Source organism: Medicago sativa, chromosome 7 (genome assembly GCF_051527215.1).
Source record: "Medicago sativa cultivar Bolivia chromosome 7, Bolivia_mono, whole genome shotgun sequence".
In the NCBI taxonomy this organism is placed as follows: Eukaryota; Viridiplantae; Streptophyta; class Magnoliopsida; order Fabales; family Fabaceae; genus Medicago; species Medicago sativa.
The window spans coordinates 99,016,981-99,088,785 of NC_140755.1; the positions used below are offsets into that span (position 1 = coordinate 99,016,981).

At 34.2% G+C, this 71,805-nt stretch overlaps 4 protein-coding genes, 2 long non-coding RNA genes and 1 pseudogene across 8 annotated transcripts in view; 4 read left to right on the forward strand and 3 right to left on the reverse strand.

Annotated features, from left to right (window-relative positions):
- Positions 1-315: 315 nt before the first annotated feature.
- Positions 316-2,623, reverse strand: LOC146911061 (pectinesterase-like). Its single transcript, XM_085723766.1, has 2 exons — positions 1,479-2,623; positions 316-1,242 (listed from the first exon to the last, which is right to left on the reverse strand). The coding sequence occupies exons 1-2, from the start codon at positions 2,485-2,487 to the stop codon at positions 548-550; spliced, it is 1,704 nt and encodes a 567-aa protein (XP_085579892.1). The 5' UTR covers positions 2,488-2,623; the 3' UTR covers positions 316-547.
- A 10,846-nt stretch (positions 2,624-13,469) lies between these two features.
- LOC146911062 (pectinesterase-like) lies at positions 13,470-18,547 on the forward strand. The gene is made up of 3 exons (XM_085723767.1): positions 13,470-14,415; positions 14,787-14,947; positions 17,500-18,547. The coding sequence occupies exons 1-3, from the start codon at positions 13,607-13,609 to the stop codon at positions 18,192-18,194; spliced, it is 1,665 nt and encodes a 554-aa protein (XP_085579893.1). The 5' UTR covers positions 13,470-13,606; the 3' UTR covers positions 18,195-18,547.
- A 616-nt stretch (positions 18,548-19,163) lies between these two features.
- On the forward strand, positions 19,164-21,982 carry LOC146911063 (endoglucanase 17-like; annotated as a pseudogene). The gene is made up of 8 exons (XR_015017823.1): positions 19,164-19,552; positions 19,680-19,900; positions 20,076-20,274; positions 20,634-20,726; positions 20,819-20,980; positions 21,065-21,176; positions 21,274-21,430; positions 21,547-21,982. The product of XR_015017823.1 is annotated as an endoglucanase 17-like (transcript).
- Positions 21,983-23,671: 1,689 nt separating this feature from the next.
- On the reverse strand, positions 23,672-28,075 carry LOC146911064 (uncharacterized). Of its 2 annotated transcripts, none has more exons than XR_015017824.1 (5): positions 27,927-28,075; positions 26,107-26,375; positions 25,951-25,979; positions 25,735-25,853; positions 23,672-23,940 (listed from the first exon to the last, which is right to left on the reverse strand). It is a non-coding gene; the product is annotated as an uncharacterized LOC146911064 (long non-coding RNA). The 2 variants fall into 2 exon arrangements; XR_015017825.1 differs by having other exon boundaries at positions 26,107-26,277; positions 27,927-28,060.
- LOC146911065 (uncharacterized) lies at positions 27,998-39,734 on the forward strand. The gene is made up of 2 exons (XR_015017826.1): positions 27,998-28,122; positions 39,279-39,734. It is a non-coding gene; the product is annotated as an uncharacterized LOC146911065 (long non-coding RNA).
- Positions 39,735-51,337: 11,603 nt separating this feature from the next.
- Positions 51,338-57,094, reverse strand: LOC146911066 (sucrose synthase 2). Its single transcript, XM_085723768.1, has 15 exons — positions 56,854-57,094; positions 56,638-56,761; positions 55,525-55,676; positions 55,248-55,440; positions 55,000-55,118; positions 54,665-54,881; positions 54,235-54,330; positions 53,954-54,127; positions 53,670-53,786; positions 53,398-53,564; positions 52,927-53,151; positions 52,326-52,647; positions 52,000-52,244; positions 51,790-51,928; positions 51,338-51,630 (listed from the first exon to the last, which is right to left on the reverse strand). The coding sequence occupies exons 1-15, from the start codon at positions 56,952-56,954 to the stop codon at positions 51,592-51,594; spliced, it is 2,430 nt and encodes an 809-aa protein (XP_085579894.1). The 5' UTR covers positions 56,955-57,094; the 3' UTR covers positions 51,338-51,591.
- A 6,781-nt stretch (positions 57,095-63,875) lies between these two features.
- Positions 63,876-71,805, forward strand: part of RSH1 (RELA/SPOT homolog 1) — an 8,681-nt gene continuing 751 nt past the window's right edge. The window contains exons 1-22 of the mRNA XM_085723769.1: positions 63,876-64,071; positions 64,349-64,536; positions 64,932-65,111; positions 65,236-65,301; positions 65,420-65,512; positions 65,616-65,747; positions 65,867-65,968; positions 66,086-66,163; positions 67,460-67,531; positions 67,733-67,840; positions 68,007-68,104; positions 68,286-68,346; positions 68,449-68,511; positions 68,612-68,668; positions 68,790-68,891; positions 69,046-69,204; positions 69,362-69,493; positions 69,630-69,716; positions 69,826-69,897; positions 70,690-70,776; positions 70,896-71,349; positions 71,635-71,696. Of these exons, the coding sequence (XP_085579895.1) occupies positions 64,047-64,071; positions 64,349-64,536; positions 64,932-65,111; positions 65,236-65,301; positions 65,420-65,512; positions 65,616-65,747; positions 65,867-65,968; positions 66,086-66,163; positions 67,460-67,531; positions 67,733-67,840; positions 68,007-68,104; positions 68,286-68,346; positions 68,449-68,511; positions 68,612-68,668; positions 68,790-68,891; positions 69,046-69,204; positions 69,362-69,493; positions 69,630-69,716; positions 69,826-69,897; positions 70,690-70,776; positions 70,896-71,349; positions 71,635-71,696 (2,478 nt within the window). The 5' untranslated portion in view covers positions 63,876-64,046. The remainder of the gene's footprint in view (positions 64,072-64,348; positions 64,537-64,931; positions 65,112-65,235; positions 65,302-65,419; positions 65,513-65,615; positions 65,748-65,866; positions 65,969-66,085; positions 66,164-67,459; positions 67,532-67,732; positions 67,841-68,006; positions 68,105-68,285; positions 68,347-68,448; positions 68,512-68,611; positions 68,669-68,789; positions 68,892-69,045; positions 69,205-69,361; positions 69,494-69,629; positions 69,717-69,825; positions 69,898-70,689; positions 70,777-70,895; positions 71,350-71,634; positions 71,697-71,805) is intronic.

Below are 71,805 nucleotides of genomic sequence, written 5' to 3' on the forward strand. Positions count from 1 at the left end.
TTGGTTACAACTTGTAGGACAAGTAATAAAAATAGTTAGCTGGATTGCTTCGTATATAAGTAATCTTTCATGAACTTTGTACGCGTTCATTTTATATAAATATTTTTATTCTCTCATAAGCATAAGTTGATCCCTATCTTCCTCTTAACCTATTCATCCCCTCTTTGATCCCTTTCTTCACAATTTGGAATCCTAATTGTTCCTACAATATGGTTATGTTATTTTGACGATTTAGTTACGGTTGTGTTGTTTGGAAATTCAATGTCAGTTCAACTTTTAAAACATAGTGAGAAGCGATCTTTCCAACAAAGAAAATTCAAGTGAAAATTTTCATTATATTCACCACATTAATCAAACAAAAAGAAAATACAATGTGTAGCATATGAAGCAGAACACCCACCAAATAAAACCTGCAGCTCTTCCTTTTGAAAAACTTTTGAAGTAAATTAAAAAACAACAGCAAAGAATAAACGTATCAAATACTTTTGGCCTTCGATATGTAGTCATTTTCAAATTCCTTTATCCATCATCTTCCTCCTCTTGTGTTCTAATTAAAAGTTGTAAGTTCGCGAATATAAGGAACTCCCATTTGAGGCAACCAGACATTCCCCTGCAGAAAATTATCAACAGTAAAATTTGAAGCATCGGTAGCATTAATCACATGGTACCCTGGCCATGTAATTCTATTAGAAGTATCTGCACCAGGTCCTCTATTATCAAACTCTGCATAATACAACGTAGAGAGTGCAAAATCACCACTCCAAATGGACCAACCAGCTTGGTCAATCAAATTGTCCAAAAAAGACTGCATAACAACAGTTCTTGAATACTCTTTCCATGGCCTCCCAAGGTAAGTTTTCACCGTACCAACACCTGGAGATAAATCTTCAGCTGGTTTAATAGTGCAATTGTGAATGGAAATGCCCGTGTTTTGATTTGGATCGGTACGCCCTTGAGCAGTGATGGGATTGAATTGTCCATGTAGGGGAAGACGAGGATATAAGTTTTGCAAAACAACTGCGGCGTTTCCAAATATGAAATCTATCGTTCCATAAATGTCGCATTCTTTATAAAATTGTCTTAGTGAATGTGTATAGAGAGTATCTTGGTACCCTTCAAAGCTGCAACGATAGAAACTGGACATATCTGCCCCACTTCTCATTGCAACTGCTTGGAATTTGCTTGGCCTGGCTGTGTTCCGAAATGTTATGTTAACTGCAACAAATCCTGGTGCTACCACAGCTACAAAAACATATAGTATAGTAAAATTTCTCAAAGTGAGGAAAACAATTATATTGCTAGTTAAAAGTAAACTTTGTGTTAAAAGTCTCACATTTGATGAGATATAGTCTAGAAATGTGTTTATAAGTGAGGACGGTCTTCATTCTACTAGCCGATTTTGTAAGGTTTAAATTGGTCCTAACCAAAATTGTAAGATGTCTAGTTTCTGAAAAAGAACAAAAATTATGTTTTCTTACCAAATGTTGGGGAATTGAAAGTTGTCCATCCATCACCAACGCTGCGATTGCCGGTGATAACTGTTCGGTTGATTCCGTCTCCGATCATCATCAGATACGCCTTGTTTTGAGGGATAGAGACATATTCTTCATAAACGCCTTCTTTGATAAATATCATGAAATATCCATTTGTTGCATTGATAGTGTTATTTGGAGCAGCAGCAACAGCATCATTGATAGTTGTAAAGTTTCCACTCCCATCTTGACTAACAACAACAATGTCCCTAACCAAAACACCACTTTCATCATCATCATCATGGGTTTCTCCTCCGCCTCTTGATGAATGGTAAATGACTCTGGTTCGATTTGACATCTTCATAGGCAATCTACCGTTTCTGAAACCAGGATGCAACCCTGTAGAATCCCATAATGTCTTGTTCTTTTTTTCATGCCCCCAACCCTTTGTGAACAGATCAAGTGAAACACTGTGGAGTTTGCTATCATTAGAGAGTTGGCTAATAAGATCATTTTCTATGGTCAAATTAGAATTAGCCACGGTAATTAGTCCATCTAAACATGTTTGATGGTTGGTTATAACCGCACTTAGAAGGGTTTGAGTATCATCAACTTGGGAGGTGTAGAGAGTTTCATTAGTATTTTTGAGTGCAACATAATTGGATTTTGATAAGTATTGTGAGGTGAGTTGAGAGAGAAATAAACAATCTTTGAGTGCATTTATTGTCTCTTTGCTCAAAGTAGACTCAAGATAGAAGTTCAATGAGTTCAAAAACTTTTGGGACTGAAACATGGATTTTTGAATTGAGAACCTGGCAAAGTCATGGACTTTGGCATTTTGTTTTGGAAGTAGAGTTGTGCAATAAGATGGATATTGGGATGATTTACAAATGGTTTCTGGAGGTACAAGGGTGTCATCTGCGGTAGCTAGAAATGCAAAGAATGGAAGGAGAAAGAAAATTGAGAATGTAGTAGCAATAGAGAAGGCTTTCCAATCCATTGTTATAAAGGACATGCAATATTGCAATATAGAAAGAGCTAGATTTCAAAATGTATATATTCAGCATGAATGATTCAGAATTTATATATGTAGTGGTTGGGGGTTTGTGTTGGATTTGAGTTCAATTCGTGCAACACACTATAGGTGATTCTATTATGGTGAATTGTTTTGGTTGTGTCATCACGTCGACTAGCCAGCAATTATCACTATAATTAGCTTGATATAATGATATGTATTATATTATAGGTCAAATGTATCTAAAGGTCCTTTAAGTTTTTCGTTTTTCTCAAAGTGGTCATTTAAGTTTCAAAAGTCACAAACAAGTCCTTTTAGTTTTTGAATCGTATCAAACAAGTCCTATTGTAGATAATATAGTTGGTAATTGCTTCCTTGAACTCATCTTTGGTACCAAATCTGGCTCCTAACTCCCACTTAAAATTAGTCATCTTTTAGGTATGGCAAATGGTGGATAATGCTCTTTGTTGCTATCATCTGAATCATCACCATCATCCTCTAAAATGACTTGTTTGAAACGATTCAAAAACTAAAAGGACTTGTTTGGGACTTTTTAAACTTAAAGGACTTGTTTGAGACTTTTCAACCTTAAAGATCACTTTGGAAAAAACGAAAAACTTAAAAGGACATTTGACCTATATTATATCATGGCTTCCATGTAATGTCAATGTTGGTTGGTGATCAGTTGAATAACCCACGAATATAATATAGAACCTTCCAAAAAAAATGAATATAATGTAGAAAAATGCTACAAATGCCCGTAGAGTATAATCACTAACACACCATCTAATCTTTTGAAGCAAAATTTTCGACTTCATTACTTCAACATGCTAGTTTTGATTAAGAATTTTGCTCTACACCCAGCACAAATCACTCGCGCCCTGCAACCATTTCGAAAATACCCCTGCGCTAGTTAACTAGCGCAAGTGTAAAAAAGTGTAAAAAAAACGGGACTTAAATTTTACACTTGCGTGACTTAAGTCACGCCGCGTGAGTTAACTCACGCAGAAATTAACACTTACGTGAGTTAACTCACGCAGTTATTGTTTTTCATAGTAACCATCATCTTCTTCATTTTGTTTTATTTGTTTTTCTTCATCTTCTTCCCTCATATCTTCTTTATCTTCATCATTAACATCTTCATCACTTTCATTATGTATAATCTGCTATGATACTATTCGCTTGCACACGTAAGCTAACATAATCTCCATTCTTTAAATATTGTTGCGCATCCTCAAGATATCTAAGAGCACCACCACCTCCGGTCCCAAACAAACTCAAACAAGACTCATAATGGGCTTTTGCCTCAGGATCACCACCACTTTGAGAAATTAGTTTCCTTAGCAGATTAATTGTGTTGTTCAGTATGTGCCACATCAATAGTGTATTGAGCAATGGTAACAAGATCTGCACCATGCTTTGATTTGAGAAGAGTTAAGCAAAATGAAGATGTTAATGAAGAAGATAAAGAAGATATGAGGGAAGAAGATGAAGAAAAACAAATAAAACAAGATGAAGAAGATGATGGTTACTATGTGAATATGCAAAACCTGCGTGAGTTAACTCACGTAAGTATTAATTTCTGCGTGAGTTAACTCACGTAAGTGTTAATTTCTGCGTGAGTTAACTCACGCGGCGACTTAAGTCACGCAAGTGTAAAATTTAAGTCCCGTTTTTTTTACATTTTTTTACACTTGCGCTAGTTAACTAGCGCAGGGGTATTTTCGGAATGGTTGCAGGGCACGAGTGATTTGTGCTGGGTGTAGAGCAAAATTGTTTGATTAATATCTCTCATTTTTCATAATCCTAGACATCCTCCACCCCCACCAAACCTTCTCCGACGATAATAAATGAGTTTTTTTGTTTCAACAGTTAGTTATCGCCCAAAGAAAATCCCTACATAGATTAATTAATTAATTTATGCTAATTAAACTCTATTAATTAGCTACGTGCTAAAATTAAATACGAGTTATATTTGTCCAAATTTGTTTGACCCATAACAATTGTTTTTCATGGGTTCTGATATTTGTCCAAATTAGCCACAGCCCTAAAAAAACATAAATTCTCAATAAACCGGTGTCATGCCTGCGAGGGTGCTTTTTTGGGGGATTTTGCTAACAAATGTCATAAGAATTTTTGTCATGAAAACTAAAAACAGACATTTCACATTGAAAACAGCAATATTTGGCTTTAAAAATTGAATACATCATTTTTCAATACAAAATTATATAAGTTCTTTAATGGCATTCTTTAACATTGTATTTTTATTTCCCTTTGAAAAGTCTACGGGGGTGTATGTTCCTCGTCCAACATGGACCTTGAAAGGAACAAGATAATTATAAGGCTTAAATAAGGAAGGCGTTGTACTGAATCTCGTTGCATATGTGCTGCTCCATTGTAACAGGGGCAGCACTGGTCACAACTATGCACGGATCTTGCCCTGTCACATTCACTCTGAAACTCAGTAGTAAAGCCTTGCTATTACTATTAGTAGAAATTTCACTTTTTCTAAATAAAGGACTTGAGTGTTGAGATTATTCTCCATTTTCAAAAGATATGTAAAAGCATTCACAATGATGATCTTGGTATATGAGTGTTTGATTGAGCCCCATGTACTTATGGGGTTGGATCCTCATCCTCTCCTTAATATTTTTCTCCTTCACTCTCCTATCTCTCTCTCTCTCTCTTCATTAAAAAAACCTACACTCACTCAACAAGTAGTACCTTATTCTTACTGTGTAATTCCCCCATTAAGAATGGATTAAGGTTCTTTTTGAGGAGAAATATACACAAAGATAAAGAACGAATTTCCTTCAAAACGAAAAAGGATCCTAACTCACAGGACTCTCTTGATCAAATTATAAGCATTAAAAAAAGTTAATAAATGTTAAATTTGTTAATAATTAAAATAATTTCTAATTGACCTAAAAAAAAGTTCTAATTAAATTTACTCTTCAAGAGAAAGAAATGGCAAGTAATAGATGAGAGAGAGTGAGAGGAACTTAGAGAGAGAAACCGGGGGGGGGGGGGGGGTTGGGAAGGGTCCACTTGGGACAAAGAGAGAGGCGGGAGACCATTGTTGAAGAAAAAAGTGCAGTACCAAGATCTTGACAAGAGTACTACATCTTTCTTCTTCACTAACATCCTTGATGGGTGTTTGGGTACTGAGCTTTGGGCGGAGTTCTTGCGTTTTGGAAAAGTTCGGGAGGTTTTCATTGCAAGGAAGTTGGACCGGTGGGGGAGGAGGTTTGGGTTTGTAAAATTCTTGGAAGTTGCTGATGAAGAGGTGTTAAGTAGGAAGCTGGAGGATGTTTGGATCGGTCAGAGTAAGCTTAAGGTTAACAAGGTTCGTTTTCGTAGAGATGATAACACACTTGTGCCAGACTCACATCGGAGGGTGGCGGCTGATGTTCGAAGTGAGAACGGCCCAAGGATTTTGACGTATAGGGACGCTATCTCTAACGTTAGAGTCCAGAAGCCATCGTTGGTGAGCAGAACAGTGAAGCTGGCTCCGTCGGAGTTCTGTCTGAAGCGTCTAGAACGGTGCTTTGTTGCTGTTCTGGCATATCATAGGGAGGCCAAGCAGGTGGTGAACTGTTTGGTGATGGGAATAAGATCAATGTGGTTTCAATGGGAGATAAACAAGTTTTGCTGGAGAGTGAATATCCTCAGGAGATTGTTGAAGCTGAAAAGAGGGAGGAGGAGTGGTGGAGGGGTCTGTTTAAGGAGGTAAAATGTTGGTCCCCTAACATGGTGGTTAAGCAGAGGAGGGTTTGGTTGAGAGTAACTGGACTTCCTCTCCATGTGTGGGAGGAGAAGAATTTTCATCAGCTGGGTTCAATGTTTGGTATTTTCCTGGATTTTGACGAAGAAACCATTGGATTCAAGCGTTTGGACTATGCAAGAATTCATGTGAGTACCTCTAGGATGGGTTTTATCTCAGAACAATTGAGATTGGAGGTTATGGGAGCTGTTTTTGATGTGTGGGAAGTGGAGGAGGAGGTGCTGCAGAAACAGTGTTCACAGGAGTGGGAGGCGGTCTCCTCAGCCTCCTCTCATAGTGGTGTCTGCGGTGGTGTGTTGCCTGAGATGATGGAGGATGGTAGTGATGCCAGTCCTAGGGAGTACAACTCAGTACACCTAGGGGTCTATGGTGGGTCAGGGATGGCAAGTCGACAATTAATGTTGAGGGAACAAAAGGGGATAGCAGGGCAGAACATTTCGGGGAGTAAGGCGTTGAATTCACTTTTGCAAAATCCTTTTTCAAATGGACCAGTGGTGGAGCGACAGGTGGAAGGTGAAAAGGAGCTTTCTGTTTCTCTTCAACAGCAACAGCCTCAGGCTGACCTTGATGTGATGAGAGAGGGTAGGCCACAGGGAATGGGTGAAAGACACGTGTGTGAGGAGGGTTTGGAGGTTGTACAGCGCGTGTGTGAAAGGGAAGTGGTGGAAAGTGAGCGTGTGGAAAGTGGACAGGTGGGTGGAGGGTCTGGCGCGTGTCATGCTGATGAGAAGGGTGGTCTGGTGGGTCCGAGTCAGGTGTTGCCAGTTGGGCCTATTTTGAATCAGGTTACTAGTGGGCCTTTGGAGGATTTATTTAATGTGGAGTTTCCACCTTTAACAAGTGTTGCTGTTTCTCAGGGCAGGGGGGTGTCAAAAGCTAATAAACATGTCTGTTTCATTTCGGAGGAGTCCGATTTATCAGATTTTAGTGATTCATTGGAGGTTTTTGGGGAAGATCAGGAGAATAAGGTGTTGAAGAAAATGAACCATAGGCATAAGAAGAAATTGGATAAGGGGAAAATGATCCCTTTAGGGGTGCCGAATTTTGTTCATTTGGCTGGAATGATCAATAATGGAAAGGGGAGAGGGAAGAAGAGTGCTAAAGCGCGTTCGGGAGAATCTCAGCCGAGTGATGGAGTGGAGGTAGAGGTTCTGAGAACAAATGCAATTGAGCCGGAGGTTGGGAATTGCGATTGTTTGGAGGCATCAACACCTTCGGGTTTGTGTTTAATTATGGATGATCATGGTACTCAAGTCCCGGAAACTCCTATTCCGGTATTAAATGGCGACCCCTTGAGGAAGTTGGAAGCGGAATCTTTGTTTGGTAGGCAAAATGTGTTGGGTTTTTCTTTTACTACGTCGCGACAAGATAACACCGAGAGGTTGGAGGATATGGAAATAGTAGATGTCAGGAATAAGGAATTAAGGGAGAAGAATAAGAGGGTTGAGGATGGTGATCAATGATTATTACAACCTTTAATGTTAGAGGTCTTGGGGGGGCGATCAAGAGAAATAAAATTAAAGAGTTGGTCCGTAGTAATAAAGTGGAGTTTATGGCTATCCAAGAGACGAAGATGGAGGTTATTTCTCAAAATTTTTGTAACGGTCTTTGGGGTGGGGATGATTGCGATTGGGCTTTTCTTCCTTCACAAGGCAATAGTGGAGGTATTCTTTCTATTTGGAGTAAATCAAATTCTACTTTTAACTTTTCTTTTGTTGGAGAAGGCTATGTGGGAGTTTGTTTGGATTGGGGAATTTTGAAACATAGGTGTTTTGTGATAAATGTGTATTCAAAATGTGATCTTCCCGCTAAGAAAATACTTTGGGAGCGGCTTCTAGAGTTGATGAGGAGTTTGGGGGAGGGTGTTTGGTGTGTGTTGGGTGACTTTAATTCAGTGGGAGGGAGTGATGAAAGAAGGGGGGGTTCATGAGGTGGTTTCTTCTAGTCAAAGGGAGGAAATTATTCTTTTTAATAATTTTATGCGGGATATGGAGATGGATGATTTGAATGTGTTGGGTAGAAGATTCACGTGGTATCATCCCAATGGTAGATCTATGAGTCGGATCGATAGGGTGCTTATTTCCGAAGAGTGGATTTCTTTGTGGGGGGAATCATCTCTTTGGGTCCTTCCTAGAGATGTTTCGGATCATTGTCCGCTTGTTTTGAAAGAAGGTGGTTGGGATTAGGGTCCAAGGCCTTTCCGGTTTAATAATTTTTGGTTGGAAAATAGGGGTTTCAAAGGGGTGGTTGAGGAGGCTTTGAGAGGGTTTCGGTGTAACGGGTGGATGAGTTTCGTGCTTAAGGAGAAGCTTAAAATGTTGAAATTTCGGCTAAAGGAGTGGCACATTGTTGAGTATGGGGATATGGAGGCTAATATAGATAAATTGGTGGGAGACATTCATGATTTGGATGTGAGGGGTGAGGAGGGTGGGTTGAATGAGGAAGAGGTGCATCGGTGTAAGTCCTTGTTTGTTGATTTATGGAAGATTCTTAAGGCAAAGGATGCTAATATGGTTCAAAGAGCTAGATCTTGATGGATTAAGAATGGTGATGCTAACTCAAAGTATTTTCACAAATGTGTGAAGTTGAGACATAGCCGGAATGCGAATAAGGCTTTGAAGGTGGGGGAGGAGTGGGTGCAATCTCCAATAGAGGTGCGGAGGGTAGTGGTGGATTTTTTTAAAAATCATGTGGCATCTTCGGAGTGGGTGCGACCCAAGCTTGATGGGGTAACTTTTGTGTCGCTTCGTGTGGAAGATAATGATAGTTTGGTGGCTCCTTTCTCTAATGAGGAGATTGGAGGGGTTTTGAATGAGTGCGACGGTGATAAGAGCCCGGGCCCGGATGGTTTTAACTTTGATTTTTTGAAAAAGTTTTGGTATTTGGTCAAGGGAGAGGTGAGGATTATGTTTGATCAATTCCATGGTAATGAGATGCTTCCTAAAGCCTTGTTAGCTTACTTTGTTGCCTTGATTCCGAAGATTTCATCGCCTCTTGAGTTGAAAGACTATCGACCTATCTCTCTTTTAGGATGTCTTTACAAACTTTTGGCTAAAGTTCTTGCTAGAAGGTTGGCCTCGGTTATGAATCCTATTATTTCTCAAAATCAATCGGCTTTTTTAAAGGGGAGAAACTTGGGGGATGGTGTGTTGGTGATTAATGAGATTGTGGATTTTGCGAAGAAGTCTAATTCGGAATGCTTGATTCTTAAGGTGGATTTTGAGAAGGCTTATGATTCGGTGGATTGGGGTTTTTTGGTGTATATGATGGAGCGGGTTGGGATGTGTTCTAAGTGGATAGCGTGGATGAAGGCGTGTGTGTGTGTGGGGGTAGTATGTCGATTCTTGTTAACGGAAGCCCAACGGAAGAGATTAATATCAAGAGAGGTTTAAAACAAGGTGATCCGCTTGCACCTTTTCTTTTCCTTTTGGTGGCGGAGGGGTTTAGTGGTTTAATGCGGAATGAGGTGCGATTAAATGTGTTTGAGGGTTTTAAAGTGAAGAAAGATGGGAACGTTTATTCACACCTTCAATATGTCGATGATACTCTTTATGTGGGGAAACCAACCGTAGAGAACTTATGGACCTTAAAGGCTTTGCTTAGAGGTTTTGAGATGGCTTCCGGGTTGAAAGTGAATTTTTTTCAAAAGTTGCTTGATGGGCATAAATGTGGAGCCGGATTTTATGGATATGGCGTGTAATTTTTTAAATTGTAGTCAAGGTTTTTTTCCTTTCAAGTATTTGGGCTTGCCGGTGGGAGGAAATCCGGGTAGAGTCTCTTTGTGGGATCCTTTAATAGAGCAATTCTCTAAAAAGTTGTGTTCTTGGGGGAATAAGTATCTTAGTCTTGGAGGGAGGATTGTGCTTCTTAATTCCGTTTTGAACGCTCTCCCTATTTTCTACCTCTCCTTTTTTAAGTTGCCGGTTAGTGTGGGGAAGAAGATTACTAGAATTCAAAGGGAATTCCTTTGGGGGGTACCGAAGGAGGTAGGAAGATTAATTGGGTAAGTTGGAAGGTGGTTTGCCGACCGAAGGATTATGGTGGGCTTGGAGTGAGGGATGTTAGTATTACTAATTTGAGTCTTCTTGCTAAGTGGAGGTGGCGGCTTTTGCAAGGCGAGAATACTTTATGGCGGGCGGTTTTAACGGATAGGTATGGTCACAAGGTGGGGGAGATCGTGGAGGGGGTGCTAGTAGGTGGCCTAGTAGTGCATCAAAGTGGTGAAAGGATATAGTGTCTTTGGCTAAAGGAGGAGAGGATGATTGGTTTAATAGGGAGGTGGAGAGAAGGGTGGGTAATGGGGCTTCGACGAGTTTTTGGAAGGTGGAGTACCTTTTATGGTGCGGTTTAATAGACTTTTCAACATTTCTACCAATCAAGAGGCTACAATGCAAGAGATGTGGTCTCCGAGTGGGGGAGGGTGGACTTTTAATTGGAGGAGGCAATTGTTTGTTTGGGAAAATAATCTTCTTCTTGATCTTTTGGAGGTTTTAAATGGTTTTGTGTGGGGTGTCCATGAGGATAGGTGGATTTGGAAGTTGGAGGAGGAAGGAGTTTTTTTGGCAAAATCTTTGTATGTGATGTTGGAGGAAAGGGGTATGGGGTGGTTGATCATTCCGGGGAGGAGATGAGGGTGTTCCGTCATATTTGGAAGTTCGGGGCTCCTTCTAAGGTGATTGCGTTTGTTTGGAAAGCTCTTCTTGATAGAATTCCGACTCGCATTAACTTGGAGTTTAGGAATTGCTTACCTCCCGGGTCCGGTAATAATTGTGTGTGGTGTGTGGATAGGTCCGAGTCTACCGCTCACCTTTTCCTACATTGCGATTTGGCGAGGAATGTTTGGCTTAATTTGATGAGGTGGTTAGATTTGAATTTTGTTATCCCTCCTAACTTGTTTATTCATTGGGAATGTTGGAGTGGCGGGATTATGAATAAGAAAATCCGGAAGGGATTAAGGATGATTTGGGAAGCGGTTGTGTGGGTGATTTGGAGGGCTAGGAACGAAACCATTTTCAACAATGGGATTGCTAGGTGGAAGGAGCTTGTGGAGGAGGTTAAGGTTTTGTCGTGGAGGTGGGTGTTAGGGAGGTTTAATATACCGGCTTGTATGTTCTATGAATGGTGTTGGAGTCCTAGGGATTGCTTGATGAGATAACAATTGTGTTCTGTTGGTTTGGGGCGGTTTTCTTCATGAGGTGCTGCTGGGGAAAATACTTGGGTGACATTAAGTCACCGTGACATTAAATCTGGGCCACACAAAGGTGTTGTGTTGTGTGGCCCAGATGTGTTGTATGTGTTGTGTGGCCCAGATGTTGTGTGGCAATGTGTGTTGTGTGGCCCAGATTTAATGTCACGGTGACATAATGTCACCCAAGTGCTTCCCGTGCTGCTGGTGTTGGTTTGGTGGCAGCGATGTTGTAGCTGCTACACCTTTGCAGCTGTTTCGGCTGGTTTTCCTTAACAGGACCAGCGATGTGTTGTTGATTTTGGGTGGTTTTTTTTAAAGGGGTTTTTGTTCGAGTCAGTTTTGTTACGGCAACCGATTTTTCCTTCTATTGTATGTTTGTTTTTTTTCCACCCGAGCTTGTTAGTGCGCCTTGCACGGGCTTGTTGGTTAATAATATTTTGCCGATTAAAAAAAAAAAAGAGAGAGAAAGAAATGGTTCTTTATCATGATATTTGCTACGTATTAAAAATAGAATTAATATTATTAAAAGTAAGTTAGTAAATAAAGAGGAGGCATAATTTTTTAAAAGAGAATCTTATGCAAAAGGTTGCCAACTTTAAAAATGGTCCCAGTTTTCTTTAAAGAAAATGCGGTGCTAGGCTAGTAAAATGCTACCGACACTTTGACATGGATTAAGCATAGTCGCCGTACGGAAGAACAATAATGTTACCTTTGTTTGAGATATATATCTCCTCGTTAATGCATTGGGGCCAATGTATTTGTATCTTACTATCAACACCTAAAATATTTAGTTCGAATTATTATACATAATAATAAGTGATGAACGACGAATATCTTATCTTATTAGGTAACAATTGAATGGAGGTTAGCCAGACCAGAAGAATTAACAAAGTAAAAGAAAAATTAATGTTGAGATTTCAAGCCACACGTCCTGCTTATAACACGAACACAACAAGATAAACTAATATCACTTAAGTTGATGTGTTATTAAGAGGAGGAGCAAGCTCTTAAATTTTGATTACTTTTTGGTATGTATGCCTCCAAATTGCTAAGAGATAGCTCGGGTCGGGACCAGGGAATTTGATGCACAGATGGACCCCTCAGTTACTATCAATTACTAGAAATACTTGTGTCATTGCTCCCCTGTTATTTGAAATATCCAGAACAACTATTTAACAATTTTAAGTGAGTAGTACTCACAACTATAAGATTAATGTGGTAGAAATGACCAGACAAGCATGAATTCTTTGAATTCTTCAAAAAAAAAAAAAGCATGAATTCTTTGAAGCTAATAGTTGCAGCTTTCAATTGATAGTGGGTTGTCATTATCCTACTCAAGTCCTACATTTTGATTTTATGAGAGATGTCATATGAACATTTGTTTATAAGTGAAGATACTTTTTATAAATCGATTTTGTAGGATTTAATTAGGCTTCAAATTTTAATATTTTTAAACAGATACTTGGTAGTTGAGGAGGATCCAAGAGTTAAAACGACGAGAAAATTATTCAATCCATACAATTAAACTAACTATACTAAAAATCTGTCATTTTACAAAATTAAAACATGAAAAATGAATCTAAATTCGGTTACTTGGGACTTGGGTTCCCCAACCTCATCATATTGAAATAGATGAAAAAACTCAATACAATTTTTTTAAGGACTATAAGGTATGATATTCTCCCAACTAATGGACTAATTATATATTTTGATTGAGCTCTACTTTTGAGCTTAAGTCATAATATTTACTTCTTTAATTAAGAGTTAGACTTCAAAAAAGAGTTAACTATAGTCTATAAATTTGAAATACAACAAAATACCACTTAATTAATGAGTGGAACGGCTTAATAGGAAAGGGCTGCTACTACTAGATTAGTTAGTGTCGATATATAGAGCGAAATAATACAAGTATGCTTAACCTTCCATATAGAGAGTTCAAATAAATTACTAATAAAGCATTTAACTTGAATGAAGATAAGTATATATCTTGCTGTCTCTACAGAGAAACTCACAGTCACAACTATATTTCATTTATGCACTCATCAACTACCATATTTATATTGGCAATCACCCCACTCTCAAACACACTATAATTATAATCTAAATCTTATAGATCCAGCACAACTACAATTATTCTCTCCTTTACCATGAGAGGGAAAACAGCACCATTGCTGGCTCTCATGCCAATTCTCTCCACAATTTTAGTTCTAATATTTTCAGTAACCAATTTCTCAAAATTAGCAACAGCAACAGCAACACTCCAAACAGTAGCCCAATCAGCATGCGAAGGAACACTCTACCCAGACCTTTGTGTCTCAACCTTATCCACTTTCCCAGATCTTACCTCAAAAACAGTCCCACAAATGATTTGCTCTGTCCTAAACAACACCATAAAAGAGGTTAAACAATCATCTTCCAATTGCACCGGACTTCGACTTCGCGGTCGAAGTGCACAAAGCATACTTGACCAAAGAGCCCTTGAGGATTGTGTTAATTTATTTGACACTACCATTGACGAACTCAAAACAACCATTTCTGATCTCTCTCAAACTCAAACCACAATAGCTTCTAGCAGTAAGCGTGACTGTCAAACTCTACTTAGTGGTGCAATGACCAATGTGTACACATGTTTGGATGGTTTTGCATATAGTAAATCAAAAATGAGAAAAAAAATTGAGGCCAAGTTGAATGATATTTCTAGTCACGTTAGTAACTCACTTGCCATGTTGAAGAAAGTTCCTGGAGTGAAGACTAAAGCTTCTGAGTCTGAAACTTTCCCTGAATATGGTAAAGTGAAAGATGGGTTTCCATCATGGGTGTCCCCGAAAGATAGGAAGCTACTACAAGCTGCAGTGAATCAAACCAAGTTTGATCTTGTGGTTGCTAAAGATGGCACAGGCAACTTTACCACTATAGGAGAAGCAATTGCTGCAGCTCCAAATTCTAGCGCAACTAGGTAACCACTACATACCTATAAATTATGAATATAGATCATCTAGCTCACTAATATGGTGTTGCACACGTCGTGGACCATTCAATGTAGAGAGATAAGGTTTATCTCTCTAATTCTAATGGTTATTACCGCTACAACACCATATTGTGAGATGGTCTATATTCATAATTTATGTCGGGCGCACATGCAATTATATATTGACACAAATTAATTCTTTAAACAAATACTAGATAGTTTGTTATATTCATTTCCACAATTGAACATGGTCCATGGAGATTGGAGACATATTAGTTTACTAAAAAAACTTTTGTTTATGTGTACGTTTTTGTTTTGTTCCTACTATGTGACCTTAAATAGTGTGTTATTGATTACAGATTTGTGATACACATAAAGGCTGGGGCTTACTTTGAAAACGTGGAAGTGATAAAGAAGAAAACCAATTTGATGTTAGTTGGAGATGGGATTGGACAGACTGTTGTGAAGGCCAGCAGAAATGTTGTAGATGGGTGGACCACTTTCCAATCATCTACTTTTGGTAAGTTTAATTAAATTTCAACCTTTTTCTACTAATTTTCCTCGTATTAATTGTAGAATGTAGACTGCATTTAGATAAAATAAATAAATAAAAATATCTTTTTTTTTAGACAAAATAAAAATATCCCTTAAAAAAGATAAAATAATTGAATGGCATATGGAATATACAGTTAAACAGAGTACAAGGGATATATTTCGTAAAAGAACAAAAGAGTACAAGAGATAACCAATATTACTTGAACACAATTTCAAATCAAAATTATTTCGGCGTACACATGCATATAAAAAAAATTAAATGATGTGAATAAATTAAAATAGAAAATCAAAATTATTTCGTTAGTTTCAACAACAATAATACTCTTTTTTTACAAAATACAATAATACTCTTTTTTTTATTATCATCTATGTTATTATTGTTGGATTAATTTGCATGTATTGACGATGCATTAACGATGTAAATATTTTTACATGTGAATCTAATTAAATCAAATAACTAGTATATATTTTAAAATTCAATCTAAACAATGTACATTATAAAGTGATTTGCTTAGATGCATGTGGGAAAATAACAATGGAACCAAACAATTGAGCTCAAATCATCAAATAAATTGTTCAAACATATCGAAGAAATTGGTCAAATTTTGGTTACCTCCTGGATAATCTCTAGATTATCAAAGACCCTTCCACTGAAACTGGGGGTTAACAGAAAAAATTATAATGCAATTGTATACAGATTAATTTCTTTAGATGTTCATTATCAATGTAACATGATTCTAATTGGGAAAATTATGGTTAAGTTCCTATATTTAGTTGGGGAAATGAACTTAATTGATAAAAAGTAATTTTAAATGATTAGAACAATAATTAGTTTAAAAAAAGACAGACATGCACCCATGCAGAGCTGCATTAGAATATGCAAATTTTGTATAGGAGAAAGGGACCTGCACTTTCTGTTGTTTTTCTACAATAGATTGAAATCACGGACCAGCGTCGGTTGTCTGACAAAGGGCAAGATAGTATGAATTTTTGTACTAGTACGCAAGTTGTACATATATATTTCAAGGGGGCTGTTAACTTGCACCCACCTAAAAACACTAAGGTGCAAGTTAACAAGCTGCACCTACTAGTTATTTACCAAAACACCCATGTTTTTCTATTATAAACAAATATTATTTATGCTATTTACAAAAATGTCCTTTTAATTAAAATAAAGTTTAATAGAGACAAAAGGGTGTTTTAGTAAAGTACAAGTAGGTGCAGCTTGTTAACTTGCACCTTAGTGTTTTTAGGTGGGTGCAAGTTAACAGCCCCACTGTTAACTTGCACCCACCTAAAAACACTAAGGTGCAAGTTAACAAGCTGCACCTACTAGTTATTTACCAAAACACCCATGTTTTTCTATTATAAACAAATATTATTTATGTTATTTACAAAAATGTCCTTTTAATTAAAATAAAATTTAATAGAGACAAAAGGGTGTTTTAGTAAAGTACAAGTAGGTGCAGCTTGTTAACTTGCACCTTAGTGTTTTTAGGTGGGTGCAAGTTAACAGCCCACATATTTCAACACGCATTTAGGTGTAACTGTATTTATTTAAGTCAGAAAATTTGAGTTTTTCTCTCTCAATCAAACATTCGTACTAATTAGAACTAACATTCGGTCAATTCCTTTTTTTTTGTCAAGTAGCATAGTGGCTAGAATTCACTTATAAGGTGAATAAGTGGGGTGTTCAGAGATCGAACCCCGACCCCTGCATATAATAATGCATTGTCCTACCAACTGAGCTATGCTCACCGGACCGGTCAATTCCTATTTTATTGACACTTTAATATTTTCAGTTCCTTTGCCTAATTTTCTTCTATTCATTACATTTATCTTTTAACATATATTATTTTTTATCAGACATGTGACGTGTGAGGAATATTTTTTAAAATTTTAAAATCTATTGGTGGTCCATCTTAATTGGCTATGATTGAACACCGAAAGATGATCCATAAATCCAAATCTCAATTTGCCTATGTACCCAGTTTTCCCTCCCTTTGTTATCAATCAGATCCAATTAAGCAAGAAAAGTAAGTAATTTTATATGGACCACCAGCCAACTAAAGAAAAGAACATTGTAAAAACGACAAAAATATGGAGCAATATTAAATAAGTTTACTCATTGCCAACAGCAATAATTTTAGTCAACGATCTGTCTTTCATAGACAGAAAAAGAAGTATGTGTGTTTAGCCAAATTAAATCATTAAAGTATGGGATTTCAGTCAAGCTAAACAAAGCACCGTTTAGTAAAGTATAAAATGGCATCTTTCTCTTAAAAGTGTGTTAGTTATGAGCGAAATGTTAGAGAAAGAGAGACCAAAAAGAGAAAGAGGTGATTTAATTATGTTACTATAAAATTAAACAACTAATTTAATAAATTAATTTTCTTTTATGTTACTTTTTATTTTGCTTACTTGCTGAACATTAAAACTTTGAGCTAAACTTTAATGTTCTGCATTGTTTCAATAGTTCTTCAATTTTTTACACAATTGAATATTGGTGGTTTTCAGCTGTTGTGGGAGACAAATTCATAGCCAAAGGTATAACCTTTGAGAACTCAGCCGGACCTAGCAAACATCAAGCGGTAGCGGTGAGAAATGGCGCCGACTTCTCAGCCTTCTACCAATGTAGCTTTGTGGCTTACCAGGACACTCTCTATGTCCACTCCCTCCGTCAATTCTACCGCGAATGTGATGTTTATGGAACTGTAGACTTCATCTTTGGCAATGCAGCGGTGGTATTCCAGAACTGCAACCTATATGCACGCAAACCCGATCCAAAGCAAAAGAATTTGTTCACTGCACAAGGCAGAGAAGATCCTAACCAAAACACCGGAATTTCAATCTTGAATTGTAAAATTGCAGCTGCCGCGGATTTGATTCCAGTACAATCAACGTTCAAGAGTTACCTCGGTCGTCCTTGGAAAAAATATTCAAGAACTGTTTATCTGAATTCTTTTATAGATAATTTGATTGATCCAGCAGGATGGTTAGAATGGAATGGAACGTTTGCTTTGGATACATTGTTCTATGGTGAGTATAAGAATAGAGGTCCTGGTTCGAATACAAGTGCCAGAGTTACGTGGCCAGGTTATAAAGTCATTACAAACACTACCGAGGCAAGTCAGTTCACTGTTAGACAATTTATACAAGGAAATGAATGGTTGAGCTCTACTGGAGTTCCATTTTTCCTTGATTTGAGTTGAAAGGTGTAATGGTATCTCTTCCTTATGTGCGAAATTTACAAGTCGCTACTATCTGCCTTATGTACTAAATTCATAGAGTTTAACGGAGATATACTGTCAGTGTAAAATACATAGTTTTACATTGACATCCAATGAGAGTTCATAATATTGCCACGTAAGTCTGCTTTATAACCAGAATTTTAAAAATAACGGCAAAATGTTGGATATACTCATTGGAAGTCGGTGTAAAACTATTTTACACTGAAGGTGAATGTCCCCATTCTCATTTATTTTATGTATTGTTGAAATGGATGGGAAAGTGTAATTTTTCTTTGCAACTTCAAAAAGCAATAAATAATCTTCAGTCTTATTTATATGGAGGATTTGATAGGCTTGGCAACGATTGTCGGAATAGATCAATTGTATTTTTGCATATGATAAATTGTATTTATAGGCAATACAATAGCAGTGCTCTTCAACAATAAAGTAAGCATGTTATAGACAAGTCGGCAGTGGCGAAGCTAGCAAAAAGTTTACGAGGGGGAAAATAACCTTCATTGCAGCAAACAGCACCCCCTGTTGCTCGTCCCAACTTCCTCCATTTGTTAATTGACATTAATTAAGGCACACAATTTGACTAAATCCCGAATCAGAAAATAGTTATGTTACAGAACTTGATAAGCACACTCCTATTACATCAATTTGTATGGAATTGCTGCATCACGTGTCTAAACAGATCAATGCAGTGCAACTGCAACATCTTGAGCCAACCTACATGATAAAACATTTTGTACCAAGAACCTTGTATCACCCAAATTACAGCACCTTCAACCTCCCTGATCAAATCTGTCTCGCCATTGAGGTTTAAAGCGGTTTCATTGTTTGCAACACCTTGGACCGACTGTGCATGTATGTAAGAAGCAAGAAGTCAAAATCAAATGAATCATATAGAGAATCATGCTACCTACACAACGTCTTTTATTCGATTTTACGAATGTTCCATAAGCTCTATTTTAAGTTTCATAGGTAAAGTTCAAGTGGAGCAACTTGAGCTCAAGTGGTGCAAATTGTAAATGACAATAACAAAGTCATTAGGATAACATGATAAACAAATCATATTACTTTGGACAATGACTTCAACTTCTTTATTTTCTTGTCTCTTTCTGCTTCTTTCTCTCATTGCTTCTTCTTTTCTTCCCCATTGTAATTCCTTCCCTGTCCAACATAACTATCACCCTCGCTCTACTACTCACAACTACAAAGATGCTCTCACCAAATCCATCATCTTCTTTGAGGGTCAAAGATCAGGGAAACTCCCTTCCAATCAAAGAATGTCTTGGAGGAGGGACTCCACTCTTTCCGGTGGCTCATCCATGCATGTATTACACTACATACATACTACATTATATGCATATACACCCCTTTTTTTAATGACAAATGTTAGTATGTCAATTGTTATTATAGTATTTCCTCCCTTACCAGTCTATAATGTGTTGTCCAATGCAGGTTGATTTGGTTGGAGGGTATTATGATGCAGGGGACAATGTGAAGTTTGGTTTTCCCATGGCATTCACAACCACAATGCTCTCATGGAGTGTCATTGAGTTTGGCGGGGTAATGAAAGATGAATTACAGAATGCCAGAGAAGCAATTCGTTGGGCCACTGATTATCTTCTCAAAGCCACTGCATATCCAGACACCATTTACGTTCAGGTGGGTGATGCTGAGTGTTAAGATATATTATAATTCTCTATTTATTGTAATTATATTGTAATTATGTTAAGAGTAATTAGTCTTTATGTATAATTATTTCTTGTGTTTCTTTGTCTTCAATCCTATAATATAAATAGGACAATTTCCTTGTACTTGAAACACACAAAATATTTCTTATATCTTCCTGAGTTTCTACACTGAGAAAGATCATGCTTGTTGGGAGAGAGCAGAGGACATGGATACTCCAAGAAATGTGTATAAGATAGATAAAAACAACCCTGGTTCCGATGTCGCTGCTGAAACTGCTGCCGCTCTTGCTGCTGCTTCCCTCGCTTTCAAAAAAATTGACCCTATTTACTCTAAAACTTTACTTACAAGAGCTATCAATGTAAGTAATAGTCAAAATATATCATGTAAGTCATTTAATTGTATCAGATTAATTTTTAAGTTCTTTGTCTCAGGTAGGTCCCATTGCATGCACAACGCTGGCCTTGTTTACAGTCATGTAATTTTTGTTTTTTAACGGAGTTAAAGAGAAACTCAAAAAATGGCAATGGCGTGCGCATGTAATATGACTCAAGTTACCTAAATGGAGAAAAGAAGCTTAAAGGATTAATTTGGTACAGTTAAACAGACCGAAGGATGTATTTTGTGCAAGTGATAAGTAGACAACATTATTATGAATAGGAGTAATAAGTAATGCCTAAAAACTGAGATTATGTATGTATACTTTGTTTGTGGATGTAGGTTTTCCAGTTTGCTGATAAATATAGGGGATCCTACAGCAATAGCTTGAAGCCTGTCGTATGCCCCTTCTATTGCTCTTACTCTGGTTATCAGGTAAAGTTCTAACATTTATTACATGCACGTTTGTTGATCATTTTGTAGGAAACTCAAATGTTTCTTTAATTTAATGTCTTGAAATATTTCAGGATGAGTTGTTGTGGGGTGCTGCTTGGCTTCACAAGACCACTAAGAACCCAATGTACTTAGACTACATTAAGGTTAATGGACAGAACCTTGGGGATGATGTAATTGATAATACCTTTGGATGGGATAACAAACATGTTGGAGCAAGGATACTCCTTTCTAAGGTCCAAAGTTTTCATCTTCCATTGTCTTTTTGGCACATCAAAAATGCTTTCATTTGATACTCACATTGGTGCTTTTGATTTTAGGAATTTCTAGTTCAGAAGGTGGAATCCCTTTATGACTACAAGTGTCATGTAGACAATTTTATATGTTCTGTAATCCCTGGAGACTCTTTCTCTTCCTCCCAATATACACCAGGTGAGTGAGGTTCCATTTTCATCTTTCTCTTAATTATTCTCTCTCTGTCTCTCCCAGTGATCTCAAGTCTCAACTGTGTGGTGTGGTCAAATTTCAGGTGGGCTTTTGTTCAAGATGAGTGATAGTAACATGCAATATGTCACGTCCACATCCTTTCTACTTATGCAAAATACTTAACCACTTCACATACTGTTGTGAACTGTGGTGGAACCATCATAACTCCAGAGAGCCTAAGAGCTATAGCCAAACAACAGGTACAAAGAGGAGCATTGTCTCAGTCTTACCTAATTATTTCACCAACTACTCTTCGTTTTTGTTTTTTTGGTACAAATTTCAGTAAGATGAATGTTTTATTTTTGCTATTTTCTAGGTGGATTACTTGTTGGGAGACAATTCATTGAAGATGTCATACATGGTGGGGTATGGTACAAGGTACCCACAAAGGATACACCATAGGGGATCATCACTTCCATCTATTGCTGTTCACCCTGGCAAGATCCAATGTTCAGAAGGATTCGGTGTAATGAACTCACAATCCCCTAACCCCAACATTCTAGTGGGTGCCGTTGTTGGGGGACCTGATTTGCATGATAGCTTTCCAGAAACGGTCGGATTATGAGCAATCAGAGCCAGCTACTTACATCAATGCACCTCTTGTAGGAGCATTGGCTTATCTTGCACACTCATTTGGACAACTCTAAAGAGCACTTCTACTTTTGTGCATCTCTTGTTTTAATTACTAGTGTGACACCCGTGCGCGGACGCACGGGTAAATTTATCTATGTATCTACAACTGCAACAATACATTGCGGATATCGTGTGTCTTGACAACAAACAACATTACCTCAATGTTCAAATAACATGTGTATCGACAACGAACTTTCATACCTCAATATTCGGATGACGCATGTCCCGACAAATTAATCATTCCAAAATACACTGTTCATCACCTAACTTAACATCAAATAATCCTCGGATAATTTATATCTTGGCTAAATATGTTTTTGAAAGTTAATTAGTGACTTAAGGTACCTTAGCAGATAATAACAATTTTATCTCTAAAATCAACACAACGTAATATTATTTTGAGAGAGATAATACTTATTTACGACGAAAATAAAAACATCATCTTATTCAATAACTACAAATACAAATATCATTACAACGTATTAATCTCTTTCTCTATTAGAACAAACAGTAATAACCCAAGCTAAATCTAATAACGGAAAAATGGTAAATACAATTAATCCTACGCAACTAATTCCTAATTCTTCAACATTGATAATATTAATAAGGAACAAAACAATGACAAGTAGAGTGATGCATAGAAGAAAACATTTGACCATTATGAAGATATGGATAAATATTCTGAGATTGATGTGAAAATTATGAATGAAAGTCAAATATTTATAGAGTGAATTTTTGTAAAGTGTTAATTATTATTTTTTTTAAAGGAAAATTATACTATTTTAAAATATACAATAAAATAAAATAAAAAACAACACTGTAATCTCTTTTATTCCAACAAACCATCCCCTCTCTCTTCAAACATCTCTCTTTATTTCTCACACAACTCTCTCGCAGACCTCTCTTTGTCGCTGTGTTCACGGTTCTGCTTCTTTTTTTGCTGACGAAACGACGAATGATGGCGAGATGAGAACGTGAGAGATGGTGACGCAGATGGTGGTGGTGGGAGACGGTGGTCGGCGGGAAAGAAGAAGTTGATGGGGTGGGAGAGGGTTGAAGGAGGGAAGGAAGTTTTTTTTTTTTAGATCTGGGCACGTGACAACCGACCACCGCGCCGGAATTTGTCTAGTGGGTATGACTTTTTTTTATGACATTCCTCATATTATTCTTGTTCTATTTCGAGTTATGTAGTTAATTTTAAGTTTTCTACTTAGTGTTAAGTGATTACTTGTAGATGTAGTGGATCAAATGAGAACTATTGTTTGAAGGCCTGTGAGAAAAAATTGACAGTTTACCTATAAGCTCAAGCTCAATGACAATGCATATAGTAAGGTTTTCATTTTGTGTTTTAGTGTTAATTATTTGATTTTATGTTGAAAACTGTGGATATGATTTCTGTTTTTTTCTTCTTCACTTCTCTCAGTTTGAACCATGGTGCGAATTACTTCACTGTTGTAGATCTTTTAGTAAATTTTTTTTTCTAAGTCTTGTAGTACTTTGTATTTAATTTTGTATTTTGGATAAGGAAAAAAAAAAGATACGGAATAGAAGATGAAAGTAAATTAGTATTGGCTGAACTGTATCTAATGTTACTTGATTAAGTGGAGGACAATACTTTTGGGTGTAAAATTGGACGGTGAATTTAAAATAGAATATTATGTTGGTTGAAAGCTTATTTTTCATTATCCCGAATCATGTTTTTTTTTTTTTTTGTTCTTAATTTCTGGCAGCAAAGGTTCACATGAGAGAGTGTGCATTTGATGATAAAAGGCTTTGCATAAGTACAATCTCAATTGGTATACTCTTGCTTCCTCAAGTGCCAATCAAATTAATCATTAATCATTTAATACATAAGCAATTGCAGCTTATCTTAAACAGTATCATCTGGATTTTGCAGGAGATGATGATCACCAACACTTTTCATCTGAACACTATCACTAAAAAAGCTTATTGGTCGTCATACATATTGGCATATAATGCACATTCTGTGTAGGGAGTATTCAATGCTCACTGCCTTCATTTATAGGTATAACTTTCTCATCACATTTTACATTATGGTTGTTTTCAAGTTCCTGAACTGCATGAATATCCATGTGTTACAAATAGACGAATACAAATCTAAATTGATATAGGTCTGAACCATTGAATAATTCATAATATTAAACTTCATAACAGAGTCAGGTTGTAACGATTGAATAAGTCATAATATTATAAGAATACATTACTGAACTTTACACTAATGTTTGTTCCACTCACTATTTTTTAGGTCACAAATGTACTAAACTACACACTAATGTCTGTTGAATTCTAAACAATTGCATTCTCTAGTCCTTTTCTATTGGTGATGTTTCGTAAATTAAATTAATTATGATTTGTTTGAAGTTTTAATCATATTTAGAGTTAATTTGCACGCTAATGAATATGAATATCATTTATATGCTGGTTAACATTTAAGATTATTTGAATGGGGTGGCCAGAAGTGATGAAGATTAATCAAGATTTTTTTAAAACAAATACCTTTTAAATAATTTTCTCATCGTTGCATAAAAAGTGAAGCTTTTTTCTTTCTAAAAAAGTTATTGAAATAACTGATATCACATAAGCACTTTGGTATATAATTTTATCCAAATGCATCATGCTGTTATGCCCACCTAATGTCAGATAGATTGACAGAAACAATTGATGATGATGACACCTTCTCTAGATAGGATTCATAGTTCACACCTTGAGAACATATGGTAAAGTCAGGTCTTCTTCAATTGGATGGAAAAATAGATGTAGACCTAAAATAATGCATGTTTTATAAATTTGAAATTAACATGTAAGTACCATTTTGATTAAATGAGCTAGCTTAGCTGGCTGCATGGTGCATATGTTCCTGATGCATATATGTATGTGTTCGCACTATCAACCGTACATGACATAAAGGCATTCCAAAATTGTTGTGAATGGACCATGGAGTGGTGACATGTAATTGGATTTTCACTGTGCTATAATATGCTTGTTTTGGTTTGTGTCTTAACTGTTAAAGAGGCATATGTTATACTACTTTGCAGCTGAAGGAATCACAATACCCAAAGCATAAATAAATTTCGCTGCTCTTGAATGCTTTTGCCTGGTCAAAAGTGAAATGCAGGTTTGCTGATTTTTGGATGTTGTTCTATAGAAGTAGGATAGAAGAATCTTAGAACACAAAGACTCACCATCATATGATTTTGAAATTTATTTTATTTTTACTTATTCAAAGCCAAAGGAATATGAAAAAATAATTTAAAACATTAACACACTACTATCTTGTACCTTACTTATAGAGTATATATCTAAATTAATTACTATTTTCTTAGTATCTAACAATTTCAATCTTGAATCTAATTATCCTTTATAAAGATTAAAGTGTCCTTATCAATAAACTTGAATTAGAATAATTTGACTTACTTTTAGATTCTTAAAGAAGGAGGAGAAATATTTTAGCTCTAATGGTACGTCCAATGGAAAAAGAAGAAGATGGAAATAGAAGCATCACCAACTTTGTAGAAGAGAATAATGAAAAACAATATGGATAAGCTTTAAGATCCTTCTACTCTTCTACTTTAGAAGAAGCAATAGGGCTGAGAGTATAAATCCTGAAACAAAACCATGTAATTTTTCCTTCTACATCTTCTACTTTTTTTTCCATTCTTTTTTTTTTTTTTTATGCAATTTTCATTTTCTATCTAACATCTTTTTTCTTTTCTTTCTGATGTATGATAAAAATAACCAACTCTTTCTAAAAGCATAGAGAAAAAAAAAGGTAGTTTTTTTAAATGTGTAAAGAATACATAGGATTTATACCATTTCCAATACAATAATGAATCTCCAACCTTTTCCTTACCTTGAAAACCAAAATTCTGGTCGTATTCCTAGTCTATGCTTAAAGTATATTCCATTCTAGGCTTGGCTAACCCTCCAATAGAGATGCCATCAGCTCATTAGAGCTTGAACTTAAGATTCCTGGATCATAAACACAACAGCTTGATTATTATAATTTATAAGTATCTTAAATAAATACGGATCATCAACACAACGACCTAATTACATAAATATGCACCTGTAATTGTTGTAGTAACCGACTGCTGGCTGCTTAAGCAAAAATAGTATTGTTGATTAATATAAGTTTTCTTTTTTTATTTATTGGACAGAATGCACAAAAAAATATTGCTTTAAAGAAAGAGAAAAGGATGTAGAAAGGATGAAAAATTGGTACCTGTCATTTGAAATGGAAATGAGAGAAACTCACCACAAATGAAGTTGTCAATGCTCACAACAAAGGGTCTTACTTTTCCTGCATTTACTTTGGCCTCACCAAGGGACCAAAATCAAGTAAGAATAGTCGTGTGTTTGGCTCCAAATTTGAGCAATGTTAGTTGGAAAAAACCTTGAAATTTAAATGCATGGATCATCAATACAACATGTTGATTATAATTTATTATATCTTAAAAATCAGAAATTGTTTCAGTGCTATAACTTACTAACCTTCATTTTGTTTTTGGCAGGATTGAACAATTGTGGACACTTACTTAGACTGAAAACGTATTCTCTGTACAGAATGTGAGGTGAATAGGCAACCATATATAGGCATGAGTCTCTCAATCACTTCCATTGATTAAGGAAGGAAATATCTAAGAAAGGAAACATAAATCAACACACAATCATACAATATCTCAACACTCCCCCTCAAGGTGGTGCATATACATCATAGGCATCCATCTTGTCACATATGTAAGTTATCCGAGGACTTCGTAGAGATTTAGTAAAGATATCAGCAAGTTGGTCCTTGGAATTGACAAAGGAGGTTCTAATGATTCCCGTGATAATCTTCTCTCTAAGAAAGTGACAATCAACTTCTATATGCTTTGTCCTCTCATGAAAGACTGGATTGGATGAGAGGTGTAAAGCTGACTGGTTATCACACACAAGTTCCATTGGACCAATTTCACAAAAATGAAGTTCCTGAAGTAAATGCTTCAACCACAATAGCTCACATGTGGCATGAGCCATGGCTCGATACTCAGCCTCCGTACTTGAACGAGCAACAACAGTTTGCTTTTTACTCTTCCATGAGATCAAATTTCCACCAATGAAAACACAATAACCTGATGTAGACCGTCTATCGCTAGTATCTCCTACCCAATCAGCATCTGAATATCCAATGATATCAGTGTTGCCTCTATCAGTGAAAACAAGCCCCTTTCCAGGTGATCCTTTGAGGTACTTAATAATTCGAATCACTGCATTCCAATGGTTGTCACAAGGAGAGTTAAGAAACTGATTTACTACACTGACTGGAAAAGATATGTCAGGTCTAGTCATGGTGAGATAGTTCAACTTTCCAACAAGTCTCCGATATCTGCCTGGGTCGGTATAAGGCTCCCCCTGATTAGGAAGAAGCTTTACATTAGGGTCCATAGGAGTATCAACTGGTTTGCAATCTGTAAGACCTGTCTCCTCCAGGATATCAAGAGCATACTTCCTTTGAGAGATAGCAATACCTGACTTTGACTGGGCTACTTCGATGCCAAGAAAGTAACGAAGAGGACCTAAGTCCTTTGTCTGGAAGTTTTGAAATAAGTGTTGTTTTAACAATTCGATACCCTCATTGTCATCACCTGTAATCACAATGTCGTCAACATAAACCACAAGATAGATATATTTATTTGATGAGGAGCATTTAGTAAAAACAGAGTGATCTGCCTCACAACGGATCATCCCAAATTGCTGCAGTACTTTGCTAAATCTTCCAAACCATGCTCGAGGTGATTGTTTCAAACCATACAAAGACTTGTGAAGTTTGCATACGAGATTACACTCCCCCTGAGCAACAAACCCAGGAGGTTGCTCCATGTAAATTTCCTCCTCTAAGTCCCCATGCAAGAATGCATTCTTAATATCCAACTGAAATAGAGGCCAGCGTTTCATAGCAGCCATGGCCAAAAGAAGAGTAAGAATGAGCAAGAATTCGGTGGTGCAATGTTAGAAGAAAAGAATTAGCGAATTTTTTTACCAAACAAAATTCTAAACGCTTACCACTCGCTTTTCTTATACCATTTGAAAGTTGGATTCTTATATCATTCAACCATATGGTTCCGGTCGTCTAATTTACACATACGTGTTTCGTTTCCGATTGATAGTTGATCATGGTTTTGGGATATAATTTTTCTATAATTTATAAGATCAAAATGATGAATGGAATGGAATGGCTCTTCCCCTCACAAGAGTAGAGGTGGAAACTGAAGTAAGATCAAAATGATGAATGTGTTGAGGACAAAATCCTTATTTGATGTTTTAAAGATTACAAACATTTAATACTTGTTTTTTAACTTGTTATCTACTAATGAATTTTGTGAGAAATGTTTCATGAGAATGTTCTTAACATAAGAAGAAGGTTCTTTGCTCACAAGACAAGTTAAAAACGTCCTTATCAAAGCAATTAAGCAAAAGGACATAATTGGACTTTTTGGAACAAATTCAAGAAGCAAAATATTCTTTATGTCTCACCAAAAGAAGATACTTTGGATATATGACATAAATGGAAAGAATATTAAATGATTACATAAAGGCCATTGCATTCAAAAATGAATTGGAAAAGCACGTGCCATAGAAAAAGAAGAAACAAAGTTGTTTTACAAAGAAAGAATGTTCTTGAGAACGTTCTGGTGAAACTACAAATATGGATAAGGATGCTGTCATTCAAACACAGCCAATTACAACTCATGCACAGCTGTATTACAACCTCACGTGGGCTGTCTACAAAGGCTAGAAAGCAGAGAATGTTCTTCAGAACATTCTTCACTTGGAATAACACATTTTTTGCAACACTTGTGCATCAAGCAACAAAAAGCAAGAGCACATGGGCTGTTTCTCATACACGCTTAAACAGCTGTATGTTCATGTATAATTTCAAGTGAGCTTCACAAATCAAGCCTCTATAAATACAAGCACTTGGCAAGGCTAATTCTTTAAGAGCTTACACACAAGAATTCCATTCTCTCATTCACGTGAATATTCAAAAGAAATATTCTCAAGCTCTTCAACAACAACAACAAAGCAAACTACACATATCTTTCTTATTAAGCTTAGATATCCCTGAGAGTTTACAACAAAGCAAACTACACATATCTTTCTTATTAAGCTTAGATATCCCTGAGAGTTTACAACAAAGCAAACTACACATATCTTTCTTCTAAGTTTAGATATCCCTGAGAGTTTGTATTTAAAATATCTCTTTGAGATATTATTTTGAAATCTCCACGTGAGATACTTTTTCTCTTTTGAGATTCCATATTTTACCAACACCCACCACCATACAAATTGTAACTAGATCTCAAGTCTATTAGGCTTAATAGTTTGAGATAGAACTTTTCTTGTGTGATCAAGATTAGTAGAAGCCTGCTGAGGTTGATAATACAGAGTGTAACGGACTGATCTGGTGTGATCAACAAATTATAGTGCTATTCAGAAGTTTCTGATAGCAGGATACTATAGTGGATAATCTCACACGTAGTGTGGGGACTGGACGTAGCCGGTTAGGCGAACCAGGATAAATCTCTTGTGTTCTCTCTCTTCTCTCATCTCTTAATTTCTGGCCGTCACATATAACTATAATTAAATATATTAATTTTCCAGAGTACTCTGGTCCTTAAAACTAAAATTAAATAATTAACCTACCACTTAATAATCCAGAACTTTCTGGTCCTTTATCGCTTTATTTATTTCAGTTATATATATCCAGAGTTTTCTGGTCCTTTATCGTTTTATTTATTTCAGTTAATTATCCAGAGTTTTCTGGTCCTTTACTGCTTTATTTATTTCAGTTATATATCCAGAGTTTTCTGGTCCTTTACTGCTTTATTTATTTCAGTCTTTTATTCCAGAACTTTCTGGTCCTTTTATTTATTTTATTATCCAGAGTCCTCTGGTCCTAATATTATAATATTATATTATTACTAACACTAACCAAGATTTTCTTGAGCATATATTTTTATTTAACTTCCAGGAATAATTTTTAAAAGGGTCACAATTCAAACCCCCCCTTTCTTGTGACATTTATTGCTACTTCAATTGGTATCAGAACCCGGTCTCTGAAAAAGATAAAGCACTTAACACGTGCTAGAGGAAAAGATCCATAAAGAAGCAATGTCTTACATACCAGAAGGACTTTCGTGTACTAGGCCTCCATTATTTAATGGAAAGAACTATTACTTCTGGAAAGGGAAAATGGAACTATTCCTAAAAATCTCAAGATATAAATATGTGGAAAGTTGTCACTGACGGTAACTTCATACCACAAACCACTGACGCAGTCACGGCTGTAGTGACTATCAAGTCTGAGGCGTCATGGACTGATGACGAGAAAAAGAGAGTTCTCTTAAACTCTAAAGCTCAACTCTTTTTACAATGTGCTTTAACCATGGAAGAAAGTGAAAGAATATATGAATGCAATACTGCAAAAGATATTTGGGACACTTTAAAAATTCACCATGAAGGAACAAGCCATGTAAAAGAAACAAGAATAGATATTGGCGTAAGAAAATTTGAAATTTTCGAAATGAATGAAGAGGAAAACATTGATGAAATGTATTCCAGATTTACTTCAATAGTAAATGAATTAAGGTCATTAGGGAAAATATATTCCCCTCATGACAGAATAAGAAAAATACTAAGATGTCTCCCAAGCACGTGGAGACCTATGGTTACAGCAATCACTCAAGCCAAAGATCTGAATACTTTGGCTTTAGAAGATCTCATTGGGACACTAAGGGCTCATGAAGTTCTACTTCAAGAAGACAAACCAATGAGGAAGGGAAAAATGATTGCTCTTAAAGCATCTCAAGCTACTCAAGACAATCTAGATGAAATATCCTCACAAATTGAGAAAAAAAAAATAGAAGAAGAACAGATTGTTCAAGAAGAAGCGGAAGATGAACTAGCTCTAATATCAAAGAAAATTCAAAGAATGATGAAAAGAAGAAACCAAATCAAAAGATACTTCCCAACCAGACGAGACAACTCAAAGAAGGAAGTTGATAAAAGTCAAGTAACCTGCTTTGGATGCAACAAGCTAGGTCACTATAAAAATGAATGTCCACAAAACAAAAGGAACCAAAAATCTCCTTTTAAGAAAACGGCATTAATGACATGGGACGATCTTGAAGAACCACAAGAAGAAGAAGAAAAAGAAGAAGAAGCAAACATATGTTTGATGGCAAACTCAGACAACGAAGAGGAATCCTCTCAAAATGCAAAGAAAAAGCCATGGTACTTGGACAGTGGCTGTTCTAGACACATGACAGGGGACAAACACTGCTTTATCTCCTTCATAAAAAGAGAAGGAGGAGCAGTAACCTTTGGTAACAATGACAAAGGTCAAATCAAAGGTAAAGGTATTATTGGTAAGAATAACTCTGCTAAAATAGAAGATGTTCAATATGTTGAAGGTTTAAAACACAATCTACTAAGCATAAGTCAATTATGTGACAGTGGCTTTGAAGTGACTTTTAAACCTAACATATGTGAAGTCAAAAAGGTTTCCACGGGAAATATTTTCTTCACTGCTTCTCGAATGAAAAATCTTTATGTTTTATACTTAGATGACCTTCCAACTGAATCTTGCTTTATGTCCATTGACAAAGACAAATGGATTTGGCATAAAAGAGCTGGACATGTAAGTATGAAAACTATTTCAAAAATATCACAACTCGACTTGGTAAGGGGTCTTCCAAAAATCAATTTTGAGAAAGATAAGATATGTGAAGCATGTACTAGAGGAAAACAAGTCAAGAGTAGTTTTAAATCAAATAATATTATTTCCACTAAAAAACCTCTTGAGCTTCTTCACATAGATTTATTTGGACCCGTTAGAACTGCAAGTCTTGCTGGAAAACAATATGGTTTTGTTATAGTTGATGACTACTCCAGATATACATGGGTTTTATTTTTAAAACACAAAGACGAAGCTTTTAATGCTTTTGAAAATTTTTGTAATCTTGTTCAAAATGAAAAAGAATCAAACATCATCTCCGTCAGAAGTGATCATGGAGGTGAATTTGAAAATTTATCATTTAAAACATTCTTTGATAAAAAGGGTATTTCACACAATTTTTCCTGTGCAAGAACTCCCCAACAAAATGGAGTTGTTGAAAGAAAAAATCGAACCCTACAAGAAATGGCAAGAACAATGATTAATGAATCAAATGTTGAAAAATATTTTTGGGCTGAAGCCATTAACACTTCTTGCTATATTCTAAATCGTGTTTCTATTAGAAAAATTCTAAATAAAACCCCTTACGAACTCTGGAGAAACAGAAAACCAAACATTTCTTATTTTCATATTTTTGGTTGTTTTTGTTATATTTTAAATGATAAAGAAAACCTAGGAAAATTTGATTCTAAATCAGATAAAGGAATCTTTTTAGGATATGCAACAAATTCTAAGGGTTACAGAGTTTTTAATCTAAAAAATCAAACCATGGAAATAAGCATGCATGTTGTGTTTGATGAGTTTGATGATTTAGTCACTAACAAAGAAGATGATGAGGAAATTTTGAAAAATCAAGAAACTATAAGCAATATAGATCAAGCATCTTCATCTCAAACTCCTCCAAAAAGTTGGAAGCTTGTTGGTGATCATCCTCCAGAACAAATTATTGGAAATACATCTGATGGGATTAGAACAAGACTATCCTTCAAAGATAACAACAACAACATGGCAATGATCTCACATATTGAACCAAAAAATATTCATGAAGCTATATGTGAAGAATCATGGGTAAATGCCATGAAAGAAGAACTTTCTCAATTTGAGAAAAACGAAGTATGGAATCTTGTTTCTAAACCTCAAGGTCATTCCATAATTGGAACAAGATGGGTATTTAGAAATAAGCTGGATGAAGAAGGAAAAGTCATCAGAAACAAAGCCAGATTAGTAGCACAAGGCTACAATCAACAAGAAGGTATTGACTACGATGAAACATTCGCTCCAGTAGCCAGGTTAGAAGCAATACGAATTCTTCTTGCATATGCATCTCATAAAAATATTAAATTATTTCAAATGGATGTAAAAAGTGCCTTTTTAAATGGATTCTTAAACGAAGAAGTTTATGTGCACCAACCACCTGGTTTTGAAAACACTAACAAACCTAATCATGTGTTTAAGCTAACAAAGGCATTATATGGTCTTAAACAAGCTCCACGAGCTTGGTATGAAAGGTTAAGTACATTCTTAATCAAAAATAATTTTTCTAGAGGAAAAATTGACACCACACTTTTTAGAAAAGACAATGAATCAAATTTTTTAATTGTCCAAATCTATGTTGATGACATCATATTTGGATCAACAAATGAAAAAATGTGTGAAGAATTTTCCAATCTCATGCAAAGTGAATTTGAAATGAGTATGATGGGAGAATTAAGATTTTTTCTTGGTTTACAAATTAAACAAGAAAATGATGGAATATTTATTTGTCAAGAAAAATATATTAAAGATCTCCTTAAAAAATATAAAATGAATGAAGCCAAAATTATGGCTACTCCCATGCATCCTTCCTCAAGTTTAGATAAGGATGAAAACGGAAAAAATATTTCTGACAAAGAATACAGGGGAATGATTGGTTCCCTGTTGTACTTAACTGCTAGTAGACCAGATATTGTCTTTGCAGTTGGTTTATGTGCACGTTTTCAAACTGCTCCAAAAGAATCTCATTTAACGGCAGTAAAAAGAATTTTCAGATATTTAGTAGGTACTACTGATCTTGGCCTTTGGTATAGAAAAGGTTCTTCTTTTGATCTTGTAGCCTATTGTGATGCTGACTACGCTGGAGACAAAATTGAAAGAAAAAGCACAAGTGGAGCATGTCAGTTCCTCGGGAATGCACTTATCAGTTGGTCATGCAGAAAACAAAACACAATCGCTCTGTCAACGACTGAAGCAGAATATGTGTCAGCAGCAAATTGTTGCTCCCAGGTATTGTGGATCAGAAATCAACTCGAAGATTTCTCAAAAAGGTACACAAATATTCCTGTCTTTTGTGATAATACAAGTGCTATAAATTTATCAAAAAATCCCATTCAACATTCAAGATCAAAGCATATTGAAATAAAACACCATTTTATTAGAGATCATGTGAATAAAAGTGAAATCGAATTAATATTCGTAGACACTGAAAATCAGTTAGCTGATATTTTCACTAAACCTCTTGTTGAAGATAGATTTAATTTTATCAAAGATAAATTAAATATTATTCAAAATCCTCATAAAAAATAGGATGTTAATTCTTTTTTTTGAGAGAAGGATGTTAATTCTTAGAATGTCTATAGAACATTCTTTTTGTGTGCTCTCTATGTGTGCATATGTGGGGCTCACGTTCAAAAATTTTAGTTGTACTTCTCTAGTTAAGTGAACTAAAACCATCATTAGAGTTTTTCTAAAAAAGATTTTAGCACTGCCCAACACAAATTTGATGCTAATCACATCACTAAGTGGGATCCACTTGAACTCTCTATTGTTCCCAAAACCACTTTCAATCAAATCACTCTCTTCCCTTCTCTCTCTCAAAACCGTATTCCTTCTTTCTTTTTCTGCAAAACCACCACACTCTAACCTTTTCATCTTCCATAAAAACACAAACCTTCTTCCATAAAAATCAAAACTTTTTTTTCTTCCATAACAATGGCAAGAACAAAAGGAAACCATGCTAACTTCAGAACTCCCTCACCATCACCTTCTCCACCGCGCTCTCCATCACCACCCTCACCACCGTCACGGCCATCCTCTCCGACGAACCCTCCACCAGCCTCACCGGAATCCTCAGACTACCAAACTCCAAACGAAGCAACCCCTCACTCTTCTCCTCAAACCGAGCCTAACCCTAAACCATCTTCAAACCCTAACATTGTTGAAGAACCTTCTTCACTTCCTGAACCCACTCCAACCGAACCCTCTCTTCCAGTAAGGGCCATGCCTTTAAACTTCATGCTTCCACCACTCTTTCAAGCCTCTGCTCCTAACTTGAATCAAACCCCTCCTCATCTTAAATCTAAACCTAAGAAAGCAACCTCAGCCCCAAATTTGGCTCCAAGGAAATCGCAAAGGTTAATAGGAAAAAGGAAGACTAATGTACTTGACAACACAGTGCATGTAATCAGCGATGATGATGATGATGTTGTCCAAAAGGAAATTGCTCAACAACCTACTCCTACTTCTAAGAATGTCGCTCCTCTTCCTACTCCTAAGGAAACTAATCCTCTCTCTACAAATGAGGAAACAAATGATCCTCCAAATAAGGAAGATGCATCACTTCAAAATCCCTCTGATTGTGTTGTAATCGAATCACAATCAATAGCTGTTGAAGTCTCTCCTGAAAAGCCTCCCTCTCCAATCGAAGTTCCAAGGGAAGCCTCTCCACCTCTGTGTGACAAAGAAAAGGAGAAGGATATTGATGAAGCAAATCCAGAACATTCTCCAGAAATCCCTCTCGCCAGAAGGAAGGGAAAAAGAAAAATGTCTGAAAGATCAGAACGTTCTCAAGAACGTTCTTCTGTCAAAGAAGTCAGTTTCAACAAAAGGGTAAAATCTCGAAACTTGTCTGTGTCTAAGTCTAAGTTTCCTCTGCTGATTGATCCTTCCCTGAACACTACATTTTATGAAAAATGGTCTTCTAGGCCCATTGGTATAGGTAGATACTATGACTTTGATAAAGATGAAATTTTCATCAAACAATATCCTGACAAACTAGGTTGGGTTCCATTCCTTCAAATTAGGGAAAGACACTACCCAGAGGCCATTCAAGCCTTCTATCTTATGGCTGAATGCTATCCTGAAAAAGACTTAATTGTTTCCAACATTAAGGGGGTTAGAGTCCACATCTCTTTAGATGAAATTTCAACCATTCTAAAAATTCCTATCTCTGGAACAATTGTTTTTGGTGATGAGTGGTACGATGCTTTAGGTCTAGATTATGACTCTGTGTGCAAAACCATCTTTAAACCAAATGCACCAGACCACACATACTCTAGTTTGCTTCCAACCACAAAAATTCTAGCAAACATGTGTCATTATAGCTTCCTCCCTAAAAATGGCAGCTATGATCAAATTTCTCACAATGACATATTACTCATCTATCACATGTTCAAAGGTGAACCACTAAATTTACCTCACATCATCATTCAAAACATGATACTTGCTGCCAAAAATCCAAGCAAAAAGGGCACTCTCCCTTATGGAATGGCCTTGTCAAAAATTCTTAAAGAACTCAATGTTCCACTTGATGATGAACTCTCAAGCTTTAAGTTCTCAACCTTTGGACCTAAGAATGTTCATCAAATGAAGGATGAACCTGAGATTCACATTCCCCCTGCTGAAAATGTGTCACACTCTCAAGGTACCAAAAGAAAGAATCCTATTTCTATGGAACATCTTTTTCAATGTCTTCAACTTGAGTTAGAACCTCTTAGAAAGAGTTCTCCTGTGTCTAAAGACCATGCTAGGTTGTTAGAAAACTTTGCTCAAAATCCCATCTTTCCAAAGTTTCAAAACTTGTATGAGATGCAAAGTTTCTTTGGTGAAATTGCTCCCACAAACAAACTGTCAGTGGCTGCACCACTCTATGTGTCTCCTCCAAAACACAATTATTCAGCCTTGTTTAGATCTGAATCAATTGATAAGTTTTTCATGGATCCACCTTTTTATGAGTCTCCTACTCCTCATCATAAAATGCAATCCTCTTCTCCTTCTTTCAATGTGCTAACTGGCGCATCTCTCCCTCCTTCCATGGATGAACCTCCTCCTAAGAAGACAAGAGTTGAAAGGGAAATAAGAAAGATTAGGAAGGATGTCTTGAAGTTATTTGAAGCATTTCATGGAATCATGAATCATACTGTGTATGATTCTATGGAAAATACATGTTTAAGGCAATGGTACAATTCTCTAAGTGCCAAATGGGGTGTTGAACCACCTATGACTAATCCTTTTCCTCCACCACTTGCTATTCCTATGCCGGTTCCATCTAATTCATCCTCTTCTGATGGATCTTCTCCTTCTAAGTGAAGCTTGAAGACTTGGTGCTTTATCTCCTTTTTTATGTGACAAAGGGGGAGATAATTAGAAGTACAACTTTTGTTTTTGGAATGGTGTTGCTGCGCACATGATGCATACAAGGATATATTTTAGGTTGCTAGCTTGCTGCTTTAAATATTATTGCTGCCTTGTATTAAAAACATTCCATGTACTTCTGTATTATGCACTTTTTATATTTTGTTTCTATGTCATTTTGCTACTTTATGCTATTTTGATATATGAACCTTATGTGAACTTGAAGTATGTATCATTATCTTTATATATGAAATGATATTTTCGGTTCATTATTTACTTTGGTGCATTATTGCATATATTCTCAATTTATTCAAAAAGATCTTGGATGCTAAAATTGAGGGGGAGTTATTGATAAAATTATTTCACAAATAAATTATCAAATCTCATATTTAAATATCAAAATCAAAAACAAATTATAAATGTTTGTCATCATCAAAAAGGGGGAGATTGTTGAGGACAAAATCCTTATTTGATGTTTTAAAGATTACAAACATTTAATACTTGTTTTTTAACTTGTTATCTACTAATGAATTTTGTGAGAAATGTTTCATGAGAATGTTCTTAACATAAGAAGAAGGTTCTTTGCTCACAAGACAAGTTAAAAACGTCCTTATCAAAGCAATTAAGCAAAAGGACATAATTGGACTTTTTGGAACAAATTCAAGAAGCAAAATATTCTTTATGTCTCACCAAAAGAAGATACTTTGGATATATGACATAAATGGAAAGAATATTAAATGATTACATAAAGGCCATTGCATTCAAAAATGAATTGGAAAAGCACGTGCCATAGAAAAAGAAGAAACAAAGTTGTTTTACAAAGAAAGAATGTTCTTGAGAACGTTCTGGTGAAACTACAAATATGGATAAGGATGCTGTCATTCAAACACAGCCAATTACAACTCATGCACAGCTGTATTACAACCTCACGTGGGCTGTCTACAAAGGCTAGAAAGCAGAGAATGTTCTTCAGAACATTCTTCACTTGGAATAACACATTTTTTGCAACACTTGTGCATCAAGCAACAAAAAGCAAGAGCACATGGGCTGTTTCTCATACACGCTTAAACAGCTGTATGTTCATGTATAATTTCAAGTGAGCTTCACAAATCAAGCCTCTATAAATACAAGCACTTGGCAAGGCTAATTCTTTAAGAGCTTACACACAAGAATTCCATTCTCTCATTCACGTGAATATTCAAAAGAAATATTCTCAAGCTCTTCAACAACAACAACAAAGCAAACTACACATATCTTTCTTATTAAGCTTAGATATCCCTGAGAGTTTACAACAAAGCAAACTACACATATCTTTCTTATTAAGCTTAGATATCCCTGAGAGTTTACAACAAAGCAAACTACACATATCTTTCTTCTAAGTTTAGATATCCCTGAGAGTTTGTATTTAAAATATCTCTTTGAGATATTATTTTGAAATCTCCACGTGAGATACTTTTTCTCTTTTGAGATTCCATATTTTACCACCACCCACCACCATACAAATTGTAACTAGATCTCAAGTCTATTAGGCTTAATAGTTTGAGATAGAACTTTTCTTGTGTGATCAAGATTAGTAGAAGCCTGCTGAGGTTGATAATACAGAGTGTAACGGACTGATCTGGTGTGATCAACAAATTATAGTGCTATTCAGAAGTTTCTGATAGCAGGATACTATAGTGGATAATCTCACACGTAGTGTGGGGACTGGACGTAGCCGGTTAGGCGAACCAGGATAAATCTCTTGTGTTCTCTCTCTTCTCTCATCTCTTAATTTCTGGCCGTCACATATAACTATAATTAAATATATTAATTTTCCAGAGTACTCTGGTCCTTAAAACTAAAATTAAATAATTAACCTACCACTTAATAATCCAGAACTTTCTGGTCCTTTATCGCTTTATTTATTTCAGTTATATATATCCAGAGTTTTCTGGTCCTTTATCGTTTTATTTATTTCAGTTAATTATCCAGAGTTTTCTGGTCCTTTACTGCTTTATTTATTTCAGTTATATATCCAGAGTTTTCTGGTCCTTTACTGCTTTATTTATTTCAGTCTTTTATTCCAGAACTTTCTGGTCCTTTTATTTATTTTATTATCCAGAGTCCTCTGGTCCTAATATTATAATATTATATTATTACTAACACTAACCAAGATTTTCTTGAGCATATATTTTTATTTAACTTCCAGGAATAATTTTTAAAAGGGTCACAATTCAAACCCCCCCTTTCTTGTGACATTTATTGCTACTTCAGAATGGAATGGAATGGCTCTTCCCCTCACAAGAGTAGAGGTGGAAACTGAAGTTGCAAGCAAAAGTTGCAACAACTACTTCTATTTATAGATAATAAAGTTGCAGCAAAAATTTGAATTACAACAATTTTTTTTTAAGAAACAATTCCTTTCAAAAAACAATTTTTTTTTAAGAAAAAGGCAGGGCTATGATTATTTGCTGAGCTATTAAAGCCATTTTTTTAGGCTTTTGTCAAAAACTGTCATAAATTCCATGTTTCTTGGCTTTATTTTGAAATCCCACGTTTTTAGGCTTTTTGCCATGTGAGGAAAGAAAATCTGTCTTGTATCCCTTGTTTGTAGGAGCCACGTGAGCCAATGAGTTTTCCCCACATGCAAATGTTTGCTTGGATAAGGATGTTTTTTGTTTTATACGGCACCCTTGAAAAAAATAATTGAAAATTTGTAGAAAATCAGAAAACATCAAAATGTGAGAAAAACAGTTGGGATTTAGGGTTTTGCATTGTCAAGATTATAGATGGGTTAATAGGGTTTAACCCCCTGTAATATAGGGCACTTTTGATTTTGCCCCCCTGTAAAAAAAATTTAGATTCCGTCCTTGTAAAATAAAGATTCTTCAGAATTGCCCCCTGAACCCTTTGAGTCAGCAGAATCTCTGATGTGGCGGTGATGTGCCTTTTTCTTTTTATTTTTTATTTATTTTTGGATGCCACGCGTAAAAAATGAGTTTACAGGTCATTTATAATTAAAAAACAAAAAAACCGAAAATCTTTTTTAATTCGTTTTTTTAAAAAATTTGTTTTTTTATTTTAAAAGACAATTAAAATTTTTGTTTACAAAATCTTTTTTATTTGGTTTTTAAAAACAAAATTATATAAAAAAATAAAATAAAAATTCCTCTTCTATGTTCCTCATTTTCTTCTTCTCCTATCTCTATTTCTCCTCTTCTCTTCTCCCCCTTCTCTCTCTCCCAAACCAACAACAACACACCAACAACATAGCTCCTTCTCCTTCTCATGAACCATCAAACCCATATCATTCCTTCTCTGTCAATCATTCATCGAACCCCATCAAACCCTCCTCTTCTTCTTTCTTTTTTGGTTCATATCTATTCCTCCTAATTTTTGGTTCATCAAATCTCAAACCCATTAGCACGAAAATTGTAACCTCGAACTGGAAATTGAAACATCAAATCGCAAAAAAGCACAAATTCAAAACAGAGAAGCATTTTTGAAGCCATTTGGGGATTTAGAGTTCTTAATGATCCCAATCTGATTTTGGGTTCTTATAAATATCAATCTCAATCTGATTTAGGGTGGCCGACGACAGTGACCGCGGTTGACACCGACAGCGGCTGCGGATTCCTCCCTCCCTCCTCTCTTCGATTTTCTCTTTTTTTTTTCCTGTTACCTTTGCTGAAATTTTGTTCTGGAGGAAGAAGTGAGAAGAATTGGAAGAATAAAAAAAAATGAATGGAAAGAAGAGATTAATAGGAAAGAGAGATGGATGGATGGGTGAAGGTTCTAGGTTTCTTTTTTTTTTTTTGTTACAAGGTTCTAGGTTTCTAAGAAAGAAGATGAAGATTATAAATCATAAATGATAAAAATATTTTTTGTCAAACAAAAAACACTATTTTTTTAATACGTATAGAAAGAAAAACAAAATGATAAAGATTTTTTTAAATTTTTTTATGTTTTTTCTTTTGTTTTTAATTAAATAATGACGTGTCACTTAATTATACACATGGGAGGCATTAAAAAATGAAAAAAAATTAATTGCACAGTCATAGTGCCACGTAATCAAAAAATGTTGAGTCAGTGTGCCACATCAGAGATTCTGCTGACTCAAAGGGTTCAGGGGGGCAATCCTGAAGTATCTTTATTTTACAAGGACGGAATCTAAAAAAAAATGTTTACAGGGAAAAAACCAAAAGTGGCCTATATTACAAGGGGGTAAAGCCCTATTAACCCTTTAATTATTCATCACTTTAAGCTGATTTTGATAGTTTGTATTGTGGTGAAAATAGCATGTTAAAGAACATGATTCTAGCCGTTAATTACTCTCACACTTTAAGGTAATTCTTAGTCAAAAGTATACACTTTAAGGAATTAGAACCGTATGAGAGAAAGGAGATAAATGCATGTAGGGATGAGAATATGCTAGGTCGAGCTAGGCTTTGTAAGGCCTGAGCTTGGCCTGCCAATTTTTTTGAAGGCCTGAGCCTGGCCTGCGGCCTGTCATAGGCTTACTTTTTAGGCCTGAGTCTGGCCTTCTGAAAGCCTGATACGGCCTGCTAGCCTGTTTAAAAGCCTATTTCATATGAACATATTTAAATCAACAATGTGATCTAAGTGTAAATAGACTAGCAAACTAATATATCAATTAGATTAAACTCTCTTTTGATAATCAACGTGTGTTTTTAGGGAATTTTACTATATATTGTATCATATTACAGTTCTAGTTTATAATAATATATTTAAATATAAAAAAATTAATTTATACTAATAAGCTTAAATTACTGAAAAAGTTAACACTTTTATTTTAATTCAAAGTACAAAATATAATATAATAATAAATAATATTATTCATATTTACTTAAATAGGCCGGCCTAAGAGGCTTTTTGAATGACTTGTGGCTTGGCCTATTAAGCTAAATAGGCTTTTAAAAAAGCCTAGGTCTTCTCTATTTAAGAAAAAAATCTGGTCTGGCCAGTGGCGGAGCCAAACAATTTCTTTTGGGGTGGCCGCTAAAAAATAAACTAAAATATTTAAATCATATTATATACAACACCCTTAATTTACCGTAAACATAAAGTTGATTATCACAACTCACAATACATAAAGAGTTATCACTGTTCCTAGGAAAACAACGCAGGGTCTCATTTTTTTAAGCACTAGTTACAAACCCGTGCTTCGCACGGGTTGAATAAACGTATTTTGTAAAAAAATTGTTCTAAAGGAAAAATAATTAAATTAAGGGAGATAGTTGCATTTTTCTATGAGATTGTTGTTGATTATAAATGTGAGAATTAAGTAAACATATTACACAAACATTAGAAATGTGCACCTTTTTAAAATATTTATCAAACCATCAAAGGAGCATATACTACAATCAACATTCGAGATAGTAGTCAGGTCTATCTATTTAGATACACCACTAATTACCTCAAATAGCTAAAATAGACTCGTGTATATACATTAGCGACATTGAAGAGATCTAAAGAAAATCAAATTTTACAGAGTAAAAAATCAGTCACCCCTTAAAAAATAATTGCTACAAAGACTTCCTTCCTTTTGAATAGTATTTGAAGATGCAGTACACAGTTTTGTTTTATTCTGATGTTCAATTACTATACTTATTTTTTGAGGGACTTTAGATTACTAAGCAGTATTAAAACTTTAACTTGCATAATTGTGCACGATTATCAGGTATGGGATCTGGAACACACATATATAGTTGTGTTTGATCTCTTCCCCATCCATGTTATTTTTGTAGTAATTTCAAAATCAGAAGAGTTGAAAAAGATTGTTGATCTAGGAGTATGGATTGTGGACGTAGTACTCCAACATTCTTTCGTTTCAATAATCATAAATTGAGTTGTTTCCTTCTTATTTTTACTAACTCGTTTATGGATGTGTAAGAACTATAATTCGAACCTTCATTTTAGTTATAACTCAATGATATAGTGGTGTCCTTCATCGCAAAAAGATAATAATGTAGGAGTATGGACACTCACATTCAGAAGACAAGACACTTTTGTTAATAGAAAATAGAAAAAGATACATTCAGATTGTAGGCAAGCAAAGTTATTAGGTTATGTAGGAGAGCCATCAAAAATAGCTTATACAGGAGAAGTGGCAATGCTCCTAATCCTACTTGAACGCCTAACCATAGTAACTATCTCCTCTCCGTCGCGTCCCTGTAAAAACAATATGATGAAACACATTAGAAACAATTCAACATGTTAACAGTTAACAAAGATAAAATGATGATTCAATTAACAATCAACAATACTCACCTTTGAAATTTTCTCACACACTGTTAGGCTTCGATAGGATGGTGAACTCAAGGAGTAATAACTTCCCCACAAGTACCCCTATAAATGTTTATTTTCTATATTTGGTCAAACCTATTGAACTCTTGCTGCAATTACTTAATCTATGTTATTCAACAATTCAAGCAATTACGCACCATGGATGTGTTGTAAAATTAGGCATCATATTATCTCTACAAATAATAAACAATATATAAATATAATAATCAATTTATATTGATGAGAATAAACAAAGAAGAAAGATCAATTAAACTTATCTGTCTTGATATTGTTGTAGAATTGACCATCTACATAATTCATCAGCATCTTTAAACATCAATTTGATAAGAGGACTGCAAAATAAACAAACGGTGGAGGTAGTCTGAGACGTGCTGATCGCACTGTCCTTAAGGATTTTCCGCGTAATTATACGCTAATCCCCCAGGATTTAACAGACCCTTCTTGATATAAAATCAAGGATGCAGAACTCGCAAGAAGAAATATTAGCAGGAAGATGAGAACCCATTATTGTGTATAGACTCATGAAAAATCAAATAATACATAACTTGAAGCTTAAAAAAGGGATTTGGTTTTTGTTGTGCTACTGCTCACTAACCATGAAAAGGGAGAATTTTCTACTGTAGGTGTATATTTCTACTCCCCTCTCAAGTGGTATTTTCGTGCAGCAATATAGATACACATATATATTTAGTTTTAGAGAATTAATGTTTGGCTAAACAATATTATTTTACATTCAAGAGATATTAAAGAAAAACGGTTACAAAACTTTGGAGTTAAAAATATGTTACAAAACCTGGTCAAAGATGATAAATAATAATTAGATAATGATTTTCTATTAAAATATTTTTTCCTATATTTCTCAATTAAAAATATGAGACACAAATATTTTAAACTTTTGAAATATATTCAAAATTTACAACAATCCCCCACATATTTCAAAAGTTTAAAAGAAATTAGAAAAAGGACTTCCTGGGTTAACATCCTAGATGTGATGCATCAAACTGGTGTAGCAAGCTATATGAACCAGCCCTAGAATGATAATACTTAACACACAGTGAAGTTGGTGTAGCAAGCTATATGAACCAAAATTACTTGGCGTATGTTAGCGGTATACCATTCGCATCACACCCCCACAATTCTTGCCGTTGGCGCTGTGGTGCGCAAATAGGCCGTGCGCGTGCCTGGATTATTTCATGAGTGCTCCAGAGATTTCGCCAAGATCTCATACAAGCGGCCCCACTTGACACTCACATAGGTGATTTCATCAAGTGTATGCTGCAAATCATACACCACCCATAAGGGATATGAAATTCATTAAAAACTTTATACGCTTATCCTCTCAATAATGCAGTGTCTAGCACTTCTCACACACACCATAGGAAAAGGGACGAGAACAAAAATTAATTAACTAATTTTTGGTGCTAGCAGAACTAATAAGTGACTTGTTCTTACCCATATGAACCTTATTCATGGGATCTCCAATCACAAAGGTTGGGTTCCCATCACTTATTAATTTCGAATGGCTTAAGTCCCAATCCCCTCGATGTACACAAATTTATTTCATCCCAAGGGGCTTTGTTTAGTAGCTACATTATACACAAATGATGAAGACAATTTTCTTTCATCATATAAGATTGACTAAGACGTCTCTAAGTCAATCAATCATATATATTTATCAAAGTCTATAACAATAAACTTGATCTCTATAATTATTTTTATACATGTCTGCTTACAATATTATTAAGCGACATCACTATCAATGTGGATAAATATAAATCTATTTGTAGATTTATTATACAGGTCTGCTTGAATGACTTCAAGCGACAACATCCCCCACAATAAGAAAAATAATTGTACATTTTGATTTATTCTCATTGGATTTCAATTTCAATTAACATCATCGCATTATTTTGATGCAATGGTTCATCAACAATATTTCATAAGTGTCAAACTGACTTTCTTAATATATTTCATCAGGTCTACTTAGATAGATTCTAAGCGACAAACCCCCCACATTGAGAAAATATAACTCTATGTATAGATTTATTATACGGGTCTACTTGAATAATTTTCAAGTGACAACAGTTCCACAATGAAAAATAAATCCGATAAAAATATATTTTTCTCATAAATAAATTTTGTTAAACATCATTGTATTATTTGAATACAATGGATTATTTTTCAAGTATACTCTTATGCCAAAGTCATTTCAAATATTCCTCAAAGAATATAAGTATAATATTTTCACAACTATAGCATCAACTAACTCATTTCTTGAAGTCAAAATAAAATTAAAGAAATAGAAGTAATCAAAGTGTGAGATTTGTCAAGTTAATTATGCTAAATATAGTTGCACCAGAGAAGGTAGTTTACAAACAAATAATTTCAACCAATATGCATATAATCTCATATACTTTCTTATTATCAACAATGCATTTTTAATTACGTATAACATGTTCAAATCTATCTACCAAAACATGCACATTCAAATTATGAAATTTTAAATTATGAAACTTAATTATCACATGATGCTAGTCATAAATCAATTAAATGAAATGCAACCCTCATTTTAAAAGCCATACAATATAAAATTAAACATTCACAAATGATATCTCAAGACCTTTTGAAACTAGCTGTCGTAAAAAAAAAAAACTCAATTTAAATTACGGTCTTATATTCCAAAACCGTTAGATTAAAACCTCCAAGAATAACACTGTAAAATATAGGTCGTACATCAAACCATTAATATGAAAACAAGTACTCATAAGTAAGGAACTTTTAACTCCAAAAATAATGCAACACAGAGAGACATACATGACCAAACTCAAATTTATTCTCATATGTCATTATCATAATTTGCCATATAATTTCAATTCAATATATCTTCTAACTCTATCTTAATGACACGGTTTAAAATAAGTTCATGAATAAATTATCAAGCCAAAGATCCACATAGCACATGTTTACACAAATTGAAGGAGAAATATCTCAAGAATTTATTCACAGAATTTTCAGTTTAATTTTGAAAAGCTTATTGAAGATATATATATTAACATTCACAAGATAAAATACTCCACAAGAAAATAAAAATTCTATATAAATCTGGCATGCATATCAACCATGGTTCAACACACATTTTCCAAAACTCACTTGTTGATTAAATATCGCAAAACCTGTCATGTTTCTATAATTTATGCTCAATAAAATTTCAGCAATAGAAAGGTTATCTCAATTCTACACAATCAAATCAAATAAATTATAGAGAGTAAATAATATAGAAACTATTCCAAACAGGAATATGAGTGGACAAGTTAAGGATAAAAATATGAAACCATTTCACACGCACATGCAAACACCAAAGCTTCTAGGGATATAATAAAGTGCAAGGGAAAGATATTGTTTACCTCAATAATTTATTGGCCTCAAACATACTGTCATCTACTCGATCAATCAGAAAACTAGTGGAACAAAACACTGCCACTTTTAGATCTTTTATACTTGTTCTTCTTTGTATGAATCATGGTGATTGATCTGGGGTTAAAGCGCAAATAATTCCATTAAGAAAATCCTTAAGATTGTTGTAAAATTAGGCATCATATTATCTCTACAAATAATAAACAATATATAAATATAATAATCAATTTATATTGATGAGAATAAACAAAGAAGAAAGATCAATTAAACTTATCTGTCTTGATATTGTTGTAGAATTGACCATCTACATAATTCATCAGCATCTTTAAACATCAATTTGATAAGAGGACTGCAAAATAAACAAACGGTGGAGGTAGTCTGAGACGTGCTGATCGCACTGTCCTTAAGGATTTTCCGCGTAATTATACGCTAATCCCCCAGGATTTAACAGACCCTTCTTGATATAAAATCAAGGATGCAGAACTCGCAAGAAGAAATATTAGCAGGAAGATGAGAACCCATTATTGTGTATAGACTCATGAAAAATCAAATAATACATAACTTGAAGCTTAAAAAAGGGATTTGGTTTTTGTTGTGCTACTGCTCACTAACCATGAAAAGGGAGAATTTTCTACTGTAGGTGTATATTTCTACTCCCCTCTCAAGTGGTATTTTCGTGCAGCAATATAGATACACATATATATTTAGTTTTAGAGAATTAATGTTTGGCTAAACAATATTATTTTACATTCAAGAGATATTAAAGAAAAACGGTTACAAAACTTTGGAGTTAAAAATATGTTACAAAACCTGGTCAAAGATGATAAATAATAATTAGATAATGATTTTCTATTAAAATATTTTTTCCTATATTTCTCAATTAAAAATATGAGACACAAATATTTTAAACTTTTGAAATATATTCAAAATTTACAACAATGAAACTGAAACTTATTGACCAAACCCAAATATCATAAATTAGCTTAGTAATAATGAATTGCTCTGTATCTATCTAGTACTAATAATCATTCTTTCTGGAATGAAATTATTATGGATAATAAATTTAAAGTGCTTTAAGTGGTTTGAGTGTTAGATTTGTTGCAACTATCCCAGTAACATACACTTTCCCACGCATCACATCTTGAGAAGAATCCCATCACCTTTACTCATTGTCTTGATAAGCCAGTTAAACTTAGCAGATATTTAGCTTTACTATATCTTTGCAATGAAAATTAAACCAGTCAGTCTCATTTGTATCATCATATTAATGACTTGTTAAATATTTGAATAGGAGAAACAATTTAAGGAGCCTGAAATAATAACATAAATAATATCAAAATAGTTGGTTTTTTCTATTTCAATTATACTCTATAACAAATTTCGTTATAAGAATATCATACTTTTGGTGTCTTTCAAAAAGATAAGAATTTATATTATATGCTATTATATTTGTTACATTGTTGGTGTCATGGAAACAAATATGTTTAGTTTTTTTGAATAAGAAAAAGATATGCATAGTTTGTTATAATATAAAGGTGTAATATATATATATATATATATATATATATATATATATATATATATAAGTATAATTTTTTTAGGCATCTATATCTTTATTGAAGAAAAGACATCTACAATTTTACTTTTAATTAAAATCAAAATTTTATAAAAATAATCATACGGATTATGCAACACCAAAAAAAAATACGCATTAGCGTAACAAAAAAACAGACACACATAAAGTATTACTCTAAACGCTAATATGTGTGTGTATATATTTGAGAGGTTGAAGAAAGAAAATAAAAATATTTGGTATCATTAAATGACAACGTGAATAAAAATATTTGTGAGGTTGTGATGATTAAACGATATTGAAATTAAATATATAAGTGATAAAAAGATAATAAAATTCCTTTGGAAAAAAGGTAATAAAATTAAATGGAACCTCCCATAAAAAAATTAAATGGAACGGTTCAAAAAAATTAAATGGAAGAAAAAAAACATATTGAAATATAATACTAAAAAATAAAAGAAAAGGTTCCCAACGTGAATTGAAGATAGATGCTTGTTAAATAAATTGACGAGAAGTAGTTTTTTAAAGTAGCATTCAACAACTTTTGGCCAAAGCTCATTCCATTCAATTTTATGCATTAAAAAAAGTACCTTTTTTAGTAAGTACTTAATTGATATTGTATTTGACCTAACTTCTCCTTAAAAATGTAGAGAAGTTGAAAAAAAACCGGGTCAAACAGTATCTTAATCTCCCACAAATGCAGTATAGAAGCAACTGAATGTGGGAGAAAAAATTGGAAAATAGTTAAAAATAAAAAAATTGGAAAATAGTTAAAAGTTTTTAAAAATATAAAAACTGGAAAATAAATAGTTAAAAAAAATCGGTGAGGTAGCACTCAACCAAGCAACAATAAAAAATATTATATGCATTAGCGTAATAAAAAAACAGACAGACGGACATAAAATATTACTCTAAACGTTAACGTGTGTGTGTATTCACGAGGTTGAAGAAAGGAAATAAAAATATTTGGTATCATTAAATGACAGCGTGAATAAAAATATTTGTGAGGTTGTGATGATTAAACGATATTGAAATTAAATATATAAGTGATAAAAAGATAATAAAATTCCTTTAAAAAAAATATAATAAAATTAAACGGAACCTCCTTAAAAAATTAAATGGAACAGTTTAAAAAAATAAAATAAAGTTAAACGGAAGAAAAAAACATATTGAAATATAATATTAAAAAATAAAAGAAAAAGTTCCCAACGTGAGTTGAAAAGATGTGCTTGTGAAATAAATTGTCGAGAAGTAGGTTTTTAAAGCAACATTCAACAACTTTTGGCCAAAGCTCATTCCATTCAATTTTATGCATTCAAAAAAAGTACTTTTTTTAGTAAGAACTTAATTGAGATTGTGTTTGACCTAACTTCTTCTTAAAAATATAGAGAAATTGGAAAAAAGTCGGGTCAAACGATATCTTAATCTACCACAATGGCAATGTAGAAGCAACTGAATTTGGGAGAAAAAAATTGAAAAATAATTAAAAAATAAAAATTGGAAAATAGTTAAAAGTTATTAAAAATATAAAAATTAAAAAATAATTAAAAAAATCGATGAAGGGCAAAATGGTAAATTTGGCAAAAATAGTGATGTGGCAACAAAATGAATTTATGAATTAGAAAATTACAAAAATGTCCCTCCTAGGGGAAATAAATTGTCGAGAAGTAGGTTTTTAAAGCAACATTCAACAACTTTTGGCCAAAGCTCATTCCGTTCAATTTTATGCATTCAAAAAAAGTACTTAATTGATATTGTGTTTGACCTAACTTCTTCTTAAAAATATAGAGAAATTGGAAAAAAAGTCGGGTCAAACGATATCTTAATCTACCACAATGGCAATGTAGATGCAACTGAATTTGGGAGAAAAAATTGTAAAATAATTAAAAAATAAAAATTGGAAAATAGTTAAAAGTTATTAAAAATATAAAAATTAAAAAATAATTAAAAAAATTGGTGAAGGGCAAAATGGTAAATTTGGCAAAAATAGTGATGTGGCAACAAAATGAATTCATGAATTAGAAAATTACAAAAATGTCCCTCCTAGGGGCAAAATAGGAAATTCATAGGGCATCCATTTTAATAGTATGTTAGTAGATAGATGTGTGTTCCAAATTAGAACTTTAACAGGAGGATAGTCCCAAATTAGCATCTGTTGGGTGCATTCAAATCATCCAAAGGGTAAAGGCTATAATCCATAATTGTTTACAGGAGTATATTTTAGGGGCTTTCTTGATTGTAAAATAGGAGGCCTAACGCAAGCTAAGATCGAAGAAAAATGTAAACAATTAGAGATGCACAATGAAAATAAAATTACAACTTTTGCTTCACAATATTATTTTTATCAAAGGGATACAAATTAGAACTTTAACAGGAGGATAGTCCCAAATTAGCATCTGTTGGGTGCATTCAAATCATCCAAAGGGTAAAGGCTATAATCCATAATTGTTTACAGGAGTATATTTTAGGGGCTTTCTTGATTGTAAAATAGGAGGCCTAATGCAAGCTAAGATCGAAGAAAAATGTAAACAATTAGAGATGCACAATGAAAATAAAATTACAACTTTTGCTTCACAATATTATTTTTATCAAAGGGATAACAAGATATACAATGAAACCCTCAAAGAGAGAAAAAGAAAGAGAGAGAAAGTAAGAGTGAGAGTGTGGATTGGCTAAAGCTGGCCAGCTTTGTTCTCCATTCTGTCGCCACAGGCAGCCAAGAGAGAAGTGTTTCAGAAAAAGATGGGATGGCATGGATGTAAATCTCATATTAACATAGGGGTATTTTGGTAATTTCCCAGGAATAATGGGGAGGCCATGGCCATCCCATGTCCTCACGTGGCTCCGCCACTGGGTCTGGCCTGACGTAGGCTAGGCCGTAGGCCCCTGTAAACCGGCCTGGCCTATTCCCATCCCTAAATGCATGCAATACGGGAGAGAGATTATACAACATCAAAGTGACTTTTCCGGCCTAAAGGTAGAGAATCCGTGACCCAAATACACCTTCACATGATAATGAACTCACTTGTTCAAAGTTAGGTAAAAGATTTAGCATGGTTTGTTCTTACCAATCTTATTCCCGTATCTCATTAAGCTTGTCTTAGGGAAAACAATACAAGAGACATCAAAACCCAGTACTCGGCATTTCTAATATAATGAAAGCTAACACAAACAAGCTTCCATGAAATTCCTCAAGTCCTCAGAAAAACATTAATTTACAACACAAGAAGCAGACTTTTATATACATACAAGACTCTTATTGTCTGCTGTCAGTCCTTGATAAGAACATAGAGCTGCCGTACATCAGCTGGTTAATTTGCGTCATCCGTTGCTAGTGGAACAGAATTTGCCTGAAAAATTTGTGACACACAAAATTGAGTTCACTTTCATTTGTTTCTATTACACCTGATCTTATAAATTTAATAGGCACAGAGCATATAGATGGTAAAATTTATAATAGATCATAGCATACCAACAAGGGAACGGATGTAAATTGTAACACGACTTACCAAATCGCGGAACTTAAGAATGTAGAACATCTCAAGATACCGTCGAGTTTCGCGCCTTTCAAGTTTGGAAACATATTTCCAGAAACTATAAACACCCGCCAAGGTCATAAGCCTTTCAGAATAGATCTTCCATGTGTACCTGTTTAATTATTTGCTTAGCATTTTTTTGTCAACAGGAAAATACACTAACTTTTACCAAAAATCACCTACCTTTCAAAAATTCTTTGAAGACCTCCATCAGATATTTTGTTCCAATGGTTTGGATCCTCCTTACTTTTTTGGAAAAATTCAAGTAATAGCTCTGAAGCTTTGTCGGGATGATAAGGATCAATATGAAATCCTGATACACCATGCTCGATGATCTCAGCAGGACCACCATGGCAAGTGGCAAATGTAGGGAGCCCACAAGTCATGGCCTCTACGACCGTAAGTCCAAAAGCTTCATAGAAAGCAGGCTGCAGCAAGAAAGGAAGAGTTACAAATGAATAATGATGCTTGAGTGGTCAATTAAACAGTAAAGAGTGGTCAGTTAATACCTGAACGAAAGCGCCTTTTGTATCTGCTATGTAACGATACAGCTCCCCGTTACGTGCTCTATTTGTTTGAGCAGTAAGCCACCGAAACTCGCCATTCAAATTATACTGCTTCATGAGATCATGCATCTTCTCAATCTCTGCAATTTCTTCTCTGTCACTGGACTTCTTCACATCAATATAACCAGCTACTACGACAAGGTTGACCAGTTCCCTCAATTTGCTGTTCTTAGCATAGCTTTCTACCAAACCAGTTATGTTTTTAACTCTGTCAAGCCTTGCCATGGAGAAGATTATAGGCTTTGACCGGTCTGCCAGAGAACCGCTGCCACATAGAGACAAAGATAAATTCGTTAACTCAGTCACGTTTACATACCTGACAAATGTGACATGATTTTCTAGATATTCTATCCATTGTAAAAAATAAACATGTCAAGATCTCAGTGTGATGTTAAATAAGGTGTTGGTACTGAAGGATGAGTAACAAGTTTAAAGTGGAAGCTAACATAATCCATGATCAGAAGATCAATTACTTACAGAGGTATGAACTGTTATAGGAGTAAATAACCTAAATTAAAAAATTCTGCAACTGCAATAAACTCACATGTACTCATCGGTCTGCTCGGTATCATACAATAGCTTTTCAATTGAACCATGCAGAGCTGTGAGTCTTTTCTCCTTTTCAGAATAGGGGAAATATATTGTCAAATCTGCTCCAGGAGAGACAATATTGAACTTGGGATCAAAAACATCAATGCCATGGACAACCCTATAAAGTCCAGGAAGAGTAAAAGCAGTGTGACTCTCATACTGGCCAACAGTATTCTTCCTGGAAGACAACATAAGTTAAGAAAATAAAATGAGCAACATTATTATTATAACAGAAAACAAATTCATTGTAACTTCATCTCCAAAATAAATATTCAACAACTTATAAAAGCAATGAAATAATTGTTATATAATTGATAATGTTGACAAGCCAAATAAAAGGGAGAGCACTAAAAAGCAGACTAACAAGCAGTGATTTATCACAAGTCGCGAAGCATACCATATATCATGAAAAAAAATTACTTACGTTCCTGCAATCTCTTGGTATGTACTGGTGATGATAAAATCAGCATTATTCATGGCTATTAGGTCAGCAGTGAACTGACATGAAAAATGGTATTTGTCCTCAAATTTCTTCCAATATATATCCGAATCTGGATATTTTGTCTTCTCCAATGCATGTGCGATTGTGCACTACACATACAACATTCAACTCTATTAAGTTACATTCTCAGCAGATGATGACACAAGCTTTCAAATTTAGTATGGAAATAAGGTGATAAAAAAAGGGACAAAAACCTGGGTAACTCCCATTTTGTAAGCCAATAAAGATGCAACAAGATTCCCATCACTGTAGTTTCCTATGATGAAATCAGGATAACATTGTAACTCGGCAGAAATTTCACTAGCAACATCCTGTCGATATTTGTAACCAATGATATTAGGTGGAAAAGCTGGCACATGCAATATATATCATGCATTAATTGAACTCTATCATGCCTAAACTAAGTTATGAAACCATTCATTCTTAATAATCCTGTGTCAGATTAATAATTGAAGCTGTACATGTTGATAGGCTGTACCTCTGCATAAGTTTCCAGGAAAGGCCAGACATCAAACCTTGAGATCCATTTACGGAGAATTCCTTTTTCTGATCTGAATGGAACACGCAAAATATGTGTATAATCAGTGCCACTGACTCTTTCTAGTCTCTGGTTGCATGTTGTCCCCTTTGCATCAGGTATTAACCTAGTAACCTTCAAAGAAACAGACAAGTTCTAATTTGATTTGAACTTAAAAAACTGCCAATTACGTTACAGCCTTATCAAATAAGAAGAACCTGACTCCAAGAAGTTACACTTACAATTAAAATTCTAGGAGTGAAATCAAGTCCTTGTTTCTGGATCCGAGCGAGCATCTCATTCTCAAGGGCACGCACTTGATCGAGTATATAAACAACCTATGATAAAAAAAAAAAACTTGTGTAGAATGGCACTCGCATATAATATAACTCAACAAAGCAAGACAAATAGATGGAATCAACCAAGGGACACAGGGATATGAGAGATGTGGCACTAAACAATGCATACATGTTCAGGGTTGGGACGCTGAAGGAGTAAGGAGGTCCAGGGTTCAATCCCTTATGTTAACAAATTCCCCTCCCCCTAACAAACTAACCACTAATATTTGCCTATAAAAAAATGCATACATGTCCATTAAGTTCAGCTGTTCTTTTTTTTTTTTAGCAAGAGTAAGTTCAGTTGTTCTTAATCGCATATGATAAATAAGAATACCTGTCCGCCAGTATCAGGTAATCCCAGGACATTGGCTTGCCCAAAGAAGCCATGTGGGGACAATATAACAACATTGAACACCATTGGTACTCTCCCAAGAAAAGTCTCTAGTGTAGAAGGATCAGGGGCATGAAGAATATCCAACAGCAGATGCATCGTCTCTAATACCCGCGCAGCAGTATCACCCCAACCTCTCTCAAACCCCATTCCTTGTAATCTAAATGGATGAAAGAGTCAGAGGAAAAATATTATATCAAAATATCCTATAAAATACTCACATCATTTGTAATGCACGAGAAAGATATGAAAATCCTTCATAGAACATATAGTCTTACAAGTATTCAAATTCAGAATAGAGTGTATCAGGCGCAAGCTTAGAAAGATGATCCTCGGCCTTGACCAAAGCAGACTGAAGTTTGGAAATGTTTTGTAGTCTATCATTTAACATCAGCGCCTGTAACATTATAATATGGGAGAGAAATTAAGGGTCAAGCTACATATATGAAATTACAACGGTAGTCACCTAGCATAATCATTTCATTAGAAATTTTGAAGTGAAAAATGCATAACACAGAAAACCTACATGGCCTTTATATGTGTGAGCACGGAGGAAATCAAGCAAGGGTTCCAAGCAATCTTTGTTGCGAAACATATTTGACGAGAGGTGGCGGTTGAGAAATTGCACACCATTGCCAATGGATGATGAACGGGTTGGACGAGGAAATGATGCATTAAATGGCTCTAAATCTAGCTCCAGTACAAAATTATCATTAATCCTATTGCACAATATAGGACAAACGGTCATCACAAGACTCAAGAGTTAATTTCTCGTAATAAAAGCTAAGCGGTAGATTTCTTACTTTCCATCTACAAGTTCTTCTTTGAAGCTGAGATATTCAGAAATGCTCAATTGCTCGACGTTGAGTTCAAAGACATTAACACGGACATATTCCCAAACACCAGGTCTTGGACGAACTGCTATTGCCACAAAAGGAGGCAAAACTATGGCTTCCTGTCACAAAAATAATGCTACACATTTTCAAACAATATCTTAAATCTTTCAATATGATACGGTGATTGGTAACTTTCATGAATGTGACAGTTTCAATCATTGACATTTGACAGTACCACAACATCATTGATGAATATTCTGTCCCTTTTAATTTATGGGAAATGATGTCTAACCTCTGATACTGATTTTTCACACCATACTTGCATTGCAATTACTGTTAATTTAGTTGTAGCTTAATGCAGCTAGCTCCAAATAGATACAAATACAGTATATAAATAACACTATTGGAAATGTTCAATAATAACCCCTTTGTTTGAGTAATAGTAGAATCAAAGCTCAAAACTAATTTACCCAAAAAAATAAATAATCAACATATATGTTGGTCCATATGGGAAGGCATAATTTTTCATAAGCAAAATCTCAAATTTGAGTCATGGTTTAGGAGGGTCGAACTTTTATTTATTTATTTTTGACGAAATTACTTTCGTTTATTTTATTTTTTCTCAGATGCTAGTAGCAAAACTGAGACACTGCATGGAGAAGAAGTGTTGCAGGTTATACCCGACCTTTTACTATGTTAACTGCAACTTAACATATTAGCTGCACATACAAGACGGTTTAATTTCTAATTTTTATTGTAAATGGAGACTAATTACTTTCATTTATTTATTATTATTATCTCACATTTTTTTTCTTTTTGAGGAAAAGTAAAATCTCACATAAAAATCACACCAAATAACTTCTTTATTAGCGAAATTATGTGAAGGTTGATGTAATTACAAAAGAGAAAAATGGTAGCAAATGATTTAGGACATTGTTTAAACAAACAAAAGTGGGCATTTTTACAAAGAAAGAAAGTTGTGTATTTGTTACTTTAACAAGCATATGACTTGTATTTCTAATTTCACGAATTATTATAACTTAAAACTTGAAAAAACAAAAAAGTGGAAAGAGAGCAGACCTGTGCAGACTTGATAATTTCACCAAAGGGGCCATCTTTAAGATGATCCTCCTGACCAAGGATGTTTTCAAGCTCATCAATCAAATTATGAGGTTGCAAGATCCCTTTCCCCTGAGCCACATACCTTCAAAATAAAAAAAAATAACAAACAAATAAAACAGAGCCATGCATAGTAAAACATAGAAAGTGAAGGTGATGATGATGAAGAAAAAGAACCTGGAAAGGAGAGAAATGAGTTCGTTACGGTGAGCAGAAAGAGTATCTTGAACTCTGTCTCTGATACTGGGAACTCGAACATACTTAGCTTGCGTAGACATAACGATGATCACAGTGTTGTTCTTCTAGACTGCAGAACTGACCAGAAGTTGGACTCAAATGGAATTGGAATTGGAATTGGAATTGGAATTTCTAAGTTGGATAAAACCAAAACGTTAGAGAGTGATAATTAGTGCGACGTGTTGAGCAGAGCACAAAAGCAGAGACTTTATAGCCACAGAAAATCGTAGACAAAATGGTTACGTGTCCAACTTTTATTACTTTATTGTTCCATACCATTTTCATTGTCCTTAAAGCCTCCGTCGACATACTCCTTACCATTTACAATGGTTAACCCCATTCAACACCCTTCAACACTCACTTTTTCAATTCCCAACACTCCACATCATTTTCTCTCTCTTAATTCAACACTCATTCAACTTTAACCTCTCCAATGGTTTTTTTCATTCAACACTCTACCCCACCACCTTTTATTTCTTATTCTTATTTAATTTTATATTTTTGTTTTTATAATTACATAAAATTACAATTATCGATTATAATTAAATTGAAATAAAGAAACACTGAAAAAATTTGAAATTTTTTTATTTAAATAATTTATTTTTATTTTTCTTAACTTCACTAAAAAGAAGATTAAAACTTCACTTAGTTTGCTAATATAATAAGAAGAAGATAGTGAAAAACTTGGTATTTTTTTCTGTGTCCAAATGAAATGAACCAAGTCTCTATTTATAGAGAAAAAAAAATCATGAATTTTGATATATATATATTTTTTTTTAAATTATTTTTCAACAAAATAATTGATGTACAATTATTAAAAAAAATTAAAAATCGGGCAACCAATAAAAGACCAACACGTGTCCCCCATCATTCCAAACTTCTGCTTCTCTCTCCTTCCTCTGCAACTAACGCGCCCTGTCGGCGATTGTAACTCACGCGCCAAAAACGGACCACTAAAATTGCGACGCGTGGCAGTTCTAATGCATTCAATTGTGTTGAACCGGTTCATCATCTCTCTCTTACAGCACACCATTCAACACTTCTTCAACTCCCCATTGGACTGCTTTCCCTTGTTGAATGTCAGATTCAACACAACCATTGCACATAGTCTTAAATAGATCTCACCTTATACATATCAGTTATTTATATTTTTTTTTAATGAAAGTAGATATTAAAGTTTCGATGACTCTAATAGCAATACATAAATAAGGACTCTAATGAAAAGTATTTAAAAATGTCTCATTAACTTTACATTATTATACAAAAATAATTTATTACTTCTTTTGCAAGTGAAACCAACCGGTACATATTTTATTACTTCTTTTACACGTGTGGCCGTTAGTTGTCCAGGAGAAAGAGTTCTTATATAGTTGTTTGTTGCTTAATAAGGACTCTTTTTTTTTTCTTCAATGGTGGGTCTTTAATGGGGAGTAGTCCTTATTAAGTAAGGAACCCCAATTGAAGATGCTCTTACTACTAAATTCTTTTTTTTTCATAGATTTTATCCACTAAAGGTAATTTTGAGATAATGTCGGATACTTTTTTTAAGGAATGTTGGATACTAAATATAGATGTTTTTTAAGATAAGATAAGATTTGATGGTCGATATGTTATGTTGTGAATTCTAACCATTTCTAATGAACTCAAGCCCTGTTGATAAAATTATTAAATTATTTATTGATATTCTAAAATAAAAATTATTATAAAATATTTCAAATGTGACAATCAATATTAGAGACAAATGGAAATAATTTGGATTCTCATAATCAACATCAGGACAAAAACTTAAATTTTGACCCTCATTAAATAATATCACAACTTTTTATTCTAAGTGCAAGTCGTTTATAACATCAGAATAGTCTTTTATTCACCAAAAAATATTTAATGTCATAAAAGTTTGTCAAAAATCGTGTAACAATGAATTTATCAATTCTTGATACTTTTTAAGTAAAAAACAATAATTCATACTAAAATAATCGAATATAATCTATACATATTACATATATATAAAAGGACGTATATGTTTTTGATGTAGTAATTTTTCTTCCGATTATTTCCTTCATTTCGATTATTGTGTTTATCATTTTATCTTTTTGAAACTATTATTTAAAAAATTAATTTAAAAAATTAGTTAAATCTCATTAAAATATGAACAATTCAACAAACAATAGAAACAATACTCTTGACAAAAAAAAAAAAAAAAGAAACAATACTCTATTCAAATAAAAATGAACTACTTACACTTTAAAAGGACCTTATTTCGATATTTTTTTTTTTTGTCAAGTAGCCTAGTGGCTAGAGAAATTCACCTAAAAATGAACTACTTACACTTTAAAGGGACCTTATTTCGATTTTTTTTTGTCAAGTAGCCTAGTGGCTAGAGAAATTCGCCTTAAAGATGAATCCTAGTGGCTAGAGAAATTCGCCTTAAAGATGAATAAGTGGGGTGTCCGGGGTTCGAACCCCGGCCCCTGACATATTGTGCATTATCCCTTACCAAATGAGCTAAGCTCATGGGAACTTATTTCAATATATTTATCAATATTATTTAAGTGTGGTATATGCTAAAAAAATTATTTTTTTTTTGAAGCAAAAATATGCTAAAAAAATTATATCAGGTGCAATAATACACACACAATATTAAATGTAATAGAAAAACGGATAAATTGACATATTAGTTTTCATCTTTTCGCCGTTTGAAGTTTGAACAAAGTTTTTTTTTTTTTTGTTTGTATGAATATGTGATAGAGATAATAATAACAAAAGCAAAACTATAACTATAACACACTTACTTTTATCCTAAGCTTTGACAAAACCTTGTGCCTTCTTCTTTATTGATACCTCTTATCCTAAACTTTGACATAACCTTGTGTCTTGTTCTTTATTTGATCTGAGATTAATGATGATTGTCAATGGAATCAATTGACTTAGCGCCAAAAATTTAACACCTGGGACTTGTTTTATTTTCTTGTGTTTTTTTTAAGGTAAATAGAGGTTTAAGGGATTACTTATCCCATAGTATTATAGTCACGATTAGTGTTTTGGATCATGATTCATGATAAAGTTGATACACAAATCATGACCAGTATATTGAACTCAACCGTACTATCCCCCGTTCTGGCGTGTTTGTGTTTGGTATATGCTCCACTATCTAAACCATTTGCTCGTGGTATATACCCATGGTTACATTCTACTGTCAAGTATCAACTCTTATATCCTATGTGCCATAATTGTCACAAGTCACAACTTCAAATATCAATGATTATGATACACTCATAAAATAAAATAAAAGACATATCTATTAGTTATTTTTAAAATATACATTGTTTAGTTTATTCTTCTGTTACTTTTTATCATATACGCGGGTCTCTTCAAATCATTTTATTTGAGGTTGTGCTAATACAAGTTTTACTCTTGTTTCAAATGAAATATGTTCTATGAATTGTCAAATTGGTAAGGACTTAACTCATATTTTTCAAAACCGGAAGTTTAACTTCTGTTATTAGTCTTAGTATATCGTCGATGAATAATTTATAAGTATCTCTATTAGTAAATTTGCTAGTTTTTTAATTAAAAAAATATTACTTCTTCTGTCCTAAATTACAAGTCTTTTTCAAGAAGAAAAAATTGTCTTAAATTATAAGTTGATTTACAACATCAATGAATAATTTTTTTAAGAAACTAAAATCAATATCAATGAATAGTTAATATTACTTTTTCTATTATATACTTAATTATTTATTATTTTCTTTTCTTTCAATTATTTAATTTATCTTTTCAATATCATTTAATAAAGACGGTTTTGTAAAACAAATTATAGTAAATCTTTATCATACAAAGTTGCTTGCATTTTTTAATACGTATAAAAGAGTCAAAACGACTTATAATTTAGAACAGAGGGTAATATTTAGTTATTGTTTTGATTTGGCTTCCAGGAATATTTTTGGCTCTGTCAACAAAAAAAGTTCAAACTTTTATCCCTAGTTTTGTTGATTCACATTTTGGTCCTCTTATCTATTTCTAAATCAAAAAATATATTGTCTAATTTTATAAATTAAAACTTAATCTAGATATAAATTAAAACTTAATCTAGAATTTTGAACATTTTTTTATGTTTTATGTGTCGTATTCATTAATCATTTTTTTATGTGTCGTATTCATTAATCTGTGTCCTGTGTCGTATTCATTAATCAGCTGACCAATTATCAAGTGATATGTCAATGTATAGTTTGGGAAATTTTTCTTTTCTGGATTTTACGATATATTCATTTTAAGTTTTTTTAAGTTTTATTTTTATTTTTTTTAGTGGCCGAGGTTTGAACCTCAGACCTTTCATATTTTATACATTGTTCCCACCAACTGAGTTAAGCTCACGATGACTTAAGTTTTATTTTTTAAAATAATACTTTATGATTTGAAAAATTAAATAAAAATGAGATTTATTTCACATATGCACTTTCATACCACTTTATGACGTTTTTTTTTACTAAAAAATATATTCATTCATTCAGATCAGACAAATACATAGATCATTACAAATTTAAAATTGCTAAAAACTGAAAAAGGTACGACAAACAATCTTGCAGCACCTATGTTAATAGCATAAAACGACAACATGATAGTGCCTACATATGTCAAAATAAATGTAACCAGAATATTTGTGCTTTCGGATTTGCAACATTGACGCTCAAGTCTTTATCAGATTTGTAATCAGTTGAAGCAAAGATGTCAATATGAACCAATGAACACAGCGCCAAGATGAAAACACCAATAGACGGCGCTCAAGACGACCACCTAACACAATGCGCACAAGACAACGACCAAACACAACATCGTACTAAGACGATGGACACTTAAAAAAACACAAAATAGAATAAGCAAATATATGTGGATAACCACTTATTTAAGTAAAAAGAGAGAAATAAACGGTGAGGGGTGATTCCATGTCAAAAATAACCAAAAAACACCCACTAGGATGGAAGAATAAAAGGAGAGAAAAGTTGAGAGAATGTAGCAGGAGGCTAACCCTGAAAGTCGAGAGAACGTGAGAACACACCACTTTATGACTCATCAGCTTATTATTCAATTTGAAACATCATTAAATATAAGCCCCTAAATCAATGCTGAAAAAAGTTATGGAATAACTTTCTCTATTCAATGATATGTACAAAATTATAGTGAAAAAATTATCTTGTTTTATACATCGTTTTACAATATCAATAAAATATTGGTATTTATTTTTGTGTCACACCCTGAACAATATTGTTTGTGTTTGTTTGATTTAATTCAATCTTGTACCCAAATGTGAGAGAAGAAAAAAAGGTCAAAGACAAATTGTTGATTTGAATTGATTTTTTTATTTTTTTTATTGGATCATTTGTTTGATTTTTACAAATCATATCAAGGAGACACATTTTAGAAAGGAGTTTCGTGGTTGTATTCAAGTGATTTGGCTAGCTTGTATCTTGATCGTTTGAAAAGAGCGCAATTCAAAAAAATTATCAACAACACAATTTTAGTTGGATCAATTACTTGAGAAAATCAAACTTTATTTATGGTGGTGGCTGAAGACTTTCAAACCTTCGTTTATGTTTGACTTTCATGTTTGGTGGCATAGTTCGTCACTCTGTTTTGGTTTTGCGACTTTCTAGTTTCATCCCTTTTAAGTACATTTTGTACTTTTTAGAGAGTTGTTTTTCGGTGTAAAATTTTAGAACAAGATAGTTTTATTGTTGAAATGGAAATATACTACCAAAGGTTAGCTAAAAAAAACAAGGTGTTGTAAATATATGCAGGTTACAAGATGTAAATGTACTTCAAATGTAAATATACAAGGATTGAGCACTCTTTCTCGTGTTTACTCAAAAAAGATTTATACTTTAAGGAAAAGAACAAGAGAGGAAATGAGCACTCACAACAAATCCATCGTTGATATAGAAGGAAAACATCAAGTAATGGATTTGTTGTCCTTGCTCAATCTGAATATGTAAAGATAAGAAAATATCGCTTGCTGTTTTCCTTAAAGTACAATTCTTTTCCGAGATTAATTATTAAGTGCCTTAAGATTCAATAAGTTGCTTATAAGTCTTCCTCATAAGGAGAACACATTCAGTGTCTTACAACATTGACATAGAAGGCAATCTCATGTCCATTGCGATCGGTATGAAAATGTTTTTTAAAAATATTTTTAGCTTTATTGTCTAAAATGTATGTTGATTTTGGATTGCTAGGAAGAAGATGAAATGTTTGTGGATTGAACCTTTGTGATAGAGAGAATATGAATGATAAGTTAGAAAAAAGACGAGTGTTATGAACACCCCTTTTCTAATACTTTTTTTAACATTCACTCATTGTATGAAATTCATACATGTTTTACACTTTATAAATGGAACACATATAAAGTGATGAGATACACACGAGTTTTATCTGATGAAAAGACAAGTGTTATAAAGAAATTGTTTTTAGCATTTCTTAAAAAAGAATTTAAGAAATAACGTCAATGCAAAATTGTTTTGCATGACCGCTACACAACCACCTTTTTTTTTTTTGACATATACACAACCACTTTTATATAACATATGGAAAACAAATGTGGCAAATCAAAGGAAACAAAATTTTCACCATCTTTTAACAATCATTAATCGTTATCAAAAATGTATTAAATACACATATAAGGTGAGTTCTCTCATTTCAATCATTTTTTTTCCTAAGCAATAATCAATAATCGATGCCTTGACCACTTATTTAAGGATCTAAAACTCTTATCCCTAAAAATAAAATTATTATTGGTTAATTTATTGATTGATTCACAGTAATGAGAAAAGAGATATAAGGAGGAGAAAGATAAAAATATCTTAAAGAAATAATAAAAGGATATTTGTGTGGACCGAGCGTAACAGGATATCTCATTTGCATTTGCAGCTGTGTTTGTTATCTGTCTTTCTTTGGCCTCACCCTCTCTCAACTCACTCGCTTCTTTAATCAACACCACTCTCACTCTCTTCTTCTTCTTCTTACCATAACCGCAATAACCATCTTCTCGATTTTCCGATTCAATTCTCTTCCCCTTCTCCTCCATAACCTATCATTCATGGAATTCAATCTTCAATGAGATTCCTCTGTTTCTCTCAATTATGGCTTCTGCACCTTTCATGTCAGGTACTAAAACTCTCCTCTCCAATTGTTTCAATATTTTTTTCTACTTATTGTTGCATGTGCGTTGATTTTCAATGTAATGTTCAATCACAACTTGATTCTTTTTTATAAATAATTTGATACGCAACATTAATCGGAGCATATTCAATTTTTAAATTATTTGCTTCATTAATTATTCATAATTTGCTTGTATTAACTAGTTCTTTTAATCTTTAAGCGAAAATGTTACTAGTGTTTGGTATTTTTTAATTCTGAGTGATTTTTTTTTTTTTTTTTGCAGTTTCTTTGGAGTGTGTGAATGTATGCAATTCTTGGAGAGGGGATGGAAATGGAAGATATGATTGTAATCATCTATCGTGTGCGTCGAAAGCTCCTAGGGTTCTTACCGGCTTTCTTGCAAGCACAGCTCATCCTCATCAATATTTTTTGTTGAATGGTCGAAATGGAAGAAGTAACCAGTTTAATTTTGTAAGTTTTTGTAGTTCCCTTGGCGTTTTCGGCATTTCCTATTTCACGATGTTAGTTAGTGCTTTCAATTTTTACTTAAATAAATACTATACTATTAGAGAAGCTGAAAAGTTGGGTCGGATCATTATTACAATATATTTTTTTGTATAGGATAATGTTTATTAGTGTTTAGACTAGTTTTCAGGGTTCGAACCCTTGACCTATTGGTTAGAACTTAGACCCCCTTTAGATTTGTTCGGCACACCAACCGAGCTGTCTGCTTGTGACTGTTTTTATTGCCTTATGTTTGTATTAAGACGAATTTGATTAGGTCAATATCAATATTGCTCAACTGTCGTTATTTAGATATTGTCATTGTTATTAATTAGGTCAATATCAATATTGCAAATTGGCAGGCATGTGAAGCTTTTAGTATAGTAGGTTCATATTCCGACAAAGCACTTGGCGTCACACTTCACGAGGGATTCTCTGGATCTATCTTTTCTAGATTTGCATCTAGAGAATGGCAGTTGTCTTGTTCTTCGGTTTTTTCCTCGGACGTTGCCAGCGAGTTTTCCCCTGGAAGTTTGTGGGAGGTACAATCTTGACCTTTACTGAACCTTGGCAGTTGGCACATGTATTGTTGATTATAGTTCTGCAAATGGGGACGTACTTTTTGTTCGTGTCTGAGTTATACTTTATATCATCTAATTGCATCAGGACCTTAGGCCCGTGATCTCGTATCTTCCTCCTAAAGAACTGGAGTTAGTCCATAATGCTTTTACGGTAAGCTGGCTTCCTCGTGAAAGCAATCTTAATATACTTGTTTCGGAAGAATAATCTTTTCGATATAGTAGAAAATCACCTTTTTGTTTTGTTTCTGTTTTGTTCCTGGTTGTTACAGTTGGCATTTAAAGCTCACGATGGTCAGAAAAGACGCAGCGGCGAACCCTTCATCATTCATCCGGTTGAGGTTGCACGGATTCTTGGAGAACTCGTGAGTTTTTAAGAAATGCTTCCTCTTCTGAAAAATTGTCGATATAATGACATCAGCATATAACAAGTTAATATTTATAATGAATGTCCAACCATTTGTCCAGGAACTTGATTGGGAGTCAATTGCTGCTGGATTACTTCATGACACGGTTGAAGATACAGATGTTGTGACTTTTGAGAGGATAGAGGAGGAATTTGGTGCTACAGTGCGTCACATTGTGGAAGGAGAGACTAAGGTATTTCAGTAACCTTGATTGTAATTTATTAATGAAACGTAATTTAATCGTTGGTAGCTTTGGTACCATATTCATTTGCTTATACATTGAATGTAAATTACATTATCGATCCCAACTAGGTGTCAAAGCTGGGGAAGTTGAAGTACAAGAATGAAAATGATTCTGTTCAAGATGTGAAAGCAGAGGACCTTCGGCAAATGTTTCTGGCTATGACAGAGGAGGTGACCTCTTTTATGTAAAAGTTGCTTGTCTTTTTCTTTTTTGAAAAAATTACTTGTCTCTTCCCGGTGTATTAAATTTTGAAATTGGCTGGGCAACTAAAGAATTTGTCACTGCAGGTTCGTGTTATTATCGTCAAATTAGCAGACAGGTTACATAACATGCGCACTCTTTCACATATGCCTCCACATAAACAGGTAATTTCCATTGATTTGAATAACCTACTGGTGACTCTTCATCATTCTTTTTGAGGCCTAAGTGAAAATTTAGATGAGGCCCTATTAAAGTTAAGGCAAAATTACTCTGTCATCCCTTAACTTAATTTCAGGTAACGTTTTCGTCCTTTATCTTTTTTTCATGTCACTTTCGTCCTTTTTATCAATTTGCATATGGATTTTCAAGATTCAAATCTATGGTTTTATTTCGATATGAGCTTAGTGTTCAAATTTAGTCCTTCACTCATGTTTTCATATGAATTTTAGATTTGATGCTTGAAAATCCATATGCAAACGGACCAAAAGGACAAAAATGACGTGAAAAAAAGATAAAGGACAAAATCGTTATCTGAAATTAAGTCAAGGGACGACGAGTGTAATTTTGCCTAAAATTAATAATAATAGGATATTATTGTATATAGGTTATATTTATTTTATTTTATTTTCAAAGCATGATTATTAATTATAATTGATGTAAATTTTTGTTGCGTATAAACAATTGCAGAGCTTCATCAAATTCTTTAAGTAGTGTACTCAGATTATGAGTCCAACTAATTATAGCAATTTAAGTATACATATATTGTATGAACTGTACTTGATTAATAAAATGCAGTGGTGCGAAGGTTAATTTTACAGTTTGAATCAAGGCTCGTCGTGTTTGATTCCATTGAGAGATACTCTTTTATTTAGGAAGTAATTTTTCCTTACAAAAAGAGCAAAGTGAGATATGTTGGATTCGATCCCGTGACGAAGAACTTAGTAACAAGCACATAATTACCGCTGCGCTGTTGCCAAATAAGTGATTAGTGTGTGGGACTTTTGATATATAATCAAAATATGGAGGACTAAATTTAGAGGTCTAAATAATATAAAAATAGAGGCCTAAAACTCTTGCTTCACTTGGCTTGGGCTAGGGCCGGACCTAGGCCTCGCAGTCACATGGGTTAAAGGATTTTGATAGAAATATTGCATATGAGCAACATCTATTGTCACTAACCTTAAAACTATGATTCATATATCCATTTAGGCCACTTGTTATTAATCTTCAATGGTTTGAAACTGAAAGTGAAATCTCTTGAGTTATTGCGTTCTGTTATTATCACGGGTTTTTGTAAAAAAGTGACATAATGCCGAAAGTACTGAATGAGCCTTTGGTATTTATATCATGAAGAATATAGAAGTATTGACATTTTAACATGTTATATGTATACCAATTGAGTTGAGTGTGTGACGGGCCTAGCTCCTAAATTGTTTTCTAACTTAATATATTGTGTACAGAATAGCATTGCAATGGAGACATTACAGGTATTTGCTCCTTTGGCAAAGTTGCTTGGGATGTATCAAATTAAGGTATGGTATATTTACATAGTTGCCAAGGCTAAGGACTAGCATGCATGTTTTGTTCCTACAATGCCACTAGTCCACATAAATAGACTAGAACTCATGATAGAAATACTTACTTTCAACATTATTATAAAATACTTGTATTTCATGACACGAAGGAAATTCTCTTGGATCCTGCTTCATTATTATACTTTTTTTATGATGCAGTCAGAACTAGAAAATCTATCATTTATGTACACAAATCCTGAAGATTATGCAAAGGTGAAGAGAAGAGTTGCCGACCTATTCAAAGAACATGAGAAAGATCTTTTAGAGGTAGTACTGGCCGGCCTATATTTTTTTTTTGTTCAAATAGACATGTAGATAAATTATTACTGCAATGCAACCTCTCTATATGTTCAGTTATTAAACCTTTTTTCCGGGTGATTGTGTATCATTGCAGTCCAGTGACTAAACTTATATCTTCTCCATTTCTTGATAGGCGAACAAAATATTGTTAAAGAAAATCCAAGATGATCAATTCTTAGACCTTATGACAGTTAAAACGGAAGTTCGTGCTGTGTGTAAAGAGCCTTACAGGTTAATCCACGAAACTCAGTGCCAATGCAACCATTTTGTTTATTCACATGTTCATGTTGGCTAATTTGTTTGATATCATGTACGTTTTACATACATACTCGTGCATACTTTATTTTGGACTTTTGAGGTACTTCTTTTCTTTTGTGACTATTTATTAAAAAATATTATTGATTATTTGCAGTGTCTATAAAGCTGTGCTCAAATCTAAAAGCTTGATCAATGAGATTAACCAAATTGCACAGGTTTGCTTTGATTTCTACGTTGAAAGGCTTAATGTGGTATAAAGAATTTGAAATAAGTTTTTGTGTTTTTTAATTGAAAAATCAACTCTTTGATGTATTCAGCTTCGTATCATTATTAAACCAAAGCCGTGCGTTGGGGTTGGGCCTTTATGCAGTCCACAGCTGGTAACCACTTACCCATAGTGACATATGATTTTTCTTCACTTGCTCCACCTTTTACTTGGTATATCAAAGGCCTTGCTCTCATTTTTCATGTTTTCTGCAGATTTGCTATCATGTTCTGGGGTTGATCCATGGAATCTGGACCCCTATTCCTAGATCTGTATGTATTTTGTTTTTTATTCTATTTAGAATACATAATATTGGTTTTAAGCGAAACATATTTTCTTTGACTGGTGAGAAATATTTTGTTTAGTAAGAAATATTCGATTTACTTTTTGTAGGTGAAGGATTATATTGCAACCCCTAAACCTAATGGGTACAAAAGTCTTCATAGCACTGTGATTCCATTTTTGTATGAGAGTATGTTCAGGCTTGAAATACAGGTAGTCTTTATTTGGTTATTTCTAAATTTTATTTTTCCACATTCCATTTTCTTCAAGGGGTTGTACCTACTGCCCTAGCTAATCCAAATGAAGTTCATCTCAAAATTTCCTAATGAGTTTATCATCCTCTTCTATTTATTATTTATTTTTGTAGATTAGAACAGAAGAAATGGATTTGATAGCTGAGAGGGGCATTGCAGCTCACTATAGTGGGAGAGAATTCGTTACTGGCTTGGTTGGAAGTGCAGTGCCCAGTGGAAAAAGCTCAAGGGGGAAGACAGTGTGTCTTAGCAATGCCAACATTGCACTCAGAGTACGCTATCTATAATTGACTGATTATGATAGAAATCGTGTGTTAAAGAGCGAGCTTAATATACCTATTAGTCTATTTTAATGATGTTACACTGTTGGTCTTGGCTTTGCACCAAAAATTAAGATCTTGATGCTGATTTCATGAGCCTTTTCTACAGATTGGCTGGCTCAATGCTATTAGAGAGTGGCAAGAAGAGTTTGTTGGCAACATGAGCTCTAGGGAATTTGTGGACACTGTTACAAGAGATCTTCTGGGCAGTCGTGTCTTTGTATTTACACCCAGTGGAGAGGTAACAGTGGATTATGTCATATACTACGTGGCTATTTTCCTCATCCAAATTGCGTTAGATAATTAAGAATCCCGTATCAGAAATAATACCGTCTGCAGGTTCGTGATGCTTTTTTTTTCCACCGTATTTTATGTAGATTAAGAATCTTCCTCAAGGTGCTACTGTGATTGACTATGCTTATATGATACACACTGAAATTGGCAACAAGATGGTAGCTGCAAAGGTATCCCCATTTTTGTACTGATGGAATCAAGTGTCGGTCAGTAAAAGACAGATACAAAGCAAACACGTTTTTATTTTGTAATATTATTGACACATTAGGTTTAATGCAGGTCAACGGAAATCTTGTTTCTCCTGCACGAGTGCTTGCAAATGCAGAAGTTGTGGAGATAATCACATATAATGTCAGTATTGTTAACCTCACCCAGTATGTTTTCTATTTGGAGTGATGGATCTGATGCAACTGGAAAGTGATTATATTTTGAATGTATAAAAATACAACGATCTTTCTAACATGTGCAACCTTGCACACATATGGATTATTAAGTGCCCACTTTTTCACATTTTAATTACACACTTTCCTATTAATTTTATATCTCTCTCTTGCTACTAAATAGGAAAATAGGTAATTAAAAAGGGGGAAAAGTGGGCAATTAGTATCTTTATTTCTTATCATGTGCAAGGTTGCGCACATTAAAAAAACACAAATCTAATTTGCAAGGTGTGATGTTTATCAAGTTATATGATTCATTACCTACTGTTATTAAGTTTCAGATTTATGATATAAGCGCACATCAAATATTTTGGGTATTAAAATCTGTATATTCACTCAAAATTTGTTTTAGAATATCTCCGAATATTATGAAAGTATTTTTGAATATCTTAGCATATCATCATAATATATTTGTGATATCTTATAGCATCTTTAGAATGTATTGTGGAATCAGTTATTCATATCATTAAGGAAGCAATCGTAGGAATTTGTTTCATATTTTGTGTTTATTTTCTTTATTTGGATTTAGAAGTCTTATTTTGTTAGTGGCTTAGGCTTGACAAGTAAATATTATGCTAGTATAGGGAAATTATTCCAGCTTTATTATTTACATAAATTTTCATAAATGGTCAGTGAGTTAGTTAAAGTATCATATATATTCACCTTTCACTTCATTGGAGCTCATAATTAACTTCGTTACCAGGCACTTTCTAGCAAATCAGCTTTTCAAAGGCATAAGCAGTGGTTGCAACATGCTAAAACACGGAGTGCAAGACACAAAATAATGAAGGTAGGTCATCTGAGGAATTTTGAGCATGATTCACCAACTCAGACGAAGTTTATGTTTTTTTTTTTCTTACCAAAAAAAGTTTGTTATATATAGTTTTAAACATTCTATATTTTTTGTAGTTTCTGAAGGAGCAAGCTGCACTTTCCGCTGCTGATATCACTACAGAAGCAGTTAATGACTTTCTCAGTGATTCTGACGGGGATAGTGAATCTGAAAAACTGTCAAATGGTTCCAGTAGCTCCAAACATAAAAGGGGGAAAATATTATTGAACGGTGTGGAAATATCAACTTCAGAAAGAAGTGAGACTGTCCTTCAGAGTAAGAATGGAAGTGCTTGGACACCCAAGGTCAATGGAAAACACAATAAGCACGTGCATCATGTAAATTTGAAGGGCAAAGGGGACATGATGCTGCAGGGAAACCATGTCGCCAATATGATTCAAGTTAACAATCCAAAATATAAAGAAGTCCTGCCAGGTTTAGAAAGTTGGCAAGCCCATAAAATTGCCTCGTGGCACAATATAGAAGGGCATTCCATCCAATGGTTATCTGTTGTATGCATAGACCGAAGAGGTAAGCTTCCTGATCATCCATGCTAGTAAAATATATGTTTTGCACCATGTGGCCAATGAACTTTTTGATGGCTTCATTTTTTAAACTCTCATAATTATAATAATAGGAGTAAAATGATATCATGTTAGTATATCCAACGGGTAAGAGAGTGATTGAAGGATAGGATGGTGAAATGAATATCTATATGTTACTTCTTTAACTATTACTATTCCATCTAGTAATTAAACTGGTTAACAGTAGATTATTTCACTATCTTGGTTTTAAACTTGTAAACAATTATTTCAGGCATGATGGCTGAGGTCGCTACAGCATTGGCCACTTCAGACATAGCCGTATGTTCTTGTGTGGTGAGTAATTAAGCCAAGTCCCCAGAAATTTTACTGTACTCAAATATAGGATGATGTCTTTGGCATAATCCACGTACTAATTTATTTTGGCATATCTTAACATTTGACT

Bases quoted from the DNA above. Each gene is read 5' to 3' on its own strand.
- LOC146911061 (XM_085723766.1), bottom strand. From the start codon at position 2,487: ATGTCCTTTATAACAATGGATTGGAAAGCCTTCTCTATTGCTACTACA. The intron at 1,243-1,478 runs GTAAGAAAACAT...ATGTTTTTGTAG, and splicing joins TTTCAATTCCCCAACATTTG to CTGTGGTAGCACCAGGATTT.
- LOC146911066 (XM_085723768.1), bottom strand. From the start codon at position 56,954: ATGTCTACGCAAGCTAAGTATGTTCGAGTTCCCAGTATCAGAGACAGA. The intron at 55,677-56,637 runs GTCTGCTCTCTT...TTTTTGTGACAG, and splicing joins AAATTATCAAGTCTGCACAG to GAAGCCATAGTTTTGCCTCC. The intron at 51,631-51,789 runs GTAAGTCGTGTT...CAAATTTTTCAG, and splicing joins TTCTTAAGTTCCGCGATTTG to GCAAATTCTGTTCCACTAGC.
- LOC146911062 (XM_085723767.1), top strand. From the start codon at position 13,607: ATGAGAGGGAAAACAGCACCATTGCTGGCTCTCATGCCAATTCTCTCC. The intron at 14,416-14,786 runs GTAACCACTACA...TATTGATTACAG, and splicing joins CCAAATTCTAGCGCAACTAG to ATTTGTGATACACATAAAGG. The intron at 14,948-17,499 runs GTAAGTTTAATT...GGTGGTTTTCAG, and splicing joins TTTCCAATCATCTACTTTTG to CTGTTGTGGGAGACAAATTC.